At 47.9% G+C, this 70,515-nt stretch overlaps 2 protein-coding genes and 1 long non-coding RNA gene across 9 annotated transcripts in view; 1 reads left to right on the top strand and 2 right to left on the bottom strand.

Annotated features, from left to right (window-relative positions):
• Nucleotides 1–30,399: 30,399 nt before the first annotated feature.
• Nucleotides 30,400–32,079, bottom strand: LOC133218181 (uncharacterized). The gene is made up of 2 exons (XR_009727076.1): nt 31,846–32,079; nt 30,400–30,644 (listed from the first exon to the last, which is right to left on the bottom strand). It is a non-coding gene; the product is annotated as an uncharacterized LOC133218181 (long non-coding RNA).
• A 2,008-nt stretch (nt 32,080–34,087) lies between these two features.
• On the top strand, nt 34,088–44,811 carry NR2F1 (nuclear receptor subfamily 2 group F member 1). Of its 6 annotated transcripts, none has more exons than XM_061364334.1 (4): nt 34,088–34,949; nt 38,225–38,505; nt 38,671–38,752; nt 43,640–44,811. In XM_061364334.1, exons 1-4 carry the CDS (start codon nt 34,493–34,495, stop codon nt 43,918–43,920), a joined length of 1,101 nt encoding a protein of 366 aa, XP_061220318.1. In that variant the 5' UTR covers nt 34,088–34,492; the 3' UTR covers nt 43,921–44,811. The 6 variants fall into 6 exon arrangements, with proteins under 6 accessions (XP_061220318.1, XP_061220317.1, XP_061220319.1 ...); XM_061364335.1 differs by adding an exon at nt 36,511–36,586 and having other exon boundaries at nt 34,821–34,949; nt 38,225–38,752; XM_061364333.1 differs by having other exon boundaries at nt 34,092–34,949; nt 38,225–38,752.
• Nucleotides 44,812–68,300: 23,489 nt separating this feature from the next.
• ARB2A (ARB2 cotranscriptional regulator A) overlaps nt 68,301–70,515 on the bottom strand; it is a 290,622-nt gene continuing 288,407 nt past the window's right edge. Inside the window, exon 11 of one of the 2 annotated variants that reach the window (XM_061364339.1) lies at nt 68,301–69,153. In XM_061364339.1, coding sequence (XP_061220323.1) covers nt 69,011–69,153 — 143 coding nt within the window. In that variant the 3' untranslated portion in view covers nt 68,301–69,010. The remainder of the gene's footprint in view (nt 69,154–70,515) is intronic. The other variant, XM_061364340.1, reaches the window with a different exon arrangement.

Below are 70,515 nucleotides of genomic sequence, written 5' to 3' on the forward strand. Positions count from 1 at the left end.
TGTGCAATGTGAAAATTCATGAGAAATTTGACCTTTTTAGCTCTTTAAGCGTTTCATAAGAAGACTTAGAAATCCTTGCTACTTCTGTTCTAATTCCAGTGCTCATTAAGTGTTCATATTTGGATTTGTAATCTGACCTCATAAAATTATTCATGTGCCTTTTCTTCCCATTGATACTTTGGCAAGGCAAACAGGCAGATCAGAGTACAGCGGTAAGAACCTGAATTGCACACAATGTTCATCAGCCCCCTGCACAGACCAGTGACTGCATGTGAATACAGTAATCAGTAAGTGCATGAGGAAATATTTTTATTAGGCTGGGGGTTTTTGCTAGGCACAATAGACCACAGTTGCTTTTCCTTTTTTTTTTCTTTTTTTCTTAAGAAATAAGATTGCCACTTCCATATGTGATATTAGAAAGCTACTACCCCCGTATCTTTTACTTCTGTAGTCAATGCTGAAATCTCAGCCAAGGGCACAGCCGAGACATTTGCATGTCAAGATGAAAATAATCCATTTTGATCCTCTACAGAAAACGTGGTAATAGTGGAAGAAGCTCAGAAAACATTACCAGTCTCTCTGTGCCATGGGAGTCCTGAGGGAATAGCATTCCAGAGAGGGGTGTGATACTGCAGTGGATCACTGCCTGAAATGCTGGGAAGAGCACAAAGAAGAATTCAGACACAACAGAATTTATCTTGACAGAAAAAAAAAAAAAAAAAAAAAAAAGAAAAAGCAGAAAAAGAGCTGCTGAAATAAAGGCTGGCTTCATTCTATCTAGTGGTAACACTTAACTGAGATGCCTAAGCTTGGGGTGTTTGAGATGTTTAAACTAAGATGTTTTGACCATAGCTACTCAGTGGGGAGACAGCAGATCCAGAGGTATTTCTTAAGGGTAGGTGGGTTGAATTAAAACCAAGATAGATTGGGCAGATAATAAAAAGATCAGTTTATATGTAGGTCCGCAGCTGAGTATGCACTGTTGTGTTTGTCCATCCAACCTGTGTTTTTAAAATGCGTTACGTAGCTGGGCCTGACCTGGCTCAGGATCGTCCTGCTCAAATCAAGCAGTGTGTGTCTATATGCCGTAATATTCTTTTTTGCTCTGGAGACAGATGTATTTCTCTGTTCAGAAAGCCTCCAGGCAGCGGGAAGGACCACAACCCCCAGCAAAGCCCTCCAGAACGTTTGCTTTCTAGAAGGGAGAGGCATGGCTGTAGGCATCATGCATGTATGATGGGCAGCGCTTCTCCAGGGAGCTGCCTTGGGCAGTGCATTGTGGAAAACACCATATGCCTTGTCTTCATCCACATCTTCACCTGTGGATACCCTTTTTCCTCTTTGGAGCTCAAGGAAAAACTTTGCCTTTAATGAACCACAGGGAATATTTCATTGCAGTCTTTGGCTGAGCCAGGAGGAAATGACAATCAGATTTTGAACCTGCACCACTCTCCAGAGCCAGTTTCTCCTAGGGCTCTCTTCAAGACTCAACAACATCTCCAGGCTCCGGTCTTCAGGGACACAGCTGTTAAACAATCATAGAACCATAGAATCATAGAATAGTTTGGGTTGGAAAGGACCTCAAGATCATCAAGTTCCACCCCCCCTGCCATGGGCAGGGACACCTTGCACTAAATCATGTCACCCAAGGCCTCGTCCAGCCTGGCCTTGAACACTGCCAGGGATGGAGCATTCACAACCTCCTTGGGCAACCTATTCCAGTGCCTCACCACCCTAACAGGAAAGAATTTATTCCTTATATCCAGTCTAAACCTCCCCTGTTTAAGTTTTAACCCATTACCCCTTGTCCTATCACTACAGTCCCTAATGAAGAGTCCCTCCCCAGCATCCTTATAGGCCCCCTTCAGATACTGGAAGGCTGCTATGAGGTCTCCACGCAGCATTCTCTTCTCCAGGCTCAACAGCATCAACTTTCTCAGCCTATCTCCATATGGGAGGTGCTCCAGTCCCCTAATCATCCTCGTGGCCCTCCTCTGGACTTGTTCCAACAGTTCCATGTCCTTTTTATGTTGAGGACACCAGAACTGCACACAATCCTCCAAGGGAGGTCTCACAAGAGCAGAGTAAAGGGACAGGATCACCTCCTTCGACCTGCTGGTCACCCTCCTTTTGATGCAGCCCAGGATATGGTTGGCTTTCTGGGCTGCAAGCGCACACTGCCGGCTCATGTTCATTTTCTCATCGACCAACAACCCCAGGTCCTTCTTCACAGGGCTGCTCTGAATCTCTTCTCTGCCCAGCCTGTAGCTGTGCCTGGGATTGCTCCAAACCAGGTGTAAGACCTCGCACCTGGCATGGTTAAACTTCATGAGGTTGGCATCAGCCCACCTCACAAGCATGTCGAGGTCCTCCTGGATGGCATTCCTTCCCTCCAGCCTATCAACCGAACCACACAGCTTGGTGTCATCGGCAAACTTCCTGAGGGCACACTCAATCCCACTGTCCATGTCAGCGACAAAGATGTCGAACAAGGCCGGTCCCAACGCCGATCCCTGAGGGACACCACTCGTTACTGGTCTCCAGCCGGCCATTGAGCAATTGACCACAACTCTGTGCATGCTACCATCCAGCCAGTTCTTTATTCACCGAGTCATCCATTCATCAAATTGATGTCTCTCCAATTTAGAGACACGGATGTTATGTGGGACAATGTCGAACGTTTTGCACAAGTCCAGGCAGATGACACCAACTGCTCTACCACTGTCCATCAGTTCTGTAGCCCCATCATAAAAGGCCACCAAATTGGTCAGGCAGTTGCCCTTAGTGAAGCCATGCTGGCTGTCACAAACCACCTTGCTGATTTTCGTGTCCCTTAGCATGCCTTCCAGGGGAGTCTGCTCCAAGATTTTGCCAGGCACAGAGGTGAGACTGACTGGTCTGAAATTCCCCGGGTCATTCATTTTCTCCTTCTTGAAAATGGGGGTTATGTTTCCCTTTTTCCAGTCGTCGGGAACTTCACCTGACTGCCATGATTTTTCAAATATGATGGACAGCATCTTAGCAGCTTCATTCGCCAGTTCCTTCAGGACCCGTGGATGGATTTCATCAGAACCCATGGACTTGTGCACGTTCAGATTTTGAAGATGGTCTCGAACCAATTCCTCCCCTACAGTGGGCCCAAGGTCTTCATTCTCACAGTCCCTGCGTCTGCCTTCCAAGACTTGGGTGGTGTGATCAGAGCCTTTGCCAGTGAAGACCGAGGCAAAGAAGTCATTCAGAAACACAGCCTTCTCCAAATCCTGTGTAGCTAGTTCTCCCGAGAGCTTCCTGAGGGGACCTACATTCTCCCTAGTCTGTTTTTTATTTGCTATGTACCTGTAGAATCCCTTCCCGTTATCCTTAATATCCCTAGCCAAGCTGAATTCTAACTGGGCCTCAGCTTTCCTGACCTGGTCCCTAGCTTCCCGGACAACATCCCTGTACTCTTCCCAGGCCGCCTGCCCTTGCTTCCACTGTCTATAAGACTCCTTTTTCATTTGAATTTTCCTCAGGAGCTCCTTATCCATCCCAGGAGGTCTTCTAGCCCTCCTGCTGCACTTCCTTCTAGTTGGGATGCAACACTCCTGAGCTTTTAGCAGGTGATCCTTGAAGACCAACCAAGAGTCTTGGGCCCCCCTGCCCTCTAGGGCTATATCCCATGGAACCTTATTCAGCAGGTTCCTGAAGAGGCTGAAGTCTGCTCTCTTGAAGTCTAGGGCAGTGAGCTTGCTGCACGCTCTTCTCACTGTCCTGAGGATCTCAAATTCGACCATCTCGTGATCGCTGCATCCAAGACTGCCCTGGAGCACCACATTTCCAACAAGCCTTTCCCTGTTGGTGAGCACGAGGTCAAGCATGGCACCTCTCCTTGTCGGTTCCTCTATTACTTGCAGAAGGAAGTTGTCTTCCACACAATCGAGGAACCTCCTGGACTGCTTGTGCCGGGCCGTACCGTCATTCCAACAGATGTCAGGGTGGTTGAAGTCACCCATGACAACGAGGGCCTGTGAGTGTGAGGCTTTTCCTATCTGCCTATAGAGTGCTTCATCTGCAGATTCCTCTTGATCAGGCGGTCTGTAACAGATCCCCACAGCTGTTTTCCCTTTAACCCTCACCCACAAACTCTCTGTTAACTGATCACTTGTCCCCAGACAGAGTTCAATACTCTCCAGCCTATCCATCCCTAACATAAAGGGCAACTCCCCCTCCCTGTCTGCCAGGCCTGTCTTTTCTAAAGAGTCTGTAACCTTCCATTCCAACACTCCAGTCATAGGAGCCATCCCACCATGTTTCTGTGATGCCTATTATATCATAACCCCGTAGACGTGCACACATCTCTAATTCCTCTTGCTTGTTACCCATGCTACTGGCATTTGTATAGAGGCATCTGAGTCGAGCTCCAAATGATACCGGCTCATTGGGTGGAACAGCTGGAATATCTCTACATTGCTCCGAGCATTTATTATAGGTGCTGGCAACTGACTGGGTGTGTTGGGATGGAATGATGCCCCCCCTCCCCCAACACATCTAGTTTAAAGCCTGTTGACTTAAAACTCCTTACAAGTAATGGACATAGGCTGTAAAGTCCAAATGTATACAAAGACCAAGTACATGGAACCCAGAATGTAAAGCAATATAGAGGCAAACAGTGACCATGTAAGTCCAACCTTTATTTCGTACTATCTTGTGGCTCCTCGAACTATCACCCTTTCCAGCTGAGGCTCCGCTGGGCTTGTACATCTGCAAATGTCAACAATACTAATTTTAAACTTGGCCTTTAGAGTATCTATAAGATGCTAGAGGAAATGCTCCCACACAGCTCACTCCCACATAAACATTCAGTGTATGATGCAGTGTGCTCCTTCCTCTTTTTCAGGTCCTGAGGAAATTAAATCCCCACTGGACCAAAAGGAAAGAAAAAAAAGGAAGAAGAGGCCTGGAATTAGAAAAAAAAAAAAAAAGTCATATGAAATAAAAATTGTGGAGGATAGTGTCCTAAAAACATCCACAGGGTTAGGAAGAAATCTGCTACAGACTAACTTTTAAATAGAAGAGTATTTGTGTGTATTAATCAGGTAATAAGACTGATGGGCAGGTACTGTGATTTATGTTTTTCGTTATTCTTTGGTTGTAATGCCCCTCATTCTAAATGTGTTCTTTATTTATTGCTAGAACCTTCGAAGCAATCATATTCAATCAGTAAGACTGAAATATGGGACCCAAGCAAATTACTCTCTGTCTCTCTTTTTGCCTCTGTTAATCCTCAAGGATTTCTCCTACCAAACTATCATTTCTCCTTTTATTCTTCTCCAGAGCAGAACTGCTCCTATGCTCTTCTTCCTCAGCTCACGTGGGAATTATCCAGGGTCCTAAGTGTTAAGATTGAGATCTACACTGCAGCAAAATCCTATTTAAATCTCCTGGATATTTGATAGGAGGCAAAGACTCAAAATCTGCAAAAATAATATGTGCTAAAATTTGCGGAAGGAATAAAATTAATGCATATGCCATGGCACTACCCTGTACTACTTCCCATCTGGGAGGAAAGAAATAGGCATTTCAGCTTAATAATATGCATGGTTCTCCCATTAGATTCCAGAATCTCTTAATGTAGATACACATCATTTTCTGGATATCAACAAACCACTTGAAGTATTATTTATACTCAAGGCTAGAATGATTGCCATGAGAATAATTGTGTAAAGGCTGGAACAGGAAAACAAAATTAACATTGCTGAATGGTATTCAGGCCTCAGTGATTTGGCAAACTTAACAAAGATCACGTCAGTTAAATGACAGATATAAGCCGTTGCAAAAAAATATAGTGGTATTTCTTGAAAATATCTGATAGACTAAAGGTTAATGTTATTAACATTCTGCTTGGTATGTAGTTGATGTGAATGCAATATGTTCTTTATGATTTCTGTTTTCAAATATCAATGATACTGGATTTTTTTATTAATAGTGTGTAAGAATGTATTGATTTTATTCTCTTTGTAAAAATAATTAAAGCTGTTAAGATTGGAAGAAAAAACTCTAAACAGATTAAATCCCAACCTACATAGCTGAGACTACAAAACTAATGTTTCCATCAGCCATTACAGTATTTTATTATTCTTGATCAAATTGAGATTAATTTCATACTTTTATTTCTGGGGTTTAAGAGCTGTTTCTTCGCTGTCAACCTCTCCCTAGCTTCATGGGGAGGTATGATGGTTTTAGATCATCTCTTCTTCCCTGAATCAGTACAAACCTTGTGAAACTAGTAGACATACAAGAGAAAGAGGCAACATGTACCATCCTTCCAGTGTCCATAGTTCATGTGCAGGGATTTATCCTGCTCTTCCAAAGATTCCTTTAATTCCCAAGTGATGCTAGTGTAAGAAACTCATGTGCCGGTGATATGCATGTGATAACCTCTCTGATGTTGCCTGTGTGGATTAGCCTGTTTTACTAGGCTGCCTTTGTCTGTCCTTTAACCACAGGCATCCAGCCTTCATCATTCCTTCCCAGCAGCTTAGGTTCTTCATTTGCTTTCCTGTTTTTTTTCTTCCCAGTCTCATTTTTACTGGCACGGGTTTCCTCTCATGGCCCCAGTAGGGAACAGCAAAGGGTGCTGTAATTTCCATGTAATGATGACTCCAGAAATTCTATTAGTATGCCAGTGTCTCCAGTTACTCATGCAGAGTTTAAGGAACACAATTAAAAATATCTTGGCTGGGTTCCAGACATGTTAGAGCTAAGCATTTGTTAGGAGAGCTGGTGAGCATGGTTTGGTCTTGTTCAGCCTGGAGAAGAGAAGGTTCCAAGAAGACCTTACAGCAGCTGCCAATACCTATAGGGGTTACAAGAAACCTGAAGAGGGGCTTTGGACAAGGGCCTGTAGCACAAGAAAAAGGGGGAATGGCTTTAACTTGACAGAGGGGAGATTGAGATAAGCTCTTAGGCAGAAAGTCTTCCTTGGGAGGGTGGTGAGGCCCTGTCACAGGTTACCCAGAGAAGCTGTAGCAGCCCCATCCCTGGCAGTGTTCAAGGCCAGGCTGAACGGGGCTTGGAACAATCTGATCTAGTGGAAGGTGTTCCTGTCTATGGATGGGGCTTGGAGCAACCTGGTCTAGTGGAAGGTGTCCCTGCGCATGGCAGCGGGTTGGAACTGGATGAGCTTTAAGGTCCCTTCCAACCCCAACCTGTCTGTAATTTTATGGTGAGGAAGAGGTAGATAACCACAAAGAAAAAAAGTGGTCACCAGAAAAGCTGCAATAATCAACTCCCAATCAACATTTCAGAGAATTACTGAACATAACCTAACAAAATTCATGCTATGGTGGCAACTAGTGATTTATAAACAAGTGTAAGTACAGGGGAACAATGCTGGAAAGGTCCATGCTCAACACCTTGAACCAAATGCATCAAAAAACATTACTGTCTGAGCGCTGCTCAATGCATTGCTTTGGACAATGATCCCAACCCCTGGGATACAGGTATGCTGGAAGCTGCTCTGGTGCACTTCAGCACATCAGGGAACAAAATGCTGTCAAATGCAGTAACTCTTGAGCAGTCTTTTCCATGTCATTTCATGTTGCACACATTTGCCTGACGATGAGCAACATGCAGTCTGTTGATCATAATTAGTGCTTTTTACCTTTAGTGTTTAGCCACATTACATTGGGTGACACTGCAACACCATTTCTGTGAAAGACAGGCATGTGGCCTAAAAGTAAGTGAATTTTCTATTCAAACCATGCATTCAGTTTTTGACCTACCACCTCCTCCATTCTGACCAATTTCATGATCCACTTGATTTAAAAACTGACCAATTTCATAATCCAGTTGATTTAAAAACCAGATTTTACCCCTTGCACATCCATTAAATCTCATTTCTTATCCCCTAACTCAATTAACACAGCTTAGTAAAATTGTTGCAAACATCTTTTGGGGGGGATTATCCTCTTAATCATAATTTTTAAATGAATGGAATATTCAATAATCTGTACTCATGATGTAATCAGAAATAAAATAAAATAAAAATCCTATGAAAGCTATTTAATAATATTCTAAGCTACTCAGCATTTAATTAGGGTTATTAGAAGATTAGAAATGAGATAAAAGAATAAGGCATAAATCTGAAGTCTATAACCATTGTTTCTAAAATGAATGACCATATTAAGGTTTTCCAAAATCCAAAGTGGTAATAAGTCTTTTCTCCCACAAGATCCTGCTTCAGAAACATGCTTTTGTTCTTGGGAGGCAATTAAAGTCTTTGAAATTGTTCTATAAATAAAGTGAACCCACTGAGTATCAGTCTGTCCCTTCAACAGAGCCAAAATAAGCACTCAAACACCAGGACTGCCTCCCTAACTAGAATGAAAATCCTCTCCTCCCTGCAAAACTGGTAACTGCATTGAGGCTGTTGCAGAGATCTGCATGTGGGAAGATGCACTGCTTTGGCACATGTGCCAGAGGACTTGGGGTGCCCTGTCCTTCACACCCAATGGTATGTCAGGTAATCACAGCCTGTGTCACTCCGCACAGAAGCTGGCTCAGCTGGCTGGGACACAAAGCCACTCAAGGAAGTCAAACCAGCAGTCCTGGCCACATCTGACATGCAGATGCGAAGCATAAATGTTGTTCATGGTAGTTTTCAGCTTGGACACTAGCACAGATTTCAAGCAACCTCAGCCTGCTCTTTTTTAATTTCTTTTTTGCAAATTTTGTTTCCCGATAGACCATTTGAAGGTGAAATGCACCTCACACTAAACCTATTCTAGGGATATTTGGGATCTGATTGGGCATTTGTTCTACAAATAAGTTCCACCCCAGCCTGCCAGTCATTGGTTTTGCATAATTTCAACAAAAGCCTAAAGGAGCTTTTCATGCAAGAGGACTTGAGGGTCAAGCACACTAGAAGAGATTCATTTTAAATTTTTTATTTTTTTTCCAAAGTAAACAAACAGCTTTTAAACTGTTTGGCATTCTCAAGCTGAGATCAGAGGCAGGCACAAAAGGGCAAATTTTGGCCCAGGGTTTAGGTGTCTGAGGCTTGTTTTCAGTATGAAAAGGGACCCCTCACTGCTCTCTGACACAGCACCAAATTCTCACCGAGATCAGCGTGCACAGACTGAGGGTGTGTGGCTCTTAGTATCATTTCAGCAAAGTCAAATACTATAACAAATACATGACTATGACATAGTCAGAAGCTATGTCATCACAGCAGATTGCACTTTGAGAATAGCAGGAAGGAATTACATTGCACACTGTTAAAATGTTAGCAACCACATTTCATTTTTGAAAAGGCAATATATTTGTCCTGAAATAAAGAGTTGATTATATCTCTTATTACTGTTACAAGAACTTGATATATCACAAAGTGGAAGAGTTACAACATGTACCAACTCTCAACCAGGAAAAATGAACCTGATTCATAATTCACTTTGAGAATGTCTAGTAAGTCAATCAAGTGATTTGTAATCATAAAGGCTGCCAGGAATTGAATGAATAATGGACCGTACTAAAATCCTCGGATTTTCTAGTATTCTTATTTCATTATGTGACTTTTATTGCTATTTCTGATAGTTGTCTCTCTCTCAGCAGAACAAATTAAACTATTCATATTTACTGGAAGCAATATATTTGACTGTTTAATGTTTATAATGAATACACAAATGGAGTGACCACCCGATGTAACAGCTGAATGTGAGGTTTTCTTCCACAGAAGATAAACCTTTTGGATGTGAAGCTTGGATAGAAACAGATTTTCCCCCTCCTCCCCTTCCTCCCTCCCCATTTTTCCTCTTGAAAGGATTTTGGGGGTAATCAATCCTAGCATACATCATATTGTTATAGTACATTTTCTCAAGTTGTTTTATAACTATGAAAATTACATAATTCATATAGCGTGGCATCTGTTGAAGAGCAGCTGCTTCACCCTCTTTCTGTAGCTGAGAAGCATCTTTACACTGTATGATTATCTAATAAGATGTGACCTCCAACTCTGTATTTTTACCAGTAATCTGAGAGAATCAAATAGATAGCTCTAGACAGAGCTGGAAACAAGAAACCGCCACCCTATATATGAAATTGTGCAGAAGTTGTAGCTTAATATGTGTTAATTATATTCAGAAGTGCAGACTTCTAATGTTTAGCTCCTTTTTCAGGCTTTTGCTGCAAAACAAAACTTCGGAACCACACAGCTAGCATTACACAGAGAGACCCTACCCTTAACTGCAGATTTCTCTTATGTTGGAATTTTAACTCATTGTTTGCTGTAGTATTTATTCTTATCTCATACCTGATCTCATATTGTAAATATATATAATTTTTTTTATAACCTCATGTCTGAATAGGACAATGTTGTTATTTTTAAATTATTTATGCATCCACACTGTGAGCTACTTTATTCTTAGCATTTCCCCCCTACCTACAAAGGAGGTCCATCAAAAGATTTTTGCCTTTTTTCACTTATATTTTAGTAGTGTCATTATTTTTTTGTTGTTTTTTTTATATGGTGTGGGGTACATATGACAAAGAAAGAAACTTTAAAAGGTAAAATTAAACATGTTATATATTTTGGTGGTATTTTAACCAGAAGGATTTTAAGGATTTTACTGATCATTTATTTGCCATATAGATGCGAGGTTGATATTTTCCCAGTAAAATCAAAGGTTACATCTTTATTTAAAAAAATAAAAAGTAAACAGGACATGGACATAGCTTCACTGAGCAGTGAAGAACAACCAGTCCAGGACCAGAATGGAATGTGCAATGGGAAAATGGTTATTTCAGGAGGCTTTGGATCAAGCTCACAAATAAACCTGAATCTAAAAAAACAAGATGCAGTTAGCCAAACTGGAATATACCCACGACATTGCTCCTACTGCTACAGGCATTCTCATGTTATTTTATAATGATCCCAAGGGGTCCCTGCCTGCTTTTTACATCTTCTTTAAAGCTGTCGTCAAATGTAAACTACAATTGAAGTACACCCAGTTGCAAAACTCATGTCTGGGGACTTTTTTTTTTATTTCCAGTAAGAACACAGCATTCTGAACTTAAATCTGTGGAAATGCTTGTAGCCCAGACAGGGTGCCATTCTGTCAGTGGATAAGACAGGAAATTTGAAAACTAAAAATGCAAGAATGATAAGATAAATTTGTCTCTGTTAAATAAGCTGAGGAAAATTACAAAAAGAGTAATAAAATGTGGAAATACTTTTGTCTTTACTATTCAAACACTAGGGAAAATCCAGAAAACATTACACAGAAGATAAATAGAGTTTTGATAGATAAGAATCATAGTTACTTTTAATGCCAATGATGCCTACTAATATCATTTCAAAAAAAGGGCTCAGAATGCACAAAAAATGAAATACGGAAGGTCTAAGGAAATGTTATCCTAGTATACAGTTGAGTGGATGTACAAACTTTTTCCAACCAAAGTTACTGTCAGATTTTCCAGCTGAAGGGTGACCACAGCACCACAGCAGTTGGTCAACAATGTTCACACTGAGCTCTCTAGAAAAGGATGTCCAAGAGGGATCATTTTTCAATCACAACCTCGTACACATATGTATGGTTAACATGTTAAAAATCAGTGGATTGTAAGATGAGGCTTGCATACTTCCCTTCCACAGCCATGATTCCGCCAGCATACATGCATGGTTTACTAGTGGTGGTCTTCCTGGTATACTGGAATACAGTAAAGCCAAAGAGCTGCTTAGAGGCACAACTGTGTTTATTTAACACTGTTTAACATAGTGTAAATTGAAATAAATGGCTGGTGCAGTTAATTTTAATAGCTATGTAAAGCACTGGAACTATGTCAGATGCCATCCTTTTTAATACGCTGCCTGTGATAGTAGTAATGGGGCACTGATGTGGTGAGCTACATACTTTTAACATTTTACACTCAGAAAAAAGAGAGTATCAATAAGGCAATGGCTATAAAATCTGAATTAAGAAGTCTCTGCTTGCTCATTTGGTGATTTCATTCATGCCTTTTGTGGACAACCAGAAATTTGTTAATCATTGAACACTGAGTTCTAACTAAACAAATAGATTAAACAATGTTCTACTTTCCGTGTTTTTGCAAACTATAGAACTTTGATTTTCAATACATCAACACATACAGCAGGGAGGTGAATTTTACTATTGCTGGTATAAAAGCCTAGTAATAGCAGAGGTTAATGGGTGAGCAAGAGACCATACTTCCTTTACAAGTACTGTTTCAGAAGTGCCTGAGTGTTAACTACTTGTATGCCATTCTATGCAGTAAGCAACCTCAAATTTCTAGGTGAAGTAAAAACAAATTAATTAGATGGAAAAACCAAATTACTTGCTAGGAGAACACATTTCCAGAGAAGTGATTTTGCCCAGTTTTTGGGCACCTTGGTGTACCAGTATTTTTCTAACCTTTCATTTGGCCATTTGAGGTAAATGGCTTAGAGGTGAGCTGAGAACGACAGGATTGATGCCCTCCACCTCCTCGCCTCCAGCTTTCACATATCCAGCAGCTCCCTGCCTACCCAAACACACAGCTACAAATGACCCTCAATAATAATAGTAAAAAAAAAAAAGCTGCACCCCACTGCTGAGCACACAAAAAATAAACTGTGTCAGAGATCTGACTGAATGTTTACCTTTTCAGTCAGGAATCTTGCCTTTAATACTATCCAGAAGTTGTGCTCAGGGCCTAATAGTTGTCTTATACAAAATATATAAAGAGATAGATCCATCCTTAGGAAGACACAAATCCCCATTTTGCCCATCAGATGAGACTGCTTTGTTTCTCTTCCCAGTGGGTTTGTTTTTCCTTATACCTGTCAAATGGGGCTGACCAAAGCCAATATTTGCATCTTCCAGAACTGCAGGGTTTCATCACTGCAGCAGCTCAGAGCAAAGTCCAGGACCCTTACAATTTGTCAACAAGCACTGTTAGATGCAGTTAGAACACCTCAGCCAGAAGATTTTATTTTAAAACAGCTGCTCTTGCTTTTGCCTTGCTTCTCTTATAATATGAACTTGAAGTGATGAATAATATTTCAGGACTGCTCTAGCAAAGAGTTTTGATGCTCGTTTATTTAAAGAGCTGATGAAATTAATATATTCCTGTAAAAGACTCTTCTGACAAATCAGCATTTCCTTTGGAAACTGCCCTATGCGATATTTTTTGGCCAGTTCACAGCTTGGTCAGTTAGCACAGACCCCACACCACTGCACATGCTGCAGCTCCTTCTGATGTACATTCAACACTGGATAGTAGACTACACAAGTCACAAGCTGCTGGGTCATGTAACTACTGACAAAACCATGCTTTGGGTAAAAACTTCAACTCCCTGTAAGGGACAAGGCTCATCACTGCACTGACCAGATCTTGTGCCTGTGGTGGTCCCTCTGCCAGGCCCACAGGGACAGGAAGAGAGGAAACAGCTTTAACCTGAGAGAGGTAAGATTGAGATGAGATCTTAGCAAGATTTTCCTGTGAGGGTGGTGAGGCCCTGGCACAGACTGCCCAGAGAAGCTGTGGCTGCCTCATCCCTGGCAGTGTTCAAGAATATTGTCAATGTTTATTTACACAAATTATTTAAAGCAGGAATCTTTTATAGGAGAGGTTCAAAACACAGAATTTCATTTCTGGGGACAGTACAGCTCTGGAAAGTAAGACACCTTTTTTCTGACCATCATGGGACAAGGACAACACCGTTCTTATGCAGAGACCAGGGCAGAAGGAGCAGAACTATTGATGTGTTCAAGGCCAGGTCAGATGGGGCTTGGAGTAACCTGTTCTAGTGGAAGGTGTCGTTGCCTATGGCTTATGGATAGAACTGGATGAGCTTTTATGTCCCTTCTAAAACAAAGCTTACTGTGATTCTGTGATTCCATGATTTTGGCTTGGCTGTTGCAAGTGGCAGCTTGGGTGCCCCGCTGCCCAAGGGGGACTGAAGTTCTCTTTGCACTCTCCTCATCCCCCTAGAAAGAAGCTCCTGACAACTCAGCTTTAGCACACCGCCCCTACTCTCAGCAGCTGTTCTGGACCCTGTCTGTGCCACTCCCACAGAATGAATGTGCAGCTTCTTGCAGACCACCAAGCCCAACAGGCACCCAAAACATTGCCTGCAAGACTTTTGTCTCCAGCCACATGTGTAGCCCACAGGGACAATTAAACAAAGTGTATTATTTTATGCAGTGCATGGTTCTGCTCTGCTTTCTATGTTAACAAGGACTAGGTAGGACTGTCTGTATGGGACACACCTGTCTGCACACTTATCTCAAAAACCTCATCTTTTCAGTACATGCCCCAGCCACAGCAGACTTGTGTAAAAAGGCATTGGCTTCATCTCATCACATTTCTCTTCAACTACCTTTAGAAGGCACCTAACACTAGTTGCAGGCTCTGTAGGGGACATCACGGACTACACTGCTGATCACTGTCCCCATTGGGGTAGCCCACTAGGCACACAGGCTTCAACGAGGTTTGTTCTGGAGGATGCACCTCTCTCCTTTCATCTTTCAGGATGCTTAGGGGCCCACAGGACAGACACTTCTGCTGCCGCCAAGGGCTTGAAAGTTCAATATTTGACATACAAATATTGCATGGTTCCAAGAAACCCTGAATGTTTAATATACAGGCTTAAACAATAAGCATTTATTTTCATTTATATAACTAAAATAAGTCTGTTTTCAGCAGTGCAGTGAACCCACTGTTACTTCTGTGGAATTTCTGTGTTATGAGTAGACTTAGACTAACATGAAAATGGGGTGTGACCAGAGTCCAAGCCCGGTGTTTGTACTTAATCCAGCAAACCCTAGGAAACAATCAACCTGTGTTTTCATAGCGTGAATTTTTCATCTTTTAATGGGAAAAAAGTTTGACAAACAAGCTTCCATGATTATTTCTTCTTTTTCTTAGATAAGGGGGTAAGAAAGGAAAACCTCAGAGACAGCTGTCTTCCAAACTCACTAAATGGAAGTAGATATGCTGATGTACAGCCAGTGAGAATCCCCTGGGTACTCAAAATCCCATGTGGGCAGAGCCCAAGGAATGCTCTACTATGTGTGAACCCAGCCATGGCATAGGTCTGTGTTTTGCTCAAGGATGAGCCAATCCCAAGGTCACAGGTGGAAATTGTGTGTGGTCTGTACACAGCAGAACCTCGGGGTGAAAGAATGCAGATTTCAGCTCATCTGCACTATGGATGCCAGAAGCGGGAACCGAGGATTTTTAGAAGTGTGTCTTAACAGAGTACAAATAGCTTTTTCCAGCTCGTCTGGTTTGCTCCCTGGTGGGGAATGCTTCTTCACACAAACTTCTCCTGATCGATAGAGTGACAGCCTTAATGCATAGTTAGTGTATGTGTGAGGGTCATACAGCTGTCCCTTCAGTAGACATTAATCCTACATCCAGAACTATGCGAGAGGTTAATGTTTGCTAATCTAACAGACTCTGTTTCTCTCCAGTCCTGCAGGGATGAAAGGATGTGAGCTTCACTTAAGCTTTTTAAGTTTGGTCTGTGATGGATTCTGCCTGTTTTATTGCAAATGCGAGGGATGGGGGTGGAAATCTGTCTCTGCTCCTAATGCAAACTTTTCAAGCCAAGAATATTGTCATCATTATATACCAAGAGCAAAACTTTCCTTAGTGCCTAGCAAAGGAGAAAGAGGATTCCCACGTTAGCTTGAAAAAGGTTGGTAAGGAGGGAAGAGACGGGGGGGATGGGAGTGTTTGCTCCCAGGCAAGGCAGGCCCTGCATCCAAACCCAAGCCTCCTTGGGGCTTGGCTATATGAGCAGGAAAGATGTGAAATGTTGTGTTTTGTGCCTTTCCTTTCAAAGCTGCATGACAGTGAAAAACCACCAGGAGTGGGAATGCCAGGCAGAGTGAGCCTGTGTTATGCCAGAAAAGGGAGGGGGGCGGGAAGGGTCCATGTTACACCAGAGAAGCTTTTGAAGGGAAGCTTGCAGCATTCCCCAGGATACCAGCGTTTTCCAGGCTGCCGTGCCTGGAGGCAGCCACCCTTGTTTTACTGCAGGCTAACCTTCGCTGCAGGGTTTCCCCAGACAATGTAAGGATTTCTAGGGATTCCCAGGAGCGAACACATGATTTTTTTTATGACTGATATCAAAGTTCCTTTAAAAAACTATGTTAGGTGGAGAAGGGAAAAGTTAGGCTCTACGCACCTCAGATGGACCTCGTGCAAGTAAATACAAGAACATTGCTCAGGCAGGGTAAGGCATATTTTCTGGCATGATATCAAGGAAATCATGCTGTGACCCAAGTACTGGTATTCGGATTCTACCTGAAATTACAGTAAATTAAAACAGAAAGTAGCAGGCTAACAACCTCCTAAAAAACAGAAATAATAATAGGGCTGTAACTTTACAATTTCCTAGGTTTGCAACACAGTGGATCTTTGCTATCCAGTATGATAAATCTATCATCCCTTTTAAAGTAGCTATTGAGTTGCTTTCATCACAAGGCAGATACAGAGGTGAATAAATGTTTCTCTACCCTTGGTGCTATCTAAAACTGCTGTTTCAGCATGATGCAGCTTTACACAAGCCTGATCTGGAAAGACAATAGCACATGACAGCATTACTTTTTACTATAGGACTAATTATATTTAAAGTTTAACTTGAGAACACTAAATCAATACAGTTTTTAGTGCTGCATTGTGGAAACAAATAGATCAGTGCAGCTGGCCATGTGTGCTGTCGGTAAAGTGGGTCTGAAAAGAGCAGTGCTGTGAGCAGAACAGAAGCAGCAGACTATATACAGCGTGGGGTCTCCCCTTGCCCTCCCATAGCCTGCTCTGAAAGGGGTATCCAACTCTCTTTTCCCACCACATCCCAGTGTTTCAAGGCCTAATTTTTTGAAACAGATTATCCCAAAAGCATTCAGACAAATTGATCTGGGAGAGGCTGGTCCCACCCACATCAAACCAGTGACTTCAGGACCTGACATAAAACTCCATTTCTTCTCAATACCCCAGACAGGCAGATGGATCGATAATAGATTAGCTATAGGTGGACCAGTAATTTTAAGAGAGAATGAACTGTTTACTTGGTCCTTCTGTGATTCCTAACCCTGCTGCTGAGCATGAACAAAACATTTCTCTGTGAACCGTCAAATGCCCACTGTTCACATGCAACTGCTTGACGGAATTGCTCTTGAGACTAAGCAGCCCACCCCTTCTCCACCCCAGGACTCTGCAACCTTTGTTATAAAAGGGAAGTGGGAAGAAGATGGACTCATTTTAAGAACTGGTGGGTTTAGAGCACAACAAGGAGAAAACTTCTTTACGGCTTTTCTGGGACTTCAGGATTCTGTGTTTCTATTTTTACAAGAATGGGCTGATTTGTCTTAGGCTATTACTGTCTATTACTGCTGGAAATGCCAGAGAAAGGTGGGAAGCAGAGAATTCTGGCAATCTGCCTAAAGAGAAATCAATGAAACAAATTAATCCTTCGCAGGCTGCAATGACACAGTAATCCATCATTCAGAGCTGCTTTTATGCACCAAATCAGAGAGCAGAGGAAAGAGCCCTGGGGGACATCACAGACAACAACTTACAGCAACACTGGGAAAATAGTAAGGAATCAGTTTATTTAAAGAGAATAGATTTTAGTTGATTGCCTATTTCGTTTTATAGAGATTTTTCTTCTGTGGTGCTGTGGAGCTCTGGTAGGATGGCTCTATCTGCTGAACACCCCGGGCTTCCCACTCTGTGGGCTTCCAGGAAAGGGGAGGGGAGGTAGTCCTTGTACCCGTGAGTGGCTGAGATGCTGACTTTTGGAGGTGAGGAGGGAGGGGAAGGTCCCCGAAGCCCCCTTCGGGCTTTGCAGGATCTTGCTTCCCCCCTCCTCACAGAACAGCCCCACTGATCCGGGGCCAACCCTGATCGGAATGCAGGGGAAGATAGCTGCCGTGCGGGGAGAGTGGCTGGGCAGGATCAGACCCGCTCCCCCTCCATCCATCCCTCCACCTTCTTTCCCTTCCTGGAAGGAAGCCCGCTTAGCAGAGCAGAGGAGGCAGATTCCTGCTTGAAAGTCCCTTGTTGGTACCCAAAAGGACTAAAGGGGGAACAGAGGGACGGGACTTGCTAGGACTGACACCCACTGCCAGCTACGAACACACACCTCCCCAAAGGAAAAGCACCCGTGGTGACGGTTTGTCCCTCCCCCGTGGATGTGACCCACATCTTGGGAGCAGACGGGAGTATCCCCCCTTCCCCGGGGGGACAACTCCTACTGCGGGACACCCCCGCGGCTGGTACGGAGCCCCACAGAAGGCAGCGGGGGATGGGAGGGAGGCAGGAGTTACACAGCGGTTTGACAAAAAGCTAGGTATCAGTGCGAAACGCGTGAAACGGCAGAACTGCCGAAAACACGGGCACCAGGGTGGTGCCAGGAGAGGGTTACAATTTTATTTCTTTACACGCACACCGCCTCTTAGGGGAAAGGGGTAATTTTGGTAGCCCGCTTGCATGTTGGTTTCACCACCCCGGACACTTGGGAGGGAGGAGGCATGTTTTATTCTGGCTTTCTCCCTATATTGAAGAGATGGATCACGTAAGGACCTAGTGGTGCTGCTGTGGTCAGGATAAGTATGCTGACTGGGGAGTCTAATTGTTTCAAGCAGTCATGCCTCTAAACATGGAGAGTCCTGTTGGTGGAATCAGTCTGTTACTAATAAAATGAAGAAGAACTGAATTAAATTCCCGAGAAAGGGACTATAAAAGTTTCTATAGTGTAACTAAATGACTTCACCTATACTATTACCCCTCAGATGACATCTTGAAAGAAGGCAGACTCAGTACAGCCTCCATATTCATAAATTGGCTGCCCTTAGTCCAGTAAATCTGGACTGATTTAAAAAGGCTTTTTCATCTTCCCAATCAAAATAAGTGATCGTTAATTAAAAGTTTTCTGTTAACAATGTCGCTATTCCCTCTGTTACCTGCTCATAAATTTAGTGAACTTCTTACAGCATCTGGATCAGCAAATTTTTTCTCTTCCCCCCCTGCCCCCCGCCCTTTTTTTTTTTTTTTTTTTTTTTTTGCGGTGTCAGGCTTGAAGGTGGTTTCCCTCTTGTGAAACCTTCGCCTTTCCTGGGCGAATACCAATCACTCTCGTTCTGCCGGGATAAATGCCGCCTCTGGGTATTTTTAGAGGTCATCCATGATTGTCCCTGAGGGGGCTTACCAAAGAGGGAGCCCTGCGAATTTCTTCCCACGGGGAGAAGCCTGTCGGGGATCCCCACTGAGATGCTAAGCACTCGCCCAAACGGATTTCGGGGTTCTGATGGCCTGCAAAGGGTCACCGGGGCCGGCTTTCCCTGTTTTAGACCACTGAGAGGTTGGGGACAAGGGTGCTGCAGGGAGAATATTTTATATATATATATATATATATATACACACACATATATAATTTTACTGATATTGAAAAGAATATATGCTTTTCTATATAATATATAGCATGTAATATATTCTATATAATACATGATATGCAATATGTAATATATCATACATAATATATACTTATTCATACTTATATATGATATCTATAAAAGAAAAGCCCCAAACACCCCCCTGGTAGCTCGGGATGTTAGTAAACAAAAGAAAACCAGCCACTCCAGCTCCTCGGGCTCTCTCCCGCAGTGAGAGGCATGTTTGGGTTCGTTTTACTCACTTTAAGTTGGGGTTTTTTGTCAGAGGTGCGCTCTGCGCCTGCTCGGAGGACCTGCGGGGTACGACCTACGTGGAGCTGCCCCGCCAGAACCCAGCCCCTGGGGCTCGGCCCTTCACAGCCATCAGCAAAGCCCACGGTTGATGAGAACGGCACTACTGGCATCCCACAGCTTGTAGTGGGACAAGAGGTCACCCTAGCCCTGCGTGCTGGGCGTGCGCGGATGCTTAAGTGGTTCTACAGGTGGTTGCGAGAGAGGTGCGGAGTGAGATGCCCCTTCCCGAGGCTGGCAGGAGAAAACAGGGGCTTCCCACCTAACTAGGGATAATCTAGTGGGAAATAATAGTAATAGTAGTAGTAGTAGTAGTAGTAGTAGTAGTAGTAGTATTAATCACCTAAATAGGGGTAGCAGATGGGGTTTTGTCAAGTGCTTTGCATCTAAACCTGTGACCACTTTGAATTTTCCCTGCAACCCTTCGCTGCATGTAAGCCCGTCTTCATCCTGTTGGGATTCAGTCATGGGCTTCACTTCTCTCCTTCCCACTCCGAATTTCATGTGCCTCCCTCCCTTCCAGAACTGGCTCCAAATAAACGAATCACGAATGTAAAGCTATCCCCCCAAGACATATGACTAAGGGCTGTCAAGGAGACTTTGGTCCACTATCCATGTCTATTATGCCAATCACTCGTCACGGTCCCTTGTGGTGTGTCATACGTCATCATGACACTGATCCATGACACAGTTTAATGTTATGTGTGGATGCTCCGGCAGCCTGCCCCTACCCTGCACCTTCCTAACTCGCTGCAAATGTGTTCCCTGGACCCCCTCCGAATAACCACTGCGCAGCCCACATTTAAAGCCACCGTCGCTGGAGCTCTCTGGCCAAAAGCGCGCTGCTCGGGGTTTCTGTTTATTCCCCCGTTTCGCTGCTGGTTTTGCCTATCCTCCCCTCCCCGTTTTGGTCCCGGGTCCCTCAGCCCGTCTCCCACCAGCCCCGGGCTGAAAGGTATCCTCCGCTCATTTCGGGGGAGTGGTCTCTGCTTCTTGCCCTGCACAGCACCCGAGTTAGTCGTTCAGAGCTCCCGACATTAAACCGAGGGAGGTGCTTGTCCACACTCGAACTATTCCACGCATGGGATAAAAACAGCGTCTCCGCCCCGGGTACACGCAGGAGAGGCCAGTGGAGAGTGGCAGCAGAGGGTGGGACGGGGACGGATGGTAAGGACGCCATCTATCCCCTCTCCCCATCCCCGTGGGTAGTTAGCGCCGAGGGACCCGCGGGCTGTGCGTGTCATCGTCCCACCCCAGAGTCGAAGCATCCTTCAGGCTGCGGGAGGGAGGTGGACAATAGCCGCAGCCGCCACACCTGCGATCTATCACGGCGGTGAAATATGCACAGTAATGCGGAGTAATTGCTTTTTCCGCTTCCAGAGGGAGCTCAAAGCTGGAAAATCAAGGTTAGAGTCTTCCAAACTGTAAACAATTTCCACAGCGCACACCCAAAGAGCAGGCAGACAGAGAGGGAGACAGACAGGGAGAGTTCCCGCTTTGTCTCAGAAGGGACTTTCAAGATTCATTTAACTTCTTGAGAGGAGGGATAAAGATTCTGACAACGCGTATTCATCTGCTTAACTACATCACGGGTCTAAGAAACTTTTACCTGTCCGCAGCAGGGGGCTGGCGATGAGTGCGGGGATCTGGGTAGGATCACAGCCGCAGTAACCAATTCACTGCAGACCACAGGATTGTTAGCAAGTACATAAACCCCGGCTGGAAATCGCGACTTGCTTGTGCGCGTTCATGCTGGGACCTCACTCGTATCGTGGGCATAAGCGCTGGTCTCCCACCTGCGAGAGTTTCGGGTTTTGGGGCTGATGTGGGTTATCTGAGTGTCTGGCTGAAGTATGAGGTTTGGGCAGATACATCCACCTCCGCGCATTCAATGTTCACACACCGTTCTCTGTGAGTTTCTCCCCTGTGTGAGTCTGCGCGCATCCCTCTCACGGGTTTTCTTAGACGCAGACAACCCCGCTCGGAGGTTCACAATTCAGCAACAGCTGACAAGAGAAATGTAATGCTGACTTGGAAGTGGCACACTCTAATTAGGAGGTGTGTCGAGTCCGGACCCTTGGAAGAACGGCTGGGATTTGGGTCTGAGGGGGGGACGTTACTTTCCCGCTGTGCTGAGCTCAGCCAGTGTTCGAAAGGTCAAAACTCACCCTCATCCTCCCGTCGTCATCCTCACATCGTCATCCTTATCATTATCGTGACCTTCATTCTCATCCTCACCCTCAGCCTCATCCTCACCCTCCTCCTCATCCTAACACTCACCTTCAACCTCAGTCCCAGTCTCATCCTCACACTCACCTTCAACCTCAGTCCCAGTCTCTTCCTCATCCTCACCCTTATCCTCACCCTCAGGCCGGGTCCAACAACCCCTCACTGCCACTCTACCTGTCCAGCCTGAGCTTCAGTTCACACATTCCTCACAGGTACAGCTTCCCCGCTCCCCATCTCTCTCCCCACAGCCGGGGAACCAGTTTCCTGACCCCCTAGTCCCCACTCTCCGTGTGTGTCCTAGTCACATCCGGCCGCCAGGACTCCTAGCGGTGTCACAGCCTGCGCATAAATCACGGGGAACTAACGGCAGGTCCGCTTCCTTCGGGGAAAAGTAAGTGAAAATACGTAAATGACGCCAGCATTATTGCTCTTTTAGAAGAGAGGTGCTGTGTGTCTGCTTGTAAAACGCGGGGTGGGGGGGAGGATTCACACGACACAGCGCATTAAAGAGTCGCAACCTCTCCCCGACAAGTCATTACGCCTTTATCCCCCACCAATTAACCACACCTCTCGGGATTTATGCTAACACCTAAACTAGGATGAAAATTAAGGGATCCCAGGCATTCCTGGTGATTGCCCGGACAGTGAAGCTCCCCTCGGGCGGCGCCGAAAGTGTCACGGGTCATTCCCGTGGAGAGGGACCGCGGAGTCGCTACGCACCCGCGCTGGGCAGCAGCAGCCATTGGAGAGACCGAGGCCGGGAGGCCAGGAAGCAGCTTCGGTCCAGAGATGCTCCCTCGGACCACGGCGCCCTGGGGGGCCTCTTAGGTTGCCAAACTTTTCCCTTCTCCTGTTTTCTCTTTCTTTTTCCCCTGTTCTCTGCATCCCAGGCTGGACCCCTGATCACTTGCACAGCCCAGCAAACAATTCTGTTTGGCTCCTTTACAATAGCAATTTCACGAGGTACAACGCGGCGGACACAGCAATGAATATGTATAGAGACCTGCGAGGGGACATCATGAATGCGGACGGTAAAATGCCACCTTCCGTACCTGCCCCTTTCCCTCGCTAGTTCGAAGAAAAGGCATCTCGGATGCTTTTTTGTGGCGCTGAATTAATTCCAAATATTTGGTACACAAACTTAGCGAGCCTAGAAGAGGCTAATTTTTCCAGCGTAATCCAATTAAAAGATTTCTAAACTAATCCTTTTTTTTTTTTTTTTTTTTTTGGGGGGGGGGGGAAAAGTGCAAAGCTAAGAGGAAAATCGGTTTTATGACAGTAATTTATTGCACCAGTTTGGTCTACAGAAAGAGGTGTTCGTCTCTTGGAGATGACCACGCAGCCACACACACTCACTCCTAGGTCGCATGTGGCTGAACTTCATTTTTTTTTTATTATGATTATTTTTATTTTATTTTTTGGAATCACTATCATCCAGGCGCGGATCTCGCTCTTAACACGCCAAGGAAGGGAGTTTGGTCGCTCATAAGTACCCTAGACTTTCTAAAGTGCTAATAGATTTATGGTCTCTTTTCCGACGCCCATCCAGAGTAATTAGCACATATGTTCTAAATAGATGATAGTTTTGTGAGCAATAAAGCAATTACCCATCGCTGGAGTTGACAGTTCCTTCAACTAAACTCCAACCAGCAGCTAATTGGAAAAGTCATTTCAGCTCCACTGTCTGCAATTAGTCCTGCTAAACTATTACACCCAAACTACCTGGTTTGAGGTTTATTTATTCTTTCTATTTGCATTTACAAACGTTTACCAAGACACGCTTAAGTTTCTAGGCGACGGATGTCTCTGGGGCGGGTTTGGTTTGGGGGGTTGATATCTCCTTTTTATTTTTGCAGCCACGAGAAGCCACGTTCCCATTTTGGTGGTGCTGGATGGCTCAGAGGTTCACAATCGTGTGTCCATTTGCTGAGGTGGCGTGATAAAACACTATTTTATTATATTTTGTTTTTTCCCCGGCCACTGCAGCCAAGCTGGAGGGCGAGTGCGGTGGGGAGGGAGGATAACGGCGATCCTGCTTTAAAATAATAATAGAATAAAATATAAACTATTTCCCTTTCCACCCTAACTCTGCAATTAGAGAGCTGCTTGGTTAACCACCCCGTACCCCAACACTCAGTTGCCTCTGTGCTGAAGGAGCTTCTGTTTGTTTGCCTCTCCAGCCCTGCCTGGGGACATGGTGCCCCCCTGCCCCTTCCCACGTCTCCGGAAGACGGGGAAAGGTCTGTGGGTCAGAGGAACCCCTTTTCTCTCTGCCTTCTCACACCCATCCCACCACCCACCTCCCCGAATCTCCCTCCTCCTCCTCTAGGATGGAAAAATTAAACCGGGGGGCGGGGGGAGAGGGGGGTGGTAGTGTTAGGACTTGTGCACAGTGAGTGGAAAAAATGTGTTAAATATCGGTTTGACGCCCCACCGGAGCTTCAAAATATACACCGGCTGGATTTCTTCTACTTAATTTAATCTTTATTGGACTGGGTTTCTTCTCTCCATCTATTCACGAGAAGTCCCAGCAAAACGTACTACAGAAGAGAAGTTGGGGGGGTGGGGGGAGACACGACATAGAGGCGAACGGGGAGGACTGTTTAGTCCTTCATTTGAACCGCAGGCTTCAGCAGGTATTTAGCAGGGAGGCACGCCAAGAAGTTTAAAGTAGGTCTCTTAAGCCAAGACTTCTGCCCAGGGCTTGAGCTGGTCCTGGAGTGGAAAAGATTTGTGTGTTGGGATGGGAGCTGGTAGCCTTAGCAACAAAGTAGTCACTTGAAGGAATTTACAGAGAAAGCATCCCAGACTGGGAAAGAAACACCAATTTCTGAGTGGCTAGGAGAGAAGAGATAGTGCCCTGGTTTGAGCCCCTGGAACAAAGCTTTTTCTATTTGTCAGCGGCCCCAGATTTTGTCCGCCTCTCTTTTTACTTTTTTTTTTTTTTTTCTATTAAGCCTCATAAAATAAATAACCCTCCTTGGCAAGATGACCCCGCGAACTCGGCTGGAACACCAGCCGCTGCCTCTGCACTGGCCGCGCTCGGACAACCCGCCAAGCAGACTCGGTTGCCCACCGAAAGGCGGCAGCCCCCCTCCAAAATCCACTGGGCTGCTGGGGCTGCCTCCCAGCCTTGGCACCCTCAATTACTGCCAATTACCAGCATCCCGGGGTCTGAGGGTGAGGGTGATTACAGTGTCCGGCCGCCTCCCCTTGCTGCACTTTCAAGCATCACCCTCCCCGGAAAGGGTCCTCGCCGGCCGGCTATGCCGGCTGTCTCTGAGAGCCCGGGACACCCCCCAAATTCCTTCTCCGGCCCTGCGGTGTGCGCGGGGATTGGGACATGCCTGTGGCTCCGCGGGTGCGCAGGGTGCGCGCTCGACAGGCGCCGGCTGCAGCGGCTGCCCATGCGTGTCCCTGCGCGCTCGTACCCACGGGCACGCACCCCTCTGGCCAGGCAGCCCCCACTCAAAAGCGTTTTCGTTGCTCCCAGAGCACACACCCTCTTTTTTTAACTCCTTTCTCCCTCTTTTTTTTTTTTTTTCTTTTCCATTACGAGCGATTAGATGGTGTCTATTCAAAGTTGCTGATCCAGAGAGAAAATAGGAGTAGATAAAAGGAGATTTCAAGTGACCTCCTCGTCCCTTTCACACCAACCTGAGCCCCGGAATAGCCAAGGATCAACTCGGACAAAAGCCCTTTCCTTTTCCCTTTCAGCTTCAGAAAATTCAGTGCAAGGGGTTAATAATAAAACATATAACTCTAGCCCAGTTTGGTAGAATCAGGCAATTTTGTATACCTTACTAACGACACCGTTGGATATGCCCGGGCTTCACCCTCAGAAAAGTGTGAATTAAATAAATAAATAAATAATAATTACATAAGAAAGAAGGGGAGCGGGGGGAGGGGGGGGGGAAGGAATTTTTTCCTGGTAAAGTACATAGCAGTCATTTACAGCTTTTGTGTTGGGCTGGAACGATTTACTCTGTTTATTCTGTTTCGTTTAAACTTTATCTAAAGTGCATCCCCGTTCTCCCCATGCAGACAGAATACGCTGTAATAAACATATTGTACTCCTGATAGTTTAAGCGAAAATGCTAAGGCTTATTACTCAGATCAATTTCTGATGAGGTAAATGCAATTGTATCTCTACTCTTGTAGCGCTGCCGCATTTTCCCAGGAAAAACACATTTACGCCTTTTTATCTCTGGTGCAGAGGAGCACCCGAGATAAAGTATTTAATTAAGTAATACTTAATTAAATACTTAAACGCCTTGGAAGCTACCTCTGGTCTGCGGAAAGTCCAGCTCGAACCTACACCTGACGGACTAATCCCCGCAGTAAAAGAAATGGGGTCTCTGACAGGTAACTATTAAGGAAATGATTATATACTGCCGTCGATTGCGTTGTCAGGACAATCTCACAACTTACAAACTCGTTTCCAAACGTCAGCTCTTCATCAGAAGCTCCAGCCCCATTTCGGAATCATAAATAACACCAAATCCAGCCCTGAAAGAAGCCAGGGTTTTAAAATACAGTCAGAGGTGTTTTAGTGCAAAGCCTCCTGTTAATGGCTTTTGTACACTTTTGTTTCTCTTGGCTTCGGTCCTCAGATCACCGTAGCTTTATTTGTGCCGAAAGTAAATATTTGGTCCCGGATTCACCAGTGTGTTGGAAATGATTCCCAGATTTGCCTTAAACAGGAAGGTTTGATTTGCATCAAGAGGTCATCAATTTCTTTTCCTGCACCTCTACTTGGGAACTGACGTGCTCCTTTTATGCTGTTAGACAAGTGGCCTTTGGTTTGGGTGCTTTCTATCCCCTGCTTGTCGGGTTTGGATTTTTTGCGGGTTTTTGTTTGGGCTTTCTTTTTGATGGTGTGGTTTGTTGGCTTTGTGAGGTTCGGTTTTACGGTTGGGGTTTTATTTTCTTGTTTAGGGTTTTGGGGGGGGGGGGGTTGGTTGGTTGGTTGGTTTGGTTTGAGGATTTTTTTTTGTTTGTTTGTTTGTTTGTTTTTAACTTCCAGGTACAGATTCCCCCTCCTTTTTCTTCCTCTTTTTTTTTTTTCACTTTTTTTTTTTTTTTTTTTTTCTAATTAAGAAAGGGAGCCTTTCTGATGCTCACGCGTTTCTGTTTAGATGGCTGGTGAGAGCAAGTTGTGATTCAGCGCCGTGCTTTCGGGTTGGCACCGGAGCCAGATACTTTTGAGCGCTAACAGATTACAAACCCCGTCTCGTCGCGGTCGCTCTGCCGGGAAGGCTCCGGGGACGGCAGATTGCCTTCCCGAGGGGGTGACGGGGGGGCCTGGGGGGAGCCGCTCTCACGCAGCTCTTTTGCCAATCCAGTCTAAAATTACCCCAGAGAAGCAGGCGGCTTGCGTGGAGGGGAAGGGCGATCGCGCCTATGGGTTAAGCACACGCGAAGAGCAAGGAGCGCGGGGGGTGAGAAGGACACGGGCGAACGTACGATGATAAGGACGCGGGGATCCTCCTCGGGGGTCGTGGAACCCACTGGGATGCTCAGCAGATCCTCACAATGAGGGGATGTCGGTCAAGACCCCAGGAGGGTGATTCAGAGCCGGGGGTAGACTCCGCTTCCACGAGTGGTTTCAAGAAATATATAAATAAATAAGGCAGAATATGACTGTTGAGTGCGTTGGGGGGCCGGGGGAGAAAGGACAAGGTGGAGGCCCCTCTTTCACATGGCCAGCCTCCTTCAGTAGAATGGAGCAGAATGGCCTGGGCGATGGGCTTGGGCGATATCGACAAGGATACCTGGCAGAGGGGGACATGTGCACCCGGGAGGCCCGGGGAGGTTGGGGACACCCCCCGACATCGAGCTTTCTTTGTAAAGCGGAGGTGGTCGGCACAAAGCACAGCCGGGTGAGCATCCCACAGGGCTGCTCCGACCAGGTGCTGCGGGCAGTGAGGACCGAGCAGCGCAGAGCCCCCAGGGGGACTGGGCCACCTCCCACCAGGCTGCCTAGGATGATGCAACCCAGTGGAGACCCCCTTCCTTGGGCAGGGGACAAATGCTTCCCCTTCATAAAGCACCACCTCCAGCCCGCGCATCTTTTTTATGCGCTCCGCAAAGAACTTGGTTGTCCTCCAGTTTTGGGCGGGGGGGGGGAAGGAGGGGGAAGAAAGGAAGGGGGGAAATAAAGGGGGGGGGGGGAATGCCAAAGAAGGAAAAGGGCTGGTATGAAAGGCCTTAGCACCGCTGATGGGAAATGAGGCCTGGCCCAGCAATGGCTTTCGAAGCCTAGCCCGGCACAGCCGACCCTAGCCCGGGTGCTGGGCCCGGGAAAGGGGGAGGACGGAAGGGCCGGGTCACATCATTAATCCTGGGAGTGGTCTCGGTATGACCGATCACATCCCTTTTGCAACCGGGGCGGCCCCTTTCCGACCAAAGGAAGAAGAGGGGAGGGCGGCAGAGGGGGACACCCCACCGCGACCCTCTGTTTTTACAGAGTCCTGGATTGAAGGTGTTTGCCGATCAGAGTAGGGTATGACTAAAAATGCTAAAAACTGGGAGAGAGAGGCACATTCCTGCATGTCAGGGCTGCTCGCTGTGCCCTGCAACAGCAACCTGCGCAGTTACTGTCCTCTCTCCGCCCTGCTCCCTGCGTGCATACTTTATATATATATATATGTGTGTATAAATATACATAGATATACATGTATGTCCATGCTCATGTGAGTGTATTTGTACATATATATATATATATAGAGTGCCTTGCAGAGCCTGGCAAGGTGGAGCAGCCATCTAATGTTTGCTTTGGAAAACAGGCTACCATCTCAGTTCCCAACTTACATGCAGCCCGGCCGCTTAAAAATAATAACAATAATATAATGTACTACTAATGCCATCAGTTGGGGGTTACATTACAGTCTATAAACAACACCCCTGCCTCCATCCCCGCCAGAAATAGCGTGTAGAAGTTGTCACCACTAATATGTAGAGGAACTTTTCCCTTCCAGAAGGGGCTGTGAAGGAGAGAGGCGACAAAACACCGTCCCAGGTTCGGTTACACCGGGAAGGAAGAGGAAAGGGAGACATGGGGGTTAAAGAATTAAAAAGACGGCGGGGGAACTTGGAGAAAAAAATCCCAGAGTATAAATCCTTCCAAAACTCTGCCACCTTCAGACCTAGCCTGGCCAAAGTGGGTTCTGGGGAAACAGAGGGGGAAACAAGTCTGAGCAAGTCCCCATCTCCGTTTCCTCTACCCACTCCAGATCCGTAGAGGTTAAAAGGCAATCAAAGCTCATTTCCCCAATTAAACGTGAGTTGTGTTTAAGTGTCCCTGTAATTTGTCGGGGAGGGCAAATGCCTCCCGTCGGTTGAACTGTGTTTTAACCTGGGCAGCTGTAGGATGAGTCTGCTTTATTGGTGGAGGCTCCCCCTCCCAGGCTTCCGCGCCACCTCTGGGCGCAGCAAGCAGAATTTTCCCCTGGATTCCTGCAAACTTCACCGGCCCTTCAAGCATCGGCTTGGTGTTTCTTTAAAATACCCCACATTTAATAGCACGCAGCACATTAAAATAACCAAGCGCCTAACAGCCAGGAGAGGGGAAAAAATGCCTCCCCCTCCGCACATCCCCCGCTGCCGAAACCAGCGCAGTTTGTGCGGGTTTGGGCTTCCGCATAGTTGCGGCTCCCTGGGCCCGGCTGTAAGAGCATCTGATTGCCGCGTTGACAATATAGCCCGGATAAACAGACTGCCATCGATCTTTTCATTAGGTGATCGAGCCAGGCACGGGGCAGGTGAAGGAGAGGGGCACGGGGAGGGATGCTCGCACGTCCCCACCCTGGTGTCCTGCCGCGCCAAGCTGTGCTCTGCGAGGGCGTGTGGTTGGTGCCCGAGGTCCCGAGTGGGTCAGCGCTGAGAAGCACGCGTTCTCTGAGAGGAAGGGGCGGGGGGGGGGGCCCAGTTCCAGTGTGGAAATACTGGAACAGGTTTCTATAGGGGCAGGCTGTAAAGGGGAGAGGTTCGATTCTGGACAAAATGAGGGCGAAGCACGGCTCCCTCCGCCCAAATTACGGGATGTCCAAATAACATGAGGTGCCGGGGGGATGGGGGGGGGGAGAGGTGTTGGGGAAGGTCTCTCCGCCAAGTGCCGCGGTCCCGGTCCCCTCCCTCTGCTCCCAAACCCCGAGAAGGGACGCGGCGACTTGCCTGGGGTGGCCGTGGGGCCGGGGCCGGCGACGGGGAGCCCGGTCCGGGGGAAGCCCGGTGCGGCGGCTGGGTCCGTCCACCTCCTCGCAGGGTTTCTGTCTCTGTCTGCCTGTGTCTCTGTCTCTGTCTCTCTCTCTCTCCCCCTCTCTCTCCGTGCCTTGCTCTGCCTCTTTTGCTCTGTTTCTTCACAGTCTGGGGAGTAAAATCTAGATGATATACATACCGAGCTTGCTTTTTTGTCCGATATAATCTTATTCGTTTCACCTTTTCACTGACCAAGAGACAGGACCGGGAGTTTATTTGGAAAGAGGGGGAGAGAGGAAAGGAGCCTACTGTTGCATAGTCAATAACATCCTTTTTATCAATGCAATATACAATAGGGACGGCTTGGCCAACGGACTCATTGAAAATCTCTTCATTATTTCGGGACAAAATCAAGCGTTTTTTTCTGATCTCAGAAATGATGAAGGATTCTCCTCTCCAGCCGGCTCCCAGTCTCAGATTTCACAGCTGACAGTGAAAGAAGGGAAAAAAAAAAAAAAAAAAAAAAAGAAAGTGATCACCATGCATAAAGTTGAGAGCTTTTTCTTTTATTTTCTTGGGGGTGTGGGGGGTGTTCTTTGTTTTTCCTCTTTCTGATGAAAGCAACGTCTTTTTACAAGAAAATAATAACAATAAAACTTCTGACATATATTTCATCCCTTTTCCCAGCTGCAGGGTTTTTTTTCTCCCGGCTACCACTCTGATGATAAACTTCTATTGGGAGCTGAGGGGAGGGTTTGGTGTGGAGTGGTGTGGGAGGATATTTTATTTTCTTTATAATCTTATAGTTTGTTTCTCCTTTGTCACACAGACCCAAAATTTCAGACCTCTGGCAGAAGGGGGTTGTTGCTGGAAAGGTAGGCTTGAGAGAAAGGAGGGACAAGGACGGGAATGAAGGGTCTTCCTCGCTCCAGTGAGGGTTTATATTAAAAATAAAGAAGGAGAAAGGTAAATATATATATATATTATTTTTTAAGAGGGCATGTGTGACAGGCCGCAGACAGGCTCGGCGGCCCCCCCGTTCTCCCCTGAACTCCCCCGGACCGAGGGCTCGGTGCCCACTAGATGGCAGCCGGCGCCAGCGATTCCCTCTCGGCTCCTTTCTGCTCAGCGCCGCCGCCGCTGCGGTCGCGGAGGAAAGGTGAACCCTCGCATCTCCGACATACGGAGCAACTCGCTTTTGGGGAGACGGAGGCAGTGGGGAGGGAGACCTCCGGGTAGGGGGCATTTCGCAGAGGGCGATTTGAGCTCTGATAGCTCACACACACCCCGAAATAATTTAATTAAAAGGGGTGGGGGAATCCCACGAGGGAAGAGCGGAGCCCGGGGGGCGGGGGGGAGATCGGGAGAAGGGTGGGCATATCGAGGGAGAGGATAAAAAATAGCCCAAAGTGGAATGGGAGCATGTGGAGATGTGGATATGAGTGTGAGGCTGAGTGTGCAAGTGCTCGGGCAAACGGACGCCTGACCCTCCGTGCAGCCGGAGTGTTTTCTACTCCACCATTAAATCCCCTGTCGCGGCTTTGGTGGTTGGAAGGTGAGGGAGGAATCGCGATTTCAGATGGGTGGGAGGAGGGAAAGGAAGAGAAATAGAAAAAGGAAATAAAACCAGAGGAAAAAATAAAAAGGGGGGAGGGGGGGAAGAATAAAAGAAGAGGGGGGAGCCCACCAACTTTTCCCTGGAAGCCTACATCGTCCCCTTTTAATTCCCCCTTTCCGCCTATCGCAACGCATCCTCCCCTGTCGATGTGTGTGCTGATGGGGGGGGGGGGGGGATCTTGAAAAGAGAGGGAGGAAGAGACCGTAGACGACCCATACTAATCAGGTCTCAAAGTAAATAGCAGCGCAGGGCGATCGCAATGTAAATTGTGCTTGTCAGAAGAATCCCCTCTCTCTCCCTCCCTCCCTCCCTCTTTCCCCCCCCCCTTCTCCTCCCTTCCCCATCCCAGGCGGTAGGTAGCCGGAATTTAAATATATATATATATTTAATTAAATAAATATATATATATTATATATAATATATATAATGTATATAAAGGGGGGAGAAAAGGGGGGGGCGAGCGCTGGGGGGGCAACCAATGGAGCGCGGGAGGCTTGGCTAACCTTAGCTTCCCACTCCCCCCCCCCCTCCCCAATTCAGGGCTCTGACCAGTCAGTCGCCTTTGATTATCAGTTGCCAGCAGCCCTTCTCTTGGCTCCTTGACACGCGCTCCATATAAGGCAGCGATCTCCATAGAAACGTGTCAGTTTCAATAGTAGTGTCAAAGTTCACTATATACAGACATTTCGAGCAGATCCCCCTTTCGGAAACATTGCTCAGCTAGGCTTTCCGTTTAAACGCATTCATTTTTTGGGTCTCTCTCTCTCTCCCTCTTCCCTCCCCCCCCCCTTGCATATTCTATTAGTTGTGTGCTTTTCCCCCCTCTCTCTCTCTTCTCCCCCTTCATCTCCCTCTTCTCCTTCCTTTTCTTCTTTTTTCCACCCTTCCTCCTTGTGTCTTTCGCTTCATTCCTGCAGGAGAAGAGGAGAGAGAGGTGAAACTGAAAAAAAAAAAAAAAAAAGGGAGAGAGAAAAGAATCTCAGAAAGAAGGAAAAACGGGGATAAAGCAGAGACGGGGAAAGAGGAGGGGGAAAAAAAAGTCCGGAAAGGAGAGAGAGAAAGCGCTCATATCTTAATATCGTTATTATTTTGACCATTCTTGCCTATTTTTTTATTTTGGGGGAGGGCTTCTCTTGTGGCTGATGAGTTTTTACCCGAAATACTTTTTCCAGGCGAACTGAAAAAAAAAAAAAAAAAAAAAAGAAGACCTTCTGGGGGGTTGATTTCCACCGATTTTTTTTTTTTTTTTTCTCCTTCTTCCTCGCAACCGGCATCGTGCGCTCTCACAGGAGAAGAGAAGAAGGAAGGGGCAAGAAAGAGGAAAAGAAGAGGATTTATTTACCCGACCTACTTTGGATCTCTCTTTTTCCTGCGCGTGTCATTATTATTCCCGTCCTCTATTTTTACACTTCGCCGTGAATTCGTCTCCTCTGCGAATTTAGTCACATCCGATTTTTTTTTTTTTTTTGAGAATTTTTTTCCTCTTTAAAAAAAAAAAAAAAAAGGCGAGAGGGAGCTCGAGCGAGCGAGAGAGACAGAGAGCGAGAGAGAGCAGCTCGGGAGAAAGAGCAGCGACCGGCAACCTCCTCCTCCTCCGCCACCGCCGCCGCCGCCGCGACAGGAGATCAAACTGCTTCAGCTCCCTGCCCGCCTCCACCGCTCTCCCCGGCCCCGCCGCCCTGCATGGCTGACGGCTCCTTGCCCTGGACCTGGCCCCCGGACACCTCTATGCCCTGATCGCCGGCCGACGGCTCCTCTCGGCACCTCCCGCCTCCCCGATCACCGGCAGTGGGAACAGCCTCCGCGGGAGCGGCGGCGGCGGCCGGGCCCCGGCAGCGGCGAGCGGCGAACGGCGACCTCCTCCTCCTCCACCTCCTCCTCCTCCTCCACCTCCTCCTCCTCTTCCTTCCCCTCCTCCTCCTCCTCCTCCTCCTCGGCGGCGCCGCGGCTTCCTCTATGCCCGCACATCCTCCGCGCTCGTAGCGCCCGGACCGCGTGTGTGCCCGTGCCCGTGTGCGTGTGCTCGACTGGGGGAGCCCGCCGTGTGCCGGGCGTGTGCGCGCCTGTCTGCTTGCGTGTGCGTGTCCGGCGTGCTACTCCTCTGAATGCCTCTCCCGACAGCCTTGTTTGCCGTTTCTGATTTTGCAACTTGAAGTGGCGGCCGGTGTGGTTGGGGTTTGGGGGGTGGGAGGGGGTGAGAGAGAGGGCGCGGAGAGGCGGCGAGAGCCGCGGAGAGCGGGAGCTGAGCGGGGAAGCGGCCCGGAGGGGGTATTTTAAAGGAGAGGGGAGGGGGGGGTGAAAAGCGCAGGAAAGGGCAGGGAAGGAAAGGGAAGGGAGGAAGAGGAAAGGAAGAGTGTGGTTTAAAAAAAAAAAAAAAAGAGAGAGAGGAAGGAAGGGAGAGAGGGAGAGAATCCTCTGTTGCCCCCTCCCCCTCCCTAAAAAAGAAGAAGAAAAAAAAAATTAGCGAGAGCGAGGGGAGGGGGGCTCCCGGCGAAAAATAAATAAAATAAAGAAAACGGCAGGAGCGGCTCCAGGCGTCAGCGGCAGCAGGGCAGCGGCGGCGGCAGCCGAGGCGGAGGCAGGCGGCAGGCAGGGTCCCCTCGCTCCCCGCTCGCCCCCGGCGCCCGGTCGGCCGCCCCCAGCCCGCCCCCCGCCTCCCTCCCCGGCAGCCCGCAGCGAGACGCGCCGCTCCCCAGCACTTTTTTGGGCCCGAGATATGGCAATGGTAGTTAGCAGCTGGCGAGATCCGCAAGAAGACGTGGCCGGGGGCACCCCGAGCGGCCCCAACCCCGCCACGGCGCAGCCGGCCCGGGAGCAGCCGCCCCAGCAGCAGCAAGGCGGGGGCTCGGCAGCCCCGCACACCCCGCAGACCCCCAGCCAGCCGGGACCCCCCTCCACGCCGGGCACGGCCGGGGACAAGGGAGCGGGCCAGCAGGGCTCGGGGCAGAGCCAGCAGCACATCGAGTGCGTGGTGTGCGGGGACAAGTCCAGCGGCAAGCACTACGGCCAGTTCACCTGCGAGGGATGCAAAAGTTTCTTCAAGAGGAGCGTCCGCAGGAACTTAACTTACACATGCCGCGCCAACAGGAACTGTCCCATCGACCAGCACCACCGCAACCAGTGCCAGTACTGCCGCCTCAAGAAGTGCCTCAAAGTGGGCATGAGGCGGGAAGGTGAATATTTCTTCCCTACTATGCTCTATCTCGCTCTTTCTCCCTTCCTTCCTCCCTCACCCCCCCTCAACCGCCCTCCCCTGCACCCGCGACTGGGCAAGGCGTGTGTGTGCGAGGGGCTCTCTCCGTCTGTGTGTCTGCCTGTGCACAAACGTGCACCGGTATGCATAGGCAGCACATATATGTATTTATACACATACATATATATGTGTATATACGTATATATGTATACACGCGAGCGCACACGCTCGGCTTGCACGCACATACATATATATATATAAGCACACATATATATATATATATATTTACGTCTTTCCGTGGCGATCTAGGTCTCTCCCTCTCGCTCCCTCTTCCCATGCACATGTCAATCTCTCCCTGTGCCTGCGCTCCATCTGGCAGCTTTACGCCAGGTTTTGTTGTTATTGTCGATGGTGGTTGGTGGTGTTTTCTTTTGCTTTTCGGTTTGTGCCTCCTGCCCTCCTCCCGCTCCTCCCCACCCCCTTCCCCGGCACCACCGTGCTCGCCCCTTCCCCGCTCATTGTGCCGAGAATTTGCTATTATTATTATTATTATTTATTAATTATTCCTACTAGTATTACGGCCGCTCGCTATATATTTATCATTTAAGCTGCTGTCTCCGCTCCCGAGTATGTGTGTGTGCGTGTGCGTGTGTTTGGATGTGGTTTTGTCTATTGTTGGCAAGAGACCGGGGGGTGGGGGGAGATACATCTCTCTCCCGTACGAGATGTGCTTCCATTCAGCTTCCTTTCCCCCACAACCACCCCCTTCCGCCCCATCATTTCTTTTTAAACCCGCAACACTTCTCGGTACGATCCATTTTCCCAGCCTCTTTTTTTTTTTTTTTTCCCCCGAAAGATGAAAGACGTGTAAGTAGGGAAGAAAAGAGGAAAGGGGGTGAAAAAGAGGAAAGGGGGGTGGAAAAGGGGAAATGTGCTACTGTATCTCCGCTTCCTTGTGCTTCCCGGTGCCCTGGAGTGTGCTTCTGTGCGAGATTTGGCCTTGTTTTCACTCCATGCGTTCAAAGGAAAGTTTGTGACTGAACTGGGTTTCTGTACTTCTGTCATTTCTTTTTTTTTTTTCTTTCTCTTTTTCCTTTTTAGCAAGCTGCTCATTTTATTTCTTCATCAAACTCCACCCTCTCCTTAAAGCCTGCATACAAATCGCGATTTATAACCTATTTGCCGGTTCTTCTCATTTTAGCAGAATCCGCAGCCTGCATCTGGCAGCGGGCTCCTCATCATTTCCAACTGCGCTGCTATTTATTTATTTTATTAATTCTTTTTTTTTTTTTTTTTTTCTTCTCCTCCTTTCCAAGAGTCGCTGTGGTTTTCCTCGCTTTCAGGCTCATTTTCGCGTAGGAAGGTTTCCTGCCTTCCTTTTTCTCCTCGAAACGTATTTTCTTGGTTTGCATTTAAAGTTTACCCTGTGACTGTCGTTAAAGATGTCTTAGAGTCACATCAGCGAAACAGTCGATTTTACAGAGAGGAGATTACTACTGCCTTAATTGGTTTTAAAATATATATATTTTGTATGCCACAAGGAAAGGAATGAAGCAGCTCCAGATCTGAAAGAGCTCGCAAATATGACGACTTCATTGGCAGCTTCAGGGGCTGTTGGTAGGCGTCTTGAGGGGGGGAAGGCAAAAAAAAACCAACCAAAAAACGGGGGAGGGGGGAAGGAAGGAGTAGGAAAAAAATAATCAAAAAAGGGCAAGTTAGAATTGTGCTCGCAGCTAATTGACAAATAACTGCCAAGTTTACAAGGAGGTGGGAGAGGTGGGCTGGAGAGGTCCGGCCCGGGAGGCGAGAGGAGGAGGGGTGCTGGGTGGGGGAAGTAAGGAGAAAGTTGGGAAAATGCGGTGGCACGCCGGAAAGATGAGTGATGTGCGTGAGTGTGTGTATGTGTGTGTGTGTGTGCGGGTGTGGGGGGAACGAGCCTGAGCAGTCGTGTCTCCTCCTGAAATTACCTTTGTTTACATGGCATGCGGCTGCACAGGCTGGCACTGATAGAGAAAAACACACGCACACACTGGGAGAAAAAAAAAAAAAAAAAAAACAACAAACAAACCAACTTTGGTCAGCTTTCGGGACTTGAGACATGCTTACGCTCTGTGTGGAGATGGTTAATGAATCCAGTGTTTTTGCAGTTGCAAGCTTGTGCATTCACTGTGCAACGCTGTCTGCAGGCTTTTGCAGTGGCAACAGCGCACCAAAGATATTAATTACACCGTCCCCTTTTTTTTTCCACGAATGTTTGGCTATTGTAAGTTCGGACCTTTTTGTTTTATTTCCCCCTTTCCCTTGATAATACTTAATCTCTCTCTTCCTTTTAGCAGGGAGAACTTTGCTGGGCGAGGGAGGGGTGGGGGAGTCTTCTATGGAAAGATGTTTCTGTGTAATAAAGTTAGCAAAGGGGAGGTGGGGGCTGCGACCTGTTCCAGCTTAAATGGTAACGAAGCAGTATTTTTAAAGAATACGGATGCATTTGTTTTGGTCTTTTTTTTTTAATTACTCTTATTTTTATATATGAATTGTTTGGGGTTGGTGGTTTTGGGGGTTTTATTTTTTCATTTTAAAAAGCTACACAGCAGATCACTTGTAAATCTCAGTGCTACCAGGGCAATCGGCTGGGATCCACAACAGAGCCTGGCTGTAATTTTAACAGCTGGCTGTGATTTTTAACCTCACTTTCTCACTACCCGGAAGAATGAATTTTTTCATTTTCTTTCATTTATCTATTTATTCTTTTTCTTTCTTTTTTTCTTTCTTTTTTACTTGCCTCGGCTGCCTTTTGTTGCAAGAGGGTTGGGGGGCTCTGGAGGGAGGGGTACTGTGTGCAGATTTGTCTTGTTTGCCTTGGCTTTTTTTTTTTTTCTTTTAATTTTTTTTTTGGGGGGGGGTCTTTTCTTTCTTTTTAATCTGTGTTTATTTTGTGAAGCTTGCCTACGCTGGGGAGGGGGGGCGGGTGCTTGGCTGCCGCTGGGCTGGGGCTGCCTGAGCAGGGGTCTGGGCTGGGGCCGATGCCGGGTCGTGTTGTGGGGCTGATGCAGGTCGGCTGCAGCTGCCCGGCTCCGCATGTTTCTGTCTGTCCGTGCCTGTGCGTGTGTCGGGGGTGAGGAGAGGGGGGGAGTATGTGTGTGTACGGGGTGGGTAGATGCCAGGCATTGTCTCCGGCTGGCTGACAGCACCGCCGGGGCAATGCCTGCGATCCTCCTGGATGCACATTTCCTCTCCTTCTCTCCTTCTTTTTGTCAGCGGTTCAGCGAGGAAGGATGCCGCCCACCCAGCCCAACCCCGGCCAGTACGCCCTGACCAACGGCGACCCCCTGAACGGGCACTGCTATCTCTCGGGATACATCTCCCTGCTGCTGCGGGCCGAGCCCTATCCCACTTCCCGCTACGGCAGCCAGTGCATGCAGCCCAACAACATCATGGGCATCGAGAACATCTGCGAGCTGGCCGCCCGCCTGCTCTTCAGCGCCGTCGAGTGGGCCCGCAACATCCCCTTCTTCCCCGACCTACAGATCACCGACCAGGTAGCTCTGTTGCGGCTCACTTGGAGCGAGCTCTTCGTCCTCAACGCTGCCCAGTGCTCCATGCCCCTCCATGTGGCTCCCCTCCTGGCGGCCGCCGGCCTCCACGCATCTCCGATGTCGGCAGACCGCGTCGTCGCCTTCATGGACCACATCCGCATCTTCCAGGAGCAGGTGGAGAAGCTCAAGGCGCTCCATGTCGACTCGGCCGAGTACAGCTGCCTGAAAGCCATCGTCCTCTTCACCTCAGGTGAGAGGGCTGGCGGGGGGGTACGCGTGTGTGTGTGAAAAGGAAAAAAAAAAAAAAAAAAAAAAAAGGAATTTTTTTTTAATTACGTTTGTAATTTTGTAAAGAAAAGAGCTCCAAATGCATATGCCCCGACCCAAGGATCGACCTCCCCCTCAGGCACACCAGTCATAATAAATATATGTATATATCAAGTGTATATATATATATATATATATAATTTATATGTATATCAAATTAAGGGGAGGCGGTGGAAACATGCATGTTAACAATTTTTCCCCTGTGATAGATGGTTCGAATTAACTAGCAGGGAAGTGTATTAGCGTCGCCTTTGAAGTGTTCTGGTCGTAGTCCATAAGAATATAATAAGTCTTCTATTATTGTAACCTGCGAGGGAGAAATTTATAAACATCAAAGGCGAGAGATGAGGAGGAAATATAAGAAATGGAAACAAGGCGAGATAAGAGGCCTGACAGTGTCATTTTTTAATTATTATTCTAATTATCACCACGATGGGGTTAATTGCCACTTTTTCTGCTTGCTTGTTTTTCTTTTTTTTTTCTTCCCCCTCTAAATTTTTTCCTTTTTTTTTTTTTTTTTTTTTTTAACCCACCACCCTTTCCCCTTTCTCTTTTGTCCTGGTTTCTTCACCCTTTCCAAACCAGTCCTCCCAGTTAGCAATAACTACACATCTCTGATAAATCTGCCCGAGCAAAATTAAAAGCATTCCTGAACAAACATGGCAAATCGTTCAAAGGCCTTGTTTAACAGTAAGCAGTTTATAATCCATCAATATTTGTTGCCTTTCATGCATGAGAAATAGTATTTACATTGTATTAAAATGACTCCTAAATTTGCACAATATTGTAATGTAGCAAATGTAGTATTAATATCGATTTGAACATCAGATAATTTATTGAGACAGGAGTATCTAATTTGTATGCAGGGTGGTCGAAGACGTGTACTGTGACTGCCCCCTTTTACTTCCAGTGCAAGTGCAGTCTCACAGCATTGAAGGGAGTATTTCTTTGCATAGGATAAAGTGCAGATCTTAAAACAAATGAAAGATTTAGTGAATAGCCAGCTCGACATTTTAATGTATTTTATCTTTATAAGTCTTCCTGATGGAAACATGTTTTTCAAAAGTGACAAAGAGACCTGCCGGCATTTATCAGGCTGATTTAACTTCTTCAGCCTGCCTGCAGACTCTCAGACTTTTCCTTCCCATTTATTTCAGGGTTCCTATCAATACACAAAGGAGGTAGGGGAGAACCCTCCTTGTTTTATTATTACTACTATTTATTTTTCCTTTTGCCCAGATCCAACTCGGAGTCATCCTTCTCAAGCAGAGGGGACCTGGCCTGTGCCTTGGCCCTTCCACCCACCAAAGGCCCAGAGAAGGGGATTGCCCCAGATGGGGACATTTTGGTGGAGAAACTCTTTTTTGTTTTCTCTCATTCTCTCTTTCCCCTTTCCCCCACTCCCGTGTTCCCCCTTTACCTTCCCCAAATGATCAGCCTTATCTAGAAAACCTGGCTTTAGAGAAGCCCTTCATTTATATATGTTACTAATGAATCTCATAACTAAATGTTTGCAAGGGGAGAAGCCCCATCCAACAGCCGAGCAGAGTGTGAATGGGGTTCAAGGAAGGAAACAATAATATTATTTTGGAGCAGGATGGCACGGGGCAGCTCAGAAAATGGAAATACAGCTGTCAGGAGTAATCTACCCGTTACCCCCACCCTCACATTTCCACTTTTCTCTAAACTTGTTTTGATTGCTTAGCCAGAGGGGAATTCATGGGAAGCCTTTCTTGAAGTCATCCAACTTTTAAACAAACTTTGACTGATGGAAAAGACATTTTTAGGCATATTGTCCAAAGTCCTTCACTGACAACTAAGTATTTAGAGCTGGTATGGGTTTATCCTGTTGTAGTTTTAACATTTGGGCTCCGGATAGCATGTATTTAATCCGTACAGTTTTGGACACCATCCAATAGCTGGGTCGTGACCTAAAACCTGCTCCCTTCTTGACTTTTTTCTTTTTTTTCTTTTTTCCTCTTTTTTTTTTCTCCCCCCAAAACTTCAGAATTATTAATTCCTGCTTCTACCTTTTCTTCCACATAAATACACATTTCCAGGAAGGGACAGAGCCAGATAACATAAATCCAATAAATCTACTTGTAGCACAATAAGAACTTTGATTTCTAGTTAGATGCCAGCTGATTACATCTGTATTTTCTGAGCACTAAACTCTTCTGAACATGTAACATGAAATATACTCCCGCCACTACAAAGAGGAAGGCTGGAGTGTGCTGAACAGTAATGGTTATTTATTTACATAATTTCTATTCCATAGACTGCAGGAAGAAATATACAGCTTTCCCTTATTGACACACTGCTATATAAAAAAAGTGAGGCACACACAGGATTTTCACATTAGCCCACTTTATGAGATGGAATAATAATTCACCTCTGGTAAACAGGGATTGCATTATTTCTCCCATGGATTACACCTCGCTGGACTCTATAATCTAATCCAGCTGTGCATCCCTTAATTATTATTATTTTTAATCCCATTCTGAGGGGAGAGTTCCCACCACCATCTTCAAGGATGCAGAATAAAAACTTGGTAAAGGCATATGCCAAATCATTTAAAATAATTAAAGATCCATAGATACTATTACCATGAGAAAATCTTGTTTGGATGTCTAAGCCAAAAGCCAAGGTATATTTTTCTGAACACCCCCCACTTATCCCAGCCTCCCCAGGCTGGCGCCCTTCTAGCCAGCAACTTCCCCGTCTGCATTGTCCAGTGACCTGCAATTATAGGTGCACTTATCATAAATATCTGATAAATATTTTACTAACCTTAAGGGTATGACATATGGGGCATAAAGAAAAAAGCCCAGTCAGTAAGACCCTTTCATATTGCATTGTTTGGAAGTTGAATAGGATCCTAATGCATAATGGGCAGATAATGTGTGTAAAATAGCAAGATATATGTAAATATGGAGTGTGATTTGTGGCAACCAACATATGAACAGGCCTGTGGTTTTGATATATATCGCAAACAGGAACAGGCCAGAGCTCTTGATAGACCTATATTTTGTAACCTAGTGCTTTAGATGTTGCAAAATATCATTGCATTAAAGGTATGGATTAACAGAGCAGCCTGGCTCAGATAATTGTATATCTGAGGGATGCCAAGTCCGCAGCTCAGGTCAAAGTTTCTCCTCCTCAGAAGTTTGTGAATTATGGCTTGTTTTATTTCTTTCTTTGCTCGGGGCCATAGTATTGTAGATGAAGGTGTTCCAAAATCTTTGTAAAACCAGTTCTTGGTATGGGAAGACTTCAGCTTCAAAAATGGAGCTGCCACAGAATTTTTTTTTTTGGGGGGGGGGGGTGGGGAGGGGGGGGAGTGGGAGCTTTGAATAATTTGCTGTGTCTTTCCAGGGTCATAACTCTATGTTCACAATTTTGTAATGTCCTTTTGGGGGCCATTAACATGCATTAATTCATATATGGATTATATATTAGCAAAGTCTGGTTTTGATTTGTGTTAAGCCACACTGCCAGCAGGCTGTCTCCCTCTGATCCTGATATATTAGGGGGACTTTTTGTTTGGGTGCTTTTTGTGTAATTTTAAAATATTTGTTATCAATCTCTGAAGCAATGTGGATGGTTCCAACCATCTGGGTATATCCACCACTGGTCCACGACAGCACGTTCCTGTACAAGTCCTCCAGTAAGCAGCCTGTGCACAGTTTAACCCCGGGTTGGGGGTTCAGAGAGATGAGGCATGCAGTTAACGTGTCAATGCACAAATGCAGCTACAACTCTCTTGAGTGTACCTGTGCACACAAGAAGGCACAGAGTAAGGTGTATCAGAGCAAACGCATGGATGTGAGGGAGTTTCTGCTCCAGGACTAGGATGAGTTTCCCAGGGTGATGTCGTTCTGAGGGGTGCCAAGAGGCGAGTTTCTGGCCCTATATGTGCCATAGGGAGCTATAGGGAGTCTCTCAGGCCACGTTTAGGCAAGATTCACCCTTGCAGCCGTCCCCAGCTTTGTCTCTGAGAGCTGCAGCAGCCGGTTTAGCGTAAATCCGAACTAACCCACTACCCTTTTTCGCCGGATTTATCGCGCAGCCTGCAAAGTCGTGCCCAATTTGCCATGGCTGGCGGCGGGGCAGGGACGGAGGGGACCCCATTTCTCCCTGCCCCATCTCTTCTCCCACGGGCCGGCTCCCTGTCTGCCGCTGTAGGTCCCAGCTGCTGCCTGCTCATAACGTGCAGCCATGTCAACAAACTCCCTCTGCGTGTGAGCGCCTCCGTTTTTCACCTTTATTATTGTTATTTATTATTAATAATTATTACTATTTTCCCCAGTAACCCTCCATTTTCCCCCACACCCGGTGTTATTTAACGGGGGGCTGGTCCTGCTTTCCAGCAGCCCAGTGAAGTGCTCCCTGGGGTCGGGACCGCACTCGTCGGCGCAGAGCGTCCGTGTGTCTGTCCCTGTCCATGTCTCTGTGTGTCCGATGGGGGCGCAGAAGGGCTGAGGGGTGAGTGGTAGGGGAGCTGGGGGCTGTGTGGGCACCCCACGGCATCCCCCGTGGAGATACGCGCGGGGGCTGCGAGGCGCGAACAGGTCGTCTTGTTTATTCGGCGGCAGTGCGGGATGGTGATGATAATGGGATGGGAATGGGATGGATGGGGGGGTGCGCCTTTGAGGGTGCCCCCCCTATCCCGGCAGCGGCTCCCAGCGCGCTTCCCCGCCACTAACCATCTTTCCCTCCACCCCTTCCTCCTCCTTCCCATCCTCCTCCTCCTCTCCCTCCCGCCGCCGCCGTTCCACGGCTGCTTCCGCGGGCTCCGTGCGACGGGCAGACGCCTGCGGCCTGTCGGATGCTGCGCACATCGAGAGCCTTCAGGAGAAGTCCCAGTGCGCGTTGGAGGAGTATGTGCGGAGCCAGTACCCCAACCAGCCCAGCCGCTTCGGGAAGCTGCTGCTGCGGCTGCCCTCGCTGCGCACCGTCTCCTCCTCTGTCATCGAGCAGCTCTTCTTCGTCCGCTTGGTAGGTAAAACCCCCATCGAAACCCTCATCAGGGATATGCTACTGTCGGGGAGCAGCTTCAACTGGCCTTACATGTCCATCCAGTGCTCCTAGAGCCCGGCCCGCACCCCCAGGAGAAACGCGGAGGAGCGGCAGAGGCGGGAGCGCTCGCACCGAGGGGCAGTCGGGGTGCGGGGGGGGCCCGGGAGGCGGACACCGAACAAAAGAAAGGGCCGAGTAGGAGCAGAGGTGTGGCCGTGGCGGGGAAGGACGGGCCTCGCGTCCGTAGAGGTCGTGGTGTTTCGCTTTTTATTTTATTTTTGGCTTTTTTTTTTTTTTTATCCGGAAAGAAGGAGAAAAAATAAATAATAATAAAAGAGATGAAAAAGGCAAAAAAAAATAAAAAATAAAATCAAAACAACAAAAAAATGAGTATTGAGGGGATATTAATCACACCTGAAGGGGATACTGGATTTTCCAGGATTATTGTGGACTGTTGTTGATATATGCTGTACAGTAACAAACAAAATGCGTCGAAACTGAACTGAACCTTGTGTAGAATGAAGAAAAAAAAAGAGCAAAAAACAAACAAACAAAACAAAACAATTCCACACGCAAACACCACGAGCATTGTTACTCATTTTGTAAAATATTAGTCTTTATTTTCATTTTTTTGTAAAACTTAAAACATCATATGCGCATAAAGGAAGAAAACAAAAAGAAAAAAAGAATCGAGAATTAGGGGAAAATAACATTTTCCAAATAATTATAAAAAAAAAAAAAATGTCCTGTGTCTATGTATCTATATCTGTTTTGTATTTTTTTCTGGTTCCAAACCAGGTTTCCTGTGATTCTATACTAATAATTTTTGATATAACCCTTTGCTTCTTATAATGAGTGCGATATATGTTGTCGAAGCTGTTCTTCAAGAATTAAAATTGAAGTGAGAATTTAAACAAAAATAAAAGAATTTAGCAAAAAAAAAATCAACTTATCACCCCACAACCCATGAGTCTTGTTGCTTGAAACACACCAACAGTTTACCAGGAAAAAGAAAAAAAAAATCTCAAAAAAGGGAGAAAAGACACAAAACCCAAAACAAACTCCCTGGGTTTTTTTAACTCCTTTATTTATGTTAAAAGGGAGAAGTTAAAAACAACTTGTGAGGGGTCACCAAGCTGTGCAAAGTACGTGGTATCCCAAGACTTGCCTTGGCTGTGCAAGCATAGGACTGAGCGCTGAAGGCCTAGGCCATGGTGTGTTGCCTTAGTGGGACCACATGGCCCATGGGTCCATCCTGCTGGCCAACCCTATGTGGAAACACATTGTCCCATCAGCTGGGGATGTTTCTGCTGTGTTCACACCTTGCTGCTTGCTGTTGGGCACCATGGGGCAATGGATTGAAGTTGCTGTATGCTGCCACTGCCGTGTGCAGGGGGAGGCATACTTTAGCCGTGACTCTCCTGCTATCGTTGATGGCTTTCTGCATATGGGGGCTCTGGGTGGGTTCGGTCTTTTTCCTTTCTTTTTTTTTTTTCTTTGCTTCTTTCCTCTTCTTTTCCACCCCAAGGACCCACAGACCCTGATGGTGTGTGCTCTGGTATGCACGCCTTGCGCTTGCTGCCAGCTGAAACATCCCTCTTGCTCTTTCTCCTGACTCCAGTCGCTGCACACGGAGGGTATTCCCAGAACATTAATATAGAAATCCAACTGGATGCTCACTCATTGGGTAGTGAGATAGCACATTCCGTGTGTGTACATGTGCCACAGCAACACGTAAAACATAGGCTGCAGCCCCCCATGTCATGGGCACCTACCACAGGGGCCCCAGCTCAGAACCCAAAGCCTTGCTTCCTTTTGGCTCATCCTTTTTTGAAAAAAAAACCTAAAAAACCTAAAAATCGTTTCTCTAATGGAGTCCCTTTGAAGGTAAAGGCTTCACAATGCTTCTAGCTGGTGGTGCGAATCTCCGTAACAGCTTTCAGTGCATTAATGTTTTATAGGATCTGAGACGGAGCTGTAAGAACACATACTACCAAGGGAGCTCTTTCTTAACATATTAATAAAGCTGGATCTTTAAAAATAACATTCTACCCCTCATGCAGGCACCTCCCGTGCCCTTCAAACAAGCCTGGATGAGGCAGGCTTTTCAGTTTGTGGAGTCACGGGCAATGTTTTCCTTTTAATTTGCTGTCCTCCATACTCTCCTTCTCTCTCTCTCCCCATTTCTCTCCAGTATTTTTTGTTTGTTTGTTTGTTTGGTTGGTTTTTTTTGCATTAACAAGATACTTCAATCCAACTCGCTTGGGGTTTTTAATATTCTAGACGCAGCAGATCCGAGGTGAGAGCAGTTCTATACAGTAGGCACTTATAGCTGGATAATCAACACTGTGGGCAGATTCTCTATGGGGGCAGAGTCCATTTCAGAATGGAGAAGCGGCCTGTATTCATGGGTGCTGGGGTGGGGTAAGGGGGGCACAGATGATTTCAAGACCTGGGCACAGAAGGAGGAGAATTAGACAGGCAGGTAGGTGGACAGACAGACAGACACCCACCTTTTCCCCCCTCACATGAACGATGCATAAGCAGCAGCTTTGTTTCTCACCCACTTCGTCTTTTCTTGGCAGAAGGGTTCCAACAGCCCTTCCATGCTGCCAGGGGGAGCAAGCAGGGATTTTCAGCCCCGGGAGGTGCTTGGAAGAAGCTCTTTAATATTGCTTTTTTGGTGGGATAGGTGACGGGGGACCCAGCTGAGTTAGCAGTTAAAGCTAACAAACAGACAGATCGAACAACAAAAAACACAACAAAATAAATAATTTAAAAAAAACTAAACAGAAAAAACACAACAAAAATAATAAACAAAGCAAATGGGGATATTGGAGGAGAAAGACAGGTCTTGGTTTCTTCCAATGAGATGTAAATATATTCATTACAGTGTTATCCCACTGATGAAAACAGATAAAATTTTTCTTAGGTCAGAAACGTATTTTTCAATTAATTTTCATATTTATCAGTAATAATAACCCACCGATTGCCAAGAAACTTGCAGGTGTAGAATAGGTGTACGAGGTGCACTTATTTCCATGTATGTGCCTAGAACGAAGTGTTTCAATCCCTTATTAAACTTTGCTTATAAGACGGTGTCGTGTTCTGAAGTGTTAACTACCCAGTCTGCGGTTGTGTTGGTGAATGTTTTGCTTTGCCATGCTCCAGCCTCTCGGGCATTCATACAGCGGCTAAAAATATTGGTATGATCGCGTCACCGAATGCTATTTGATCAAAACAAAACAAACCGAGACAAACAAACAAACAAAAGAAAAAAACCCAACAACAAAAAAAAAAATCTGTGAATGTGGAGAGGGGTCGGGGTCCCTCCGCAAGTTTCTGCTGATTTGTTCATAACCTACAATATATTGTTTCAAAACCAGCTCCAGCTACATCTCTTCCCCTTTTTGTCGCAGGGAGGGCTCCGTGGCCCCTCCCAAGTTCCCCAGGGCGGGCTCTGCAGGGCATCCCTTCCATCCCTGCATCCCTGCATCCCTCCCTGCCTCAGGGCTCTGCTGCCGCTCAGTGCCCACCAACTGCTGCTTGCAGCTCCAAGGTGGGGGGGGGGGGGGGGAGAAGGAGGATCTGGGGAGAGGATTTGGGGGAGGGGGCGACCTCCTTACCTCAGCCCCGCGCAGGGGGCCCGCTCAGGGCAGATACAAAAGCCCCCCCCCACACCTCTTAGCTCCTCAATAACTAGCTTGCCTCCTCCCACCGCCCAATTAGGCCTTTTCTATATATTCAATTGAATAAATATTTGGAAATGCTGCTAAGTGGTAGGTTGAACCCGTGATGAGGGGGAGAGAGGGTGTTGCAGGCGGTGGCGGTGGCAGGGGCAGAGCAGGAGCTGGGGTCGTGCCCCCTCCACCCCCCATCCGGCCTCCCAGAGAGGGAAGGGGCTGCGGAGCCCTTTTCCTGGGACTTCTCTATCTCCTCACACCCCCCTGGGAGGGACGGGGTGGGGGGCACCGTTTGGGCAGCTTAGCCTCCATTCACCCCTCAAACTCACGAGGGAGAAGGTGATAAGCCCACTCCCAGGGTGGGGGGGAAATGGGTACCCATACTTTCCCCAGACCCCTCTAAATCAGGCAGAACTGGGGGCCGTGGGATGCCATTAGGAGTGGCCTTTCCTATCTCCACCCCTAGAAACGCCTAGGCGCAAAAGGCCCTTTCCCTGCGAGGTACGGGGAGGGAAGGGGGGGGAGGGAGGGGGTGTCTCTTTTGTGGAAAGCTCTGGGGTCATGGCCAGCGGCAGCAGGAGTAACACAAGAAAAAGTGAATTTTGCCTTGCTTTATGTCCAGGAAACTGTTTGTCCCCACACAAAGAGATAATTGTATTTGTATCCGAAGGAAAAGGATTAATAGATCCTCTGGGTTTATTTTATTTATGTGTTTATTTATTTGAAGTACCTGTGGGGTATATTAGCCAGACACCCCCTTCCCAACAGGCAGCACACATGACCCGCTGCCGAGGGATGTACAGGCAGCTCAGGCAGTGCAGGCAGTGACAGTGGCCTGGACGGACCCTACTAAGGACGGACAGAGGGAAAGCGACTGGGAGGAGGGCCAAGGGCTTGCTGCAGCCGCCCCACCGGCAGCGTCCACGAGCGGAGCTGCTCGCAGGCGATGTGTACTGCTGCTACAGGCAAACCAAAGTGCTTCCTCTGGTTTCGTGGGGCGCTTTGACTATTCAAAGCGTTAGTTTTGAAGTCTTGAAATAGCGAGGTTGGGGATTTTGGGGTTCTCCCCCTTACTCCCCTCCTCCGTATCTTTACCGTGCCTTTTTTACTGAGAGAAGCAGGAATCGGTTCCCTCGCCTTTCCGCACTTTTCTTCCCGTTTCTTTAAATCTTGGGCTAATTTCAGAAACAGTGTGACCTCCTCAAAAACTGTCTATACATTTCTTTCAAAAGGCTCCCTTTCTAATGGGCTTCACAGTCACTGACTTTGACGTGATATTGTTGGAGTTTGGGGTTTTAATCCCTAGTGGGTCAGATCGGCTGAGGATGAATGTCCTGCAGTGATTCAGGAGCGCAGCAAGAGTGACAAATAAATACATTTCCAAAGCCATAGCTCTCGACTGCCATGGGCAGACCCCTGGTCCGGCTTGCAAACCATCCGGGTTTCCCGGCACTGATGAGGTGGAGAATCCCTCCTAAGAGAGCGTTTCCGAGAGAAAACAAAAATAAATTTAAAGAAAGAAAAGAAGAAAAAGAAAAAAAAAAGAAGAGAGTGGGAAAGACGGAAGGGAGGAGAGAAATAAAAAAGGATCAAAAAAAAAAAAAAAAGGAAACAAAAAGGAAAAAAAAATCTCCAAACCCAGAGGGGTCAGGAATGAGGTGAGCGAGGGGGGGATGTGAGAGCACAAGTGGAAACTAATAAAACTCTTGTTAAAGTGCTTGATCAGGATCCATGGCGTCACCAGGTCTTTTACTTAGGAAGCCAAAGAGTTTTATTCCTAAATGAGTTAAAGAGCCATTTACCTCTGTCGTCTTCTATTCATCAAGCCACAAGTCGAGAGTCCCTAACATGAAACTATTTGTTTGCTTACACAACCAGCTGGGTGCAATTTCACGTCTGAGATATCTATCTGAAAGCGCCTCTCATTTATTATCCTTACTTGTCAGCGAATCCATTTTCCAACTTTTTTTTTCCTTCTTTCTCTCCCTTCTTCCTCCTTCTTCTTTCATGGAAGGCTGTGAGTTTAAATGCTCCCTTAAATATTTCAGCTCTTACCCCTTCTCCCCTCTGATCACCTTCAGCACAAAATAGCTGGGAAATAAGGCTGAAAATGCAGGGATGGGTAAATCGACCACTTTGCAAGGCAACCCCCTCATTACAGCTCCTGCCCACCTCTCCCTGTCTCCCAAAGCCTGTGTGACAATGTTTTGGGGGTCCCCCCACCCGTCGCCCTTAGACTTAAGTGAGGTCATCTCCACTGGGCATATTCCTCTGCCTGCCTCAGCGCAAGGTCAGACACTTGAAAAACAGAACTACATTACCCATCCCTAGGGAAGGGCTGGAGACCCCCCAGCTCTGACACTTTTGGGGCCGTAGCTGAAGGGGAACAGGGCGATTTTGGTAGTCACAGGGGGGCAAAGGCTCGTGTGAGAAGGAGGAGGGTGGTGATATTAAGATGAAGTCTTGGGGAGGGAAGTCAGGGTCCCTTCTCCCACCCCCACGTGGCTTCCTCTAGAAATACAAAGACACGACGTGAAACGGGCCCGATCGGGTTGTAAACGTAATTGCGAGGAAAGAAAACAATTAACAAAAGGGAGAGTGGGAAATGGTATCCCTCCTCCCTTTCCTTATCCCCAATTTTGAAAAATCAGGATAATGTGAGTAGTGTTTCAAAGCAGGATCGTCTGGCTGACAAGAGACTCACTGTTAGTAATCTCAATGATGGCTGTATAATAGTGTATATACATCTCCTTGTCTGCAGAACCCTCCATCAAGTTAAAGCAATGGATCAAATCCAAAACTACAGGGTATAAAATATCCCCAGGTGTTAAAAAAAAAAAAAAAAAAGAAAGAAAGAAAAAAAAAGAAAAGGAAAAACAAAGAGGGAAGAAAGGATGGAGACAGGAGGGGGAGGCAGGCTCCTTGAAGGAGAAGAGGTCTAATGGCTGTATCGTGCGGATTTAGGCAGGCATTTGCTATATGTAAAATGTTTAGGGCTGGTCCTACCGTTTTTCGGACAGATAAATTAAGGCACCGGACAGAAGCATTGCTGGTCACGGTGGATGCCTGCGAGGGGTGCGAGGTGCCTGTGTGTTCCAGGAGGGAACACGGGCTGCATCCCGCTCTGCGAGGGAGTGATGAGCGTTCTCCGGCAGCCCCTGGACCTGCGCTGACAACTAACAGAGCTGGAGCACACCACCATCGGGCCTTCTCCCTTTTGTTCACAGGCCCCCTCCTCTCTGCTGCCAGCACCGCTGCCCGCACCGCTGGCCGCGCTTCCTTCCACTTCCCTTTGATTATTTCACACGTATTTCCCCCCTTCTCTTGTTCATGGGAACTCGATGTGTATATCTGCCCGTACCCCCAGCACCCCCTCAGGGTTCACAGCAAGCTCGTTTTGCCATTTTTCCACCACATTTCTTCACTTTTTAAAAGACTCTAATCACCCCGCGGGGTCGGGAGCGCCGGTGCCTTCCTTCCCTCCCCCCCGAGTCTCCCCATTTGCTCTCCTTTCCTCTTCACCCTCACCCGGGCTTAGTCTTTTTTTTTTTCTATCTGAGGGGTGAACCTGCTCCACGCAAAAAGCCGGTAAAGGAGTCGGGATTTGCACTCACAGGCCAGGAAAACTCTTTAAACCCCAGTTTTTAGCCAAACTTCATTTCTGAGCGTCTTGAGCCGCAAGAAGTTCCAGCAAAGTAGCTGCGGCTCCCTGAAGTGATAAATAAAACTAGTCAGGTACTTTCTTTTTTCTTTCTTTTTTTCCTAGAGAGCCATACAAATTGCTCCATGTTGACAGATGTTTGTCACTTAGTAACTTCTTTCCAAGTGTCCCCCCCCTTTTCTCTCCCCCCACTCACTCCCCTTCTCTAAGCCTTCTTCCGAGCTTGCTTTGTTGTTTTAAAATATGCATGTCTCTCAGGAATGCAAGTCACGAGTCCAAACTTCGTGTCCAACCTCCCACAAGAAATGATCCTTTTATAGGGAACCCGATATGTCTCAATCTGCACTTCCCTCGAAGCCTTTGGATATAGGGCACTGGTCCCTGCTCAAAAATAACTCCTCCGAAACGCCTTTCCACCTAAAAAATCCCCATGAATGACTCCCAGGGAAGAAATATAGCTCCCATAATTAAAGGCGGCAGCGGTCAGAGGGGAATGCAGCCTGGAGGGAAAAAAAAAAAAAAATAAAAGAAAAACAAGAAAAGGGGGGGAGCTGAGAGGGGAGAGTTTTTATTTCTGTGCTGGTGGCACTGGGCCGTCATTAGCAGCAGGTTTATCAAGACGAGCATCTGTGGCAGCTCTGGGTTCGTGGTGAGGAGGCGTCAGCTCATGAGGAGCGGAGAAGAGGAGAGATGAAGGCGCAAGAGCCCAGCTCGGAGAGCAGAGTAAGTGACCCTCAGCACAAAGCAGGAGCCAGGGACTGCCGGGCTTTGAATCAGAAGCCAGAGCTGGCTTGCGAGTGCGAACAATGGCATGGGAATGGGAAGAGGAGTGGGATGGGATAAGCAGGACACACACACACACACGAAGAGGAGGGCGGACACCGGGAAATCCCGCGTGGGAGCGTGCTCCGAGCTCCCGTCCCTTCCCCGTGTGTGGCGGGGACTGGGATAGAGGGATGGGGAAGTAGGGATGGGAATGAGGTTAGGGATGGGGAACGGGGCCTGCCCAGGCTTATTTACGTATAAGGGAAAAAAAAATTAAATAAAATGAAAATAAATATACATAAGGGGAAAGGCAGAAGGAGGGGAGTCAGAGAAACTTCTCAAGTGATGAGAAACAGATGAGCTCCTGCCTGGGTCACGTTTGCTCCCCGGCCTTGATGCGAAGTGACGTCAGCAGTTGCATACCCTATCGTCGTCAGAGCAAGCGGGACGGGGAGAGGCGAGGGGCCTTCCCTCTCCCTTCCCGTCCCTCCTTCCCGCTCCCTGTCGGGACGAACTTCCATCGGGATTATGCAGAACCGTGCCAGGGGAGCTCCTGGCCCAGGAGACACCTTCTCTCCACCTTCACCCTCCTTGTACACCAACATATGGGGGGCCAGTGGGCCTCCTCGTCTATGGGAGCCTATGATAAGGGGCGAGTTCCCAGCAATATATAAAGCGCCGCTTTTAATACGCACCAGATGGTTCGCGACGAGGCTGCCCCAGCCAGCGAGCAGCTCAGTTTTTACTCAGCAGCATTTTGTTACAATTATACTCCATGCTGAGATCAATTTTATTAGTGACCCCTTCTGGGTTTGTTGTGGGGTTTTTTGGGGGTCGGTTTTTTTGTTGTTGGTGGTGGGTTTTTTTTGGGGAGGGGGGAGGATTACGTAGGTTTGTGGGGTTTTTTGTCTTCTTCATATTTTCACAGTTATATGTTAAAAAAAACAAACCCCAACCAAACCCTTGGCAAAAGACTGAGAGAAAGGCAGGAGCAGTGGCTGCTGTCTCCAGATCGCAGACAGCTCTCCTCATCTTCATTAATGAGACGCTCCTGCCTTGTGTGTGTATACATGTGTGCACAGATAAATAATACATATGCATATTTATTCATTATATTTGATCAATAACGCTCCTATTTGTTAAACCTCAATTCAGTGCGCTCGCTCGCCTGATAACAAACATCACAGGGCGATAAATATTGCATGCGGTTAATTATTATGCCAATGCGTTATGCCTTGCTCCTCTTAGGTACTCAAGCCCGTCGCAAAACTCCATGCAAACACGAGCATCTCTGGCAGATCTTTTACTGCGAAGATGGAAAAAAAACCCAACCCAACCCAACAAAAACAATAACATTCCCCCCGCCCCCCTCAAAAAAAAAAAAAAAAAAAAAGCAAAAAAACCGAAAACCAACTAAACAAAAAAAGCCCAACAAACTAAAACCCCCCAACACACCCAAATCATCCCCTTGAAGTCTCTGTGAACTCTTAGACATTGACAGTAGGAAACTGGGGCTAATGCATTCCTGTCAGCTAAATGCTCTGCTCTTGGGGGGAGAGGGAGCAACCCTCGAATCTTAGAAAACACCCAGAGCCCTTAATCCACTGCCCGGGATGTGTGAGCACGTCGTTCAGCATAGCTACAGCCAGAATCGAGGGGTTTTCTTATTCTGGTAGAGTTCTGCCACCCCCTTTCCACTGCAGAACAGAGAGATTGGTCTCTGCTTGGATGTGCAAACAGCTAGTTTACTTCTTTGAAGGTGTGTTCTCCCCACACAAAACCCTTTCCCCACTTTTATAGGAACTTTAAACTAATTTCTAACTTGCCACAGCCACCCCTGCTAAAATCACAGATGTTTATTTTATTGATATAACGTGTACTTTGGTTATGCCGAGAAAAATACCCTCCAACAGTCATTTAGTAAATAATAGAGGCACTCTGGATGCTTTCCAATGTTACACACGTACTTGGTCATAAAATAATATGTGAAAAAACTTAACATCTGCTTTCCTAAAATAAAGTGTCACAACTAGCTTTTTATGAATGCTTCCCTCATTCTAAAAAGAAATATGTAGAGATAAACTGGTATCCGTAAGTATAGCATATTTATAATGGTTTTAGGATTTGAAGGTAGCTATTCATTGCATAAGCCATTTAGAACTGACGTTTTAAAAGCTACTTAACCTCAGACATCCTTGAATCTTAAAGAAGGATTCCCAACGATATTATTTAAAGAGGAATTTGCTGTAATTTAATTGCATATCAAGGCGGAACTGTGCACAGGCATGGCCCCGGATGCTGTGTGAAACACCGCTGCAGCTCAGATTTTATTTACCTGCGTCCTCAAAACGTCCTCCTCTCTTCCCTTCAGACCAGATGCCAGGGAGGCGGGATGCAGCTCCCTCCTCGTCCTCCTTCCTTCGTTCCCACCTTTGTGCTGTGGCCGAGGCGATGCTTCCTGGCGATGCTCACTCCCGGGCTATTTCATTAAGCATTTGCCTTTTGTTTGGGGAGGGGGGATAGGGATCTACGGACACCCTGTCATTTTTTTACCATTTCTGCAATAAAAAGGCCAGACCTTTTCCCGGAGGAGCCGCCGGAAGGTTTTGCAGTTGTTCTCCCTGCACCCAAAGTGACCCTCAGCTGCTTCCTCACAGAAAAGGGCTCTCTTCCCTGCCCCGCACTGCCCTGGCAGAACTAAGATGCCAAAACCTGTCGAGTTGGGACAGCCTGATCCGTCCCATAATGAGACCCCCAAACACAGCTGATCCATGCTGGGGGGAGCGGGACACACACACACGCACCCCCATCATGAAGCTGCACCTTCGTGGGGTCAGTGTATGGGAAACACACACACACACGCAGAGCCACATTTATATCCCCCTTCAGATTCTCGGGGGGGGCCCTTCCTCACTGCCCCCCAAAGCCTAGGGCCTACCCTACCCTGAACTTGCAAACCAGGGGTACCAGGGGATTGGGGGTTTGCTGTCCTCCCTGAGGGGTCCCTGTGCCCCCCCACCCCACCCTGTGCGGGGGGGGGGGGGGGGGGGGGCAGAGTGGGCCGGTCTGCTCCTTGGGTGTGGGGAGAGAGGTTAAGGAAATGGCCCCTTCCTGAGTGACAGGGTGCTTTCTTTTATATTTTTTTTCCTTTTCTTTCCCTCTTTTCTCCCCTCCTTTTTTTCCCCAGAAAGCTGCAGCTAACACGGACAGAGAAATTTCCAGTGCTTCTCAGAGTTCCCCTACTATTTACTTTGTTGGGGTTGTTGGTTTTCTCTGCCACCAAAGCTGGTGCAAGGAAATGTGGTCTTGGGTCTCAGCAGGGAAAAGTTGTGTACAATTTCTGGATATTAAAAATAACATAACACTCAACCCGCCCCCCCCTATACAAACAATTAAAATGTGTTAAATGACGTGAAGTTTGGATTTATGAGGACACACTGGACAGAAAGTGGACAGAGCCAGCAGGGTGAGTCACGCTTTAAGACAGGGGGTCTTTATTTATAGATGGTGTATTTACGGGGAAAGAAAGGGAATATCTTACAAAGCTCCCGCTATACCCCCTATAACAAAACCTGTCACATCTTTACCTCTTGCTAGAAAAGAGTGAGTGTCCTCATTTGAACATCTCTAAAGTGATTATTAGATGTCTCTCTGAGAAACCAGTTTGTGAGACCGAGCCTGGAACACACACAGAAAAAAAAAAAAAAAAAAAAAAAAGAAAAAGAAAAAGAAAAAGAAGGGGGGGTGGAGGGGGAAGAAAAAAAAAAAAGAAAGAAGAAAGCAAAAAGAGGGAGAGGGCAGAGATTTGTTCATGCTGTGTCCATCTCTGGTTTTACCTTCTCAGTACTGCTGGAGTACCCCTTCATCCGCGCTAGCACTGAAGGACCTTTCGTTAGTATGAACTACCCTTGCTTTAAAACCACGGGTGGGGGGAAGAATAAGAAACCCAGCTCACAGGGTTTTTAAAAATATTACTATTATTTTCGGGCCCCTCCTTGCCAAAAAAGTGAGAACTATTTATTTTTTTTTCTTTTCCCTCAGTATGGAATGAAGAACACAAAGAGGGTATATTAGTGAAAAGCCCTTTTAATGAGAACTAAAGGAAACCAAGACGTAGATGAAATGTACCGTAAAAGCTGCTTCAAAGTACAGTGTAATTCCCCTGCTTTCAGCCATCACATAGATTTGGTAATTGGGAGTTTACTGTGCAGAGGTAAGGCAGCATGGTATGGATAACCCTGTATTTCTCCCCGTCAATAATTATAGATACATGTCCTTGTGCAGAGCCATGGGAGACTAGAGACCTCTCACTCCTGCATATGAACGAAAAGCTAGTCATCACCACTAACACCACCCCACCCATAATTAAAAGCCCCCAAACCAACCGAACTACCTGCACCCTCGGAGTTAAAATTATTTCCCCCTTTCCTAACTGTGATCCTGGCTGCAGATGGACTCTAGCAGCGGTGATGATAGCATCAACCAGCCGCTGCTACCTTTATTGGTACTTGCCTCGGCGCCTGGCTTTCATTTTATGTATATTCCCTGACCTGAGCTCTTGCTGTACCACAGAAAGTCTCCAAAGCAGCAGAGCGATAAATCCAAGCAAAAATAAGACAGATTTCCTCATCGATGTGTAATAAAGTTAAAGGACATTGTTTTGTCAGACAAGCGCTAAGTAGAAAATAAATCTCTGGGTCTGGGGAAACAAAACGGAGTGCTGTTGGCATGTGTGTAAATTTACTTTTAAAAGCAATAAATCAACGTTAAATTAAACAGCTGGGCTTTCTATCTCGGGGAAGGGTCCAGGTTGGAGCAAACCTTGGTGGCGAGGTGCAGCAGAAGCCCCGGGGTCGGTCACCTACCCCCCCCCGCCCACCCCTCCTGACCACGGCTCGGCCTTGCCGAGGCCGGGAGAGGGGCTGGGGGGGGGAGCACCCGGGAACCGGGGTTGCTCCCCGGGACACCTTCCCACCCCAAGGGTGCGGGGCTTCCCTTTGGCGCCAGGGGTGTATATCTCGACCTGTCGAAATAGCCCCAGGAGAATTATTGCCCAAGTACCAACCCCATCATGCAGCGGAGGGGGGCCCGAACCTGCTTTTTGTGGGGATAACCCCTTCCCCGTTCCCAGCTCGCCCACGAATGAGAAAGGGGAGTGGTGAGGATGGCCCCAGTAAGGGGCATCGGGGTTCTGTGCTCGACACCAGTGAAGGAAGTGGAGGGAGAAAAAGAGGGGAGGAAAGGAGGGAGAAAGGGGCAGAGGAGGACAGCAGGAAAGAGAGGGAAAGGAACAGGAAGGAAAGAGAGGGAAAATTTAAAGAAATAGAGTAAGAAAGAAGAAAGAGACAGAGAATGAAAGAAAGCAGGACAGAAGGAGAGAGAAAGAGGAAAGGAGGGAGAGAAGGAAAGTCAGAGAAAGGAAAAAAAAGAAAAAAAAAGAGTGGCAGGAGGGAAAAAAGCAGAGAGAGAGATAGAAAGAGAGAAAAAGGAAAGAAAAGAGAAAAGAAGGGAGGAAGGAAGGAAGGAAGGAAGGAAGGAAGGAAGGAAGGTAGGAAGGAAGGAACGGAGGGAAGGAGGGAGGAAGGAAGGAACGGAGGGAAGGAGGGAGGAAGGAAAAAGAAGGAAGGAAAAGGAAACGGAAAGGGAAGGCTATAGACCTGCAGTAACATTTTAGCAAGCTGATGTAGACACAACATAAATCAATAAGTTATTAAAACCTCCAAACAAAAGCAATATCTCAGAAGAGAAAACGGTGCGGTTTCCTGTTAGGAGGTGTACGTGATTGAAAACATTTAAGTAATCGAATAAAGACTTTAAAAAGCTTGACAATAAAGGTATTTTAACACTGATGTGGCATGCATTGGTGATAGTTATTTTCCTCCCAACACTGGGTGGACGAGTTTGTGATGACTCCTCTGCACTGCAGGACCACTCCGGTGCCTGCTGTATCTTTTTTTTTTTTTTTTTCAGAAATAATGGGATCACGACGTAGAAACATTTTCTGCCCTCTTTCCTCTCTCCCTCCCGCCCGACCCCCCCCCCCCCCCCCTTTTTATTTCTCCTTTTCGTGGGATCCCCTCAAGACTCAGAAATAAAAGGTGACCCGCGAAGGAACGGGAGCCGCCGCTGTCATTCCATACCCCACCCTTTGTTTTTCTCTCTTTGAAAGCAGTATCTAAACGCCCGGCAAACTTTGTCCGCCTGTTTGTTTGTTTGCAGATAAGGGGACATTTCCAGTTTCTATGTTTCACCCAGGACACCGCAGCTGCTATCAGGTAACGCTTAAAGAAGCCTATTTGGTTCCTCGTTGACAAATCGCTTTGGCTCTTCAGGCACACGCACCACGATTGTGCCATCCCTCCCCATGACAACACCGAAAACACTTTTTATCTGTGTATTTTTTTAACTATTTTTATTTCTCTCTGTGTGCATTTTGTCTGGCAGGAAGGAGCTGTGGTAGTGAGTCCCGGAGGTGAGCATCCAAGTGTGAGCTGTTCTCTCTCTTCCACCCACAGCAGCGCTCAAATCCGCATGTCGCGGAGCGTGTTCACAGATAATATAAATAATATTAATTAATTAATTTAAAAATTATGGAGAAATGGATTATGACTATTACAGGCGAACAAAAAGAGGACAAAGTGCCTAGCCGCCCCTTCGGATGCTGATCGGGGCTTCTCTCCACACCTCCCGGGCCACCGCCGCCTGCACCGGGCCGCGCTGCCCTCTCCACTCCGAGGTCCGCTCCGGCGGCCCGCTCCGCGCTGCTGCCGCCAGCGCCGCTTCCCGCGGCTGGTGCTAGATGGCGCTCCGCCACGCGGGACTGCGCCCCGGCCCACGCCGCCGCGGTCAGCTCCGCGCGCGCTGGCGGCAGAGGGAAGATGCGCAGGAGGGGGCAGGATGGAGCAGGGGGCTCCTCCCGGTGCGTGGTTTCCAGAGGTCAGGAAGGTCGGGGTGGGCTCTGTAGCTTCCACGTGTGCCCTAAACCTCTCAGGAGCCACCGACTGGGAGAGGCTGAGATGCCGTGCGTGCCGTGAGAAAGGCTCCCTGGGTCTTGCTTCTGCGGGAATACCAACACGTTCCCCGGAGTTATCCTCATTAACCTATCAGGACAACTACTGTGCGTCCAAAGTGCAAGTGCCAGAAAATCAAACACGGGCCTTTGATCTTTTCAGGGCTCTGAGGCATCCTCTGCGTTTATTATTATTATATTGATTGATTTATTTATTTCCTCTATGGCAAGTGTCCACACCAGAGGTAAAGAGTGATAACGCTAAATACGGTGTGTGTGTGAGGGGGAGAGTTTGCTTTCCAAACTCCACTCCTTCCCCCATCACGACTCCAGGACAGCCCCCTTCCCCCACCCCCGACTCCAAGACAAACATCATTTTTGTGCAGAAGAAATAGCCTCCCTGCAGGGTCGATGTTCAAAAAGTTTTTACAGGAGATAAAACAACAACACATGAGTGAGTTAGGCTTTAGAACCATCACTCTGCGGTATGACCAGCACTCGCTGCTGCAATTACCGTTATCAATTGAACTGGGACGCTTCTGTGTAATTCCTGCGATACCTTGAGCAAAGTGGCCTATGAGATGAGGGAAAATAATAAATAGTAAACAGTGAATCACCAGACGCTGCCTCTCAGATAAGGCGGGATGAGGATGAAGCTGAATTGCTCATTTTAACTCTTTTCCTCAAGAAAAGTGGAAGCTCCTTTCTCAGTGGGATGAGTCCGAAGGAGTTTGAGTGGCCTGACTGGTAAATTTTTATTAGGGATTTTGGATGGGACTATTTGGATTCGGTGCCGTGGGATCTTTTTGGAGTCTCCCTCACTCTCAGTAGGTGTTAGGCTGTAACTAGGAGGCGCTGAAAACCTGAGGTGGAAAATTTACAACTTGATCAGTTCCAAACCACACACACACACACACACACACACACAAAATAAAAAAATCTGCTACTGTTACAAACATATGTTATGGATTAAGTTAAGCAAATGGCTCTACTTTTGCAAGGTTGAAAGCTGATAAGGAAAACTTTTATGCTTAAGACTTTGGCTTTTGTTCTAAGTTTAGTTACTTGAGTGATAACCTTTCCGGGAAATAAGAATAATAACATATAAAATACCCCCACGCACAGGCTTAATCTAGCTGGAAGGGGAGCCGTGACAATTGCCCTTCTGCCGGAGCTGTGCCTGCCCTGAGCTTTGACTTTCTCGCCAGCGAATCTCTGCCAGGTATTCGTTTCAGGAAAGAAATCTGTGAGGGCTCGGTGCTCTCCCGCTTGCCGGCGCCGTGAGGCGAAACCAGCCCCAACCCCCCCCCCCCCCCCCGACCCCCAATCTCACCGGGGGTGTCACGATACGCGACCGGGCACCCCGTTTCCCGAAGGATTGCCAACACCTTCGGAGTCTGGATTTGTTTTTCTTTCCCTTCTCTCCCTCCCCTCAGCAGCGCTAAACCCTCGCTTTAGTGCTCCCTTCGCTGAGGAAGACTTGCGGCTTTCGGAAGGAAGGCTATTTCTCAAGCAACCCTTCCTTGGAGTTTACCCCCTCCCCCCAGCTTCCCGGCCGAGTTCCCCGATGCTCTCCCCTGTCGTGTCCCGCGGCATCCCTCTTCGCCCCGGAGACGCCGCATGTCGCCACTCGGCAGCAGGACAAACCCTCTCCCAGAACCAGGGCTGGTCCCTCTCGGTGGGACCGAGGGGGAAAGGACAGAATGTGGGGCAGTGGGCAGTGGGATGGGGGGGAGTAGGAGGAACTCCGTCTACTCGCCGGACCAGGGACGTGCATGGGTCCTTCCCCCCCCCCATGTATGTGACATTGACAAATGGCCGAAAGACAGGAAAAGTAATTTCAAACGGCTTTGAAGGGTTACAGGAAGACAGTGCGAGCAACACACAGAGGAGGTCTCGGGGCTCCTCCTCGGCTGGGGAAGATTATTTTTTTTTTCCCAAAACAGTCAAAAAAAAAAAAAAAGTCTCCAAAACCCCCCAAATAAAAAGAAAAAAACAAAACCCAAACCCGGAAATAAAACACATTTGCTCTATTATTACTGGAAACTTTCTGTGCTGCCCAGATGGAGGGGAGCGCAGGCGGGGAACAACGCGTTTAACGACCAGTCCCACGCTGCTGAGCGCGGCCAGGCGCGCAGGGCTCCGCATGGGAGAGGGGCCGTGTCTGCTCGGGGTGGGTGTGCAGTGCAGGGGGACGCGGGGGTGTAACCCACCCGCTGGGGCTGAGAAGCAGAGGAGAAGCCGGTCCTGAAAAAGAAGGCAGAGCAAAAGATATCTCAAACATAATATTAACAATTGAAATTAAAATCCAGCCCAGAAGCCCCAAACCCCTCAAAACACCAGTAAATGCAACTATATCTGGGCAACTGAGGCCAAAGTACCCAAAGCTGGGTCGGACTCTAACGAAGCCCTAGCGTTTGCACTCGTTTATGAAGCGGTCGGAGAGCCCATGGCTCGCTGGGGGGTCCTCTTTTTCCTGACCATAGGGGCAGAGTGGAAGCCAGCTCTGCTCCCATCGGCCCTTAAAACATAAAATTATATAAATGTATGTATATATATATAAAGCAAGAATGAGAGAAAGGAAAAAATAAAAGGAAAGACAAAAGAAAATTAAACCATTATAGGTGAATATTCAGCGCTGCAAAATATTTAAGCCTTCTTCGTGCACGTCTGGTGAAGCCTTTGATGCAGACATCTCTACGTGCCGCAGTCGATGGAATAAGCCCCTTTCCCGGTGAGGGGTCTGGGGGGAAGTTATACAGACAAAATGCCCCGGAGCACCCTGCAACGTGGGTAGCACCGCAAGTCCCCCGCTGCCTCCTTCGCGGGTCCCGGTCCCCGGGACGCATCATGCATAGCACCGCGGGGTTCTGGGTCGGTGGTGGCTTCAGCCGGGAGGGGGGTGGGGCGGCGGGGCTTGCCCCAGATGACCAGGGGACGGGATGGGAGGACGGAACAAACGGATTCCTGGCCCCCGGCACCTCCAGCTGGCCCTAGATCCAGAGGGAAGCCGAGAGGGACATGGCAGGCCGCGGGGGCCTCAAACCTATGCCCCCCCCAGGGACAGTGCCAGCATTCTAATGCGGAAGATCCAGAGCAGCGGCGTCTCCCCGGAGAGGAGGGGTCTTTTTTCTTATTTCCAGGAAAGGTTAGCACTCAAGTAACTCATTGGGACTGGGCACCGTCGGGGCAGTCGGGCGGTCACAAAGCCCCGGGACAGCCCCGACACCTTCAGGTCTCCCCCATGATGGAGGCGAGCTGCACCGTGAGCATCCACAGAGGAATTAACTTTTTCCTCCCCTCATTTTTTTTTATTATTATTTGTTATCTTCCCTTCCTCTTTTTCCCATGCCTGGCAGCCGCAGGTGGCCGAACGGCTTCTCTCCGCCCGCCCCACGACTCTAGCTGTGTAGAGATAACCAAGTGACCAAGCCCGCCGTGAATGTGTGCATCCCCCTCTCCTAACGGCCCCTCCTCGGGTGGGCACCCTGGGAGGTAGCAGCGGGTCTCCCTGGGAGGACAGGGGGCTACCGACGCTCTTGGAAGGTTCTTGTCTTGTTGTGTCGTGCTTGGAGGGAGCGTCCCTTCGGAAAGGGTTCGGGGGGCGCGGGGGGCACAGGGACCCCCTCCAGCCGCGGTGGCTGCTGCAGCGGCAGCGCTGTCCATGGTGCTGGGCCGTCCCAGGGCGCCGCCGGGCCCCGCCGCCGCCCGACATCCTCCGTGGGAGGGAGGGAGAAGGGAGAGGAGCGTAAGGAAGGGGCGAGGGTGTGTGTGTGTGTTTCGGGAGACCTTGGGAAGAACGGCATCCTGCTCGGTGGTCCTTGCCCCGCTTTTTGGGAACGCTCCTAGTTTTGAACGCTCCTACCAGGGAGCCCAAGGGAAACACGGCATTAGGCAAGGAGCACACCACCTGCAGTGCCCATCGCTGTTAGTTCTGCTTCTCCTTCCCAGCAACCCGTCCCCAAGAGATGACACAGGCTAAACTGGCAGAAAGTACAAAGGAAACAATTTATAATCCAAATAATTACCACAATGGTAATTTTAAAAACCCCATCTGAGGTGCACTTCGAGAGGTGAGCAGGGGGACATTTTCCTCAGCCACCCCCCCCACCCGGGAAAGCACCGAAAGCTGGATTTTCAGTGAATTTGGGAGCGGAGGGGCAAGTGAAGGGTGCAAAAAGGGGCCGGAAGAGCAGGGAAAGTTTGGGACAGGCAGCACCCGACCCTGGGCTGGTAGCCAGTGGACCCAGATTTACAAGTTCCGTGTAATGTTCGTAGCTTTCGTCTGAAAATACTGGTGAGCAGAAGTGGGCACAACACTGGGGAGGACACTGTTTGAGTAACTGCGTTGGGGCACGGAGGACTCTTCACACCAGGCGCTTTACTATAGAAAACAAGATCTCTTCTTCTGGGGCGTCAAGCTTGAGAATGGAAGACGTAAAACGGTCCCTGGAGGAGGGGAGGTGCGCAGCGAGGTTATTTATCTAATTGTGCCAGAGATAGCAGCTTTAAAGAAGGGGGTTTGAAGGCAGAGGTCTGGAGACAGTCCTTTACCAGGCATTAGGGGATTAGGCAGAGCGTGAGTAAAGAGAAATGGAAATGACAAAGGAGAGGACTCAGGCCTTTCCTCAGAGAGGTCAGCTCTCTCTTCCACCACATTTAGTGGCGAATAACTGATGCTATTGTCTCCGCCGGGATAAACCAGCTCGTGGAACTGTCTTCCCCCTCTACCCGGAAATATTCCTATTTGCTTGACCCTCTTTGAGGGGTGCGGGAAGCAGGGGAGGTGTCTGAGGTGGGGGGTGTGCATGGAATTCAAGCCGCCTCCAGGGAGGGAATGCCCGGGAGCAGGGTCCCCTCTCCATGTCCCGCCTGCATCCCCGAAGCCCGCTCGGCAGCCAGAGGAGAGTAGAGAAGAGACTCTTGTCTCTCAGCACTATTTTTACTTCCCACTCGTGTTTCCCCTTGCTCCTGCGAGGCGAGGAGGCGGTGCGAGGCTGGCACCTGCCTGGGAATTGCCCGGGAGTTAAAACGTCCCCGCGTAACTCCCTCAAACTTAGAGGGCTCCAGTCTGTGCTGGAAACGCACTTGCCCCCGGGCAGGGCTATTCGGGATGAGGATAAGGAAAGGGAAAAAGACACACCCCTCCCCCGAAACCGACAGCGCCTCTCCCGCTTCGCGACCCACAGGGTCTGTGCGGTCCTTCCACGGCGCTGCTCCCCCCGCTGCCACCGGGTCAGGGGATTACTGCAGTCTACGTAACTCCAAATAACACCCTTTTCAAAAGTTTATCCGTCCCAAGATCTTAGAGGAACCTAAGCGCATGGCTGCAAACCGTGGGGGCTTCCCCCACTAAGGTCACGGCTTGGAGACCGGAGAATTTCTGGTGGTTTTTTTTTTTTTTTTTTACCCCGTCGAAATTAAACTTATCCCCAGCGGATTTGCAGGTCACCCACACGTTCAAGATGTCCTCCCGCCGTCTGTGTCAATACGTTTATTATTTTATTCCACTTTTAAATGGGCTCCAAGGAAAAGCTAAGCATTTCCAGCAGCATGGCTGCAGATGGAGGAGGAGGAGGGGGATCTTCACCGGAGGCCAGTTCCCACCACCAGGTCCCTTTCTCCTCATAACAAGGCGTTTTGATCGAGAGGGAAACTTGGAGTGTGTGTGTCATAACTGGAGCGTGCGGTTATTGTGCAGCTGATGGATTAGAACAAATTCTGCAGCTCGGGAATTGGTTTTCTTCGTATTTCGTATATAGGGAGGGCGGGAAGGGGGGCAGCGCCTAACTGAAAGAATACAACTGCTAAGAGCGGGTGAAATTAAACCCAGTGGTCACCGCGGGCTTGAAGACAGGGAGTTTCTCTGCATTTCTCACAAATTTGCTGTTTCTTCCCCCCCCCCCCCCCCCCCATCATTTAAATGACCGCACTCGGGACGGCGAAATTTAGAGATGAAGTAAAGCTGCTTGCCTGAATCCACTTTGAAGTAAGAATGCTAGTGGGTCTGAAATCCAGATCTACCAGCTAATCTCTAGTTTTGCCTTCAAACGGAATTCAGCTACAAAGAGCTTGGAAAGATTTTACATCTATTCAAGAGGCACAACATCTTTAATTTTCCGAGGAGCAAAAACTCTCCAAGAAACTTCATATAGCTCCTTAGGTTTTGCTTAGCATATGTGATAAAACATTGATTGTCGCAGTTTGGTGACCCATGAAATTTGGGGGTTAGTTTTCTCTTCAGACCAGAGCATATAATTATGCAAATAAAGAGCTGTCACTGATCTAGTGAAATACTCAAAAACGCATGCAATCCAAAATGGAACAGAAAAGTGAAAATTTGTGGCATTGTGACTATACAATGATAAATGACATCTCCAAGTTTCTCGAGAAGTACATTTTTCACACTTTGTCTTGTGCGTCAACATAACGTGCGCACACACACACTCACACACATGCTACACGTTCATCACAGATACAGATATCCACACACACGCATCCCTCAGCTCTGTATGATGCGGCTCTACCAGGGTGCACAGTGGATGTACACATTCTTGGCAGGTTTTGGGGGTTTGGCTAACTCCAAAACGGTGCAATATGGGGCTCCACGCGGTTTTAGATGTGGCACTTTGTATTCTGAATGAAATTCCTTGAGGGAAAAAAAACAACCAGCAACAAACCCACCCAAACCCTAACAAACCCGAACAAACCCGAACAACCCAGCCCAAAAGCCCCCAGACAATTAGCGGTGTGTCTCGGGGACAGAGAAATATGCTGATTCCCAGCAAAAGCAGCATCATCTTTTGACCTGAGCAAAGGGGAATTAGTACCACCAGTCCTATACCTGAGTATGACCATGTGTGCACAATGCAGATGAGGGATTTTTTAGCCCTTTTCCTTCCTATTAGAATCCGCGTGTCGTGTAGTGTCTCTCCGCCCCCTCTCACCCTCCAGCTCTGCTGTGTTTGGGGATCCTCTGATGGCTCCAACCGTGGCATTTCGGCTGGTACAATCATAGGCAAAACGTTTGGGCAGGCAGGTCATAAGCCTTTGGGGCATGGGGAACTGGGGGCTTCTCCTGAAGAGTCTATCCTAGGGTCAGTTTTGCTAGGTTTTGGTGTTTTTTTTTTTTTTTTTTTTTCTTTGTGTGTGTCTCTTTTGGCGTGCTCAGCGCCAGAGTCACCCAGGCTGTTGCATGGTGATGCCAAGGAGTTTCCCCGTGATGAAATCGGGAGAAGGCTGTTGTCAGACCTGTCTCTGCTGAAGACGTCACGGACTGAGGGACCAGCGGCACGCAACTTTAAGAAAGGCCTACCCCAAGGGACAGCTTGAATCCAGATTCATCCCTCATAAGCGTGATTTAGGGCTGCCGTCATCCCCATTCCACGGCACGCACTGGGATGCTCTCACACCTTCCTCTCTTCCAGCTCCCCGGGGCGACACTTCCTGCAGTCCCCCCTTTCAGCAGCCCGCGCATCCGCCGCGGAGGGGGACAAAGATGCCGTCTCCCCAGTGTCGTGTCCTGTCCTCCCCCCCAGAAAAACCCCGTCTTCCACGACGAACCGCTCAAGCCTGTCTCTCAGGGTCTTACTTTTAAGCTGTTTAGTGTTTAGGATTAGTTAAAGGGAAGAAGGTCGTCGTGGCGCTCTGGCGGGCCCGCCTTCCCGTGGAAAGGAGAGGCTGGGAAGCTTACGGTTGCTCAGGAAGACGAAGTGGAGGGGGGGCTGGACACACATCCCTCGCCCCATCCACCCCCCCCCCCCGACAACTGGCTATGTGCGGTGAGGCAGCGTCCCCATTTGCAAACAGTCCCCGACCCCCACCCCTCGCGTGCTCTCCTTGGAAAGGGGAGGGGGGTGAGGCCCGCGTAGCCCCACGGAGGTCGCAAAGGACACAAGGAGGAGAGAAAAGCACATCTTTATTTTTTTTCCATTCAGTGAAAGCGCACCAGTACTAGCGGCGAGGATACCCCTCCCCGCTCCTCCGTCCCGCTTTATAGCCCTACAGAAGCGGCAACGCTGGGTGGGCCAAGGGCACGGCACAGAAAAAGGCGCAAGAAACGGTCGGTCGTTAACAGTACAAATGTTCGTGTTTTTTTTTTTTTTTGTTTGTTTTGGTTTGGTTTGGTTTGGTTTTGTACATTTCGTCTCTCATCTGCACTTGAAAAAACAGATCCGTTCCCGCGACGTTTGGAGATCCCCATCTCTCCTCCTTGTTGCAGGACCCCCCCCAGCAACAGGCACCCCTCCAGGGGCGAAACCTCCTGGGCGTGGAATTTGCACTGATCCCCCTCCGCGTAGGCAGAGCCTGAGAGCCTCCCGTGGGGGTCACTTTGAAGGGGGAGAGGTTAAATGGTGCTGGAGGGGGGAACCCTGCCATGAGCAGACAAAGGTGCAGAAAGCCCCCTCCGCCCGAAGATTTAATCCCAAATTCGTCCAGGTTTCAATTTGCATCCCTGACATTGACACCGCTGACTCTGCTCTGTGACAGAGGCATCACCCCCACTTTGCCATCACCCCGTTTCAACACTTCCTCACCCCCATGCCGTATCCCAGCTGTAGGATAGGAATCATTCCATGAGAGGGATGGGATGCTGTGACATGGGGGTCCCAAAGCCACGTGTTCAGGTGTTGCCTCCTTGGCACTAACAGCTCAGAGGCGAGATGGGCACGGCCATTGGGGAAAAGATCACTTTAATTTAGCATCATCAACACTCAAGGACCTTAATTAGCGTGCTCGCTTGCTGGGCACGCTATAAGGCACCTCTTGTTGCTTAGTTTCAGAGAAGAAAAGCTGCCGACAATGATGGTGGTGGCTTCGGCTGCACTTCCCCCACGCTCCGCACTTGGCGTGGAGTCACCACGCCACGCAGAGCAGTGTCCCTCCTCCAGCGCCTGGGAAAGTGGGAGCGAATCATAGAATCATAGAATAGTTAGGGTTGGAAAGGACCTTAAGATCATCAAGGTCCAACCCCCTTGCCATGGGCAGGGACACCTCACACTAAACCATATCACCCATCTTACGCTGCTGGTCATTTTTCTAATTGGGGGGGAGGTCTTGATCCTCCCGCTGCTGAAAGAGGAATTCCAGAAGAGATTCACACAGTGGCTTGGCCCAGAGTGTCAGTTCACTACTGCGGTTACTCCTGTAACAGACACCTCTTCCTTTCATATCAAAAGTTCCTGACTCCCTGTGCTTATGCTAAAGAGCCACCTTGCCATCTTGTGTGGCAAGTCACTACCAGCCCTGCATGTGGAAATGGAAGCATCTTTGCATTTAAATGGCAACAGAAAGATGTGCAATATGTGACTTTTTTTTTCCCCTGTCATATTTCACAGTGTAATCCAGCCAGTTAATGAACAGACATTTTTTTTTTTTTTTTTTTTTTAAGTAGAGCTTTCAGAAGGAAAGATGATCTACGGATACTGTCACTGATCTGGTAGGAAGAGAAAATCTCTAAAACAAAGGGGCTTCCCTATAAATCTGGACCAAACCTCTTGGACCCTCCTACCAGCAGAAAATGAAAGAGTCAAGAGTTGATCCCACTTGGTCCCAGAGAAAGAGAAGGCTACTGGGTGTAAAATCACAGGCTGGTTAGCACTTCTGAGCTAGAGTCATCTTAATTCTTATTTAGTTTTGTCCTGAAATTGAAGAAAGCAGCAAAAAAATCCTGCAAGCGACAGGACCACGACAAAGCTGTTAAATTCTGGCATCAGCTTGGTGCAGGGCTATGTCAGGGCAATTAGAGCTGCATCATGCTGCACTGTGCAGTACCACTGTCAGACTTAATCTGCACGCTGATGGGCAGCACGAAATCCAAGTTACAGCCCACAGGAAGCACAACCAGTGAACCCATATTGCTTTGACAGTTGCACTCATCTAGAAATAATGCAAAACGCTATTTAGATGTATACATCACAACCCTGTGCTCTAGGAAGAAAACAATCTAATGAGGGGCTGAGAGGCTCCTTGCAGAGAAGAAGCAGCAAAGAGGTTGTTGGTAGTGGTGTTTGTGTTTTGTTTTCTTTTCTTACTCCCCTCCTTTTACAATTCTTCATATTTTATCCTGTTGGAGCGCCGTGTTGGGGCTGGTTTCACTGAGCTGTTCTTCGCATCCATTGCCTCGCTGAAGAACTTGAAAATAGATGGAAAACTCTTCCAGGAAGTTAGTTCATGGCGCTCTGTACCTGCAAAATACAAAGGCGATAGTTTGACTGGGGCTGGGGGTGTCGTGCTGCTGCCTGGGAACAGGAATGACCATGTACATACAGACACACAGGGACATGTGTAGCCACCGAGGCTGCAGATCTGAGACACTAAACATGTCTTGGGCAAAGGCAAGTGAGACTCCAAAGCACCCTGCTAAGCGAAACTTTGTTGAAACACCTCATTTGAGTGGTGCAGCGTAGGAAGAAAAGTGTCTGCTGCTCAGGGCTGGTGTACTTTGTATTACTTCTTTTAATTTTACACGTCTTTTAGCCTCACATACGTGCTTTTAAGCAACAGAGAACATCTGGCCTGAACCTTTTCCCAACATCCCATACGTGATATTGAGGCACTAAAGTAGACCTTTCCTACTTACCTCTTCTCTTTCCATACAGATTCACCTCTTTCTTGGGTTTGGTTTTTTTTTCTTCTGTTCTATTGTTTTACAAGTGCCTCCAACACATGGCTCATTTGCTTTATTTAAATAAAAATCCCCACAACAACCCCCAAAACAGAACCAAGATGAAGGAGGTGGGCAGCCAAAGGCTGTAAAAGAGCTGGGATCTCTTTTTGGGTGACCCAATTATGCGGAGATGCTGCCTGTAAGTCTCTGGATCCTGGGCTTCCATTTGATACTTAACATTGTTAATGATAATTCTTTAGTCTGTAATAGTAGGTCATTGCTATGGTTACTTTACAATGGTGCAACACTTCACTTTCCCCCTTTAGCTATTCGCTGAGACCTGGTAACCACATTTGTTGCTTAGCAACAGTTTTGTGACAGTATTACAGTCTAGGGGTGACAACAATGAAGGACACGGTGGCCATGGCCTGCCTGGTGGAGAGGGATGCAGTGTGGGGCAGCTGATGGTGTTTGGGATTTGTGGGGCAGCTGACAGTCCCCAGAGATGCAGGAGAGCAGCTCTGGAGGGATGCTCCAACACAGCGCTGCCCACACACACACCTTCACATTCTAACGAGACCCTCACCCCCATATACCCACCCTTGGTGGCTCCCCACTTCTGTCTCCTCTGGAAGGTCTTTGGTGGAGGCGTTACCCACCATGTCACCCCCCTACCCTGCTCACTCAAAGGCAGCCTTTGGACAAGCTCCTCCAAAAAAAGCCCTCTACTGAAAGACACCACTGCCCACACAAGGAGATGGTTTATCCATGTTATGCTCGCACACACAGATTCTCCCCTGCCTCCAGGACCATTGTATGGAGATGATTCATGACATCTCACAGAGATTTCCAAGAGGCACCTTTTACACAAGTACTTTCCACTTCTGAATTTACCCATCTCTGTGCAAGCCCTACTTGCTGGGAGGCAGCTGGTCCTACC

Source organism: Neopsephotus bourkii, unplaced genomic scaffold (assembly GCF_033783945.1).
Source record: "Neopsephotus bourkii isolate Nb327-2 ecotype Australia unplaced genomic scaffold, CSIRO-AGI_Nbou_v1 NB_1232, whole genome shotgun sequence".
In the NCBI taxonomy this organism is placed as follows: domain Eukaryota; kingdom Metazoa; phylum Chordata; class Aves; order Psittaciformes; family Psittacidae; genus Neopsephotus; species Neopsephotus bourkii.

Bases quoted from the DNA above. Each gene is read 5' to 3' on its own strand.
- NR2F1 (XM_061364333.1), top strand. From the start codon at position 34,493: ATGGCAATGGTAGTTAGCAGCTGGCGAGATCCGCAAGAAGACGTGGCC. The intron at 34,950-38,224 runs GTGAATATTTCT...TCTTTTTGTCAG, and splicing joins AGTGGGCATGAGGCGGGAAG to CGGTTCAGCGAGGAAGGATG. The intron at 38,753-43,639 runs GTGAGAGGGCTG...TGCGACGGGCAG, and splicing joins CATCGTCCTCTTCACCTCAG to ACGCCTGCGGCCTGTCGGAT.